We start from the raw sequence: 59,347 nt of genomic DNA, 5'->3' as shown, positions 1-59,347 counted from the left end.
GTGGCAGCAGTGTACTCATAACCCCAGAAAACATCCGGTCATGCATTTTTGACAGCCATGTTAGCCAAGAAAAAGGAAGTATTTTGTCTCATAGGCGACCGGCGCATTACATTGGTTTATTCAAATATAAAGAATGTGCGCCATGCGTTGAGCTGATGTAACGCTACACTTCCTGCATTTAACAATAAAGTTCGCTTGTCAAACACTCCAACTCTCATGAAAGTGGCTTGTTGGGCTTCCTGTCTGTTTGTCTTTGTATGCCTCTTGATTTTTCCTACTCTCAAGTTTGCTCGCATTCTCCTAGCATAACTCCAACTCTACCGCAAACTATTGCCAGCTGGATGCTTCTATAAATGTATAGTCTATTGTAGCTTGTGTTTCCCAGAAGGCTTAACCGGAAATATTCTGGGAAGTCTGTTTGCAAGCATTAAGAGTGCCTATATAGGTCACAGTCACCAGCTGACCTTGTGGAGTTGCTGGTGTAGGCATCAATTTAGGTGGACGTGAGAGCCATTCGGTGGCATCTACGTATAGTGCGCCGGGAAGTTTATCGTAGTGGCGGTGCAGCGCTATCTCCCGAGCCACTCTCTGGATATGGTTATAGTGTGGATGCATCTTCCGGGGAACGGGTGGTACATACTATTTGGCTCGGAGCTCACTCTACAGAGGAAGTTCGCGTCGAAGTTGGAAGGGAGGGCCAAGGCTGTCAAGCATGTATCCGATAGTGGGTTTTGCGAGTCTGTAATACTCTGCATGAAGGTGGCCTTCAATTAACTTTGAGACTGTGTTATGTATGTGGTCCAGTTGGAAGGAGTCGTTCCATACATGTTCCCATGGGTAGGCCGAAGGCCCATTTGGGAACCCACCCGGCAACTGTATTAATCTCCTCCTCCTCCAATTCAGTTACAGTTAGGTAGGGCACACTATACACAATGTGAGGTAAATTGATGACTTGAACCAGTTGGAGCAATTCTTGTCACGCGCCTCCTGTCTTGTCCTATACACTGCCCGATACTCTAATTGTCTGATCAACGGACTGCCGAACTGTCTGAATTGTAGTTCTGTGTTACTTTTTTTTAACGTTGAGACCTGGGATCCGAACATTATCTACGATAAGAACTGGGTTATCATCTAAGGTGATGTCATTTGGAGTCATATGCTTTTCGGGCTCGTTTGTGTGCGGGGATAGACGAGCATGGCAACCAACCCGTCCCATCCTGTGTTCAAGCCATGAAAGGTTTCCCACGTCCGTATTCCACCAAGCAATCACGGGCATTTCTGCGCCTCATAAGTTACTATCGCCGTTTAATTATTCGTTGTGCTTCAATTTTGCTGCCCTGCCCATTCTACTTTGGGGCACACCATGTGCTAGCCCGCTTAATCATGGACTAATGCTGCTGAAGCTGATTTTATCACTGCCAAGAATGCTCTTGCTACCATTGCTCTGTTGGCGCTCCCGCAACCAGACGCTCCACTGTCCGTTATGGTAGCCACCTCCGACCTATATGTTGGCGCCATGTTTGAACAGCTGGTTGGCAAGACATGGCAGCCTGCATCTTTTCAAGGAAGCTTACACCGCAAGAAACCTGCTACGGCACTTTCGGTCTCGAATTGCTACGACTATACCTTTGTAGTCCACAACTTCCGCCACAATCTCGAAGGGCTTCAGTTCCTTATTGTCACCGACTACAAACCCCTCATTTATACTATTACATCCAATAGTTCCTCGCACACTCTCCGCGAAATTTGCCAGCTTCCAAATATCTCCGAATTCACTATACTGATATTTGGCATATGAGTGGTGCCGATAATGCCATCGCTGACGCTCTGTCACGGATTCATATATATACAAACCAAGTTAATCGTTCCGACATTGACTTTATCCGCCTCGCTACCGCTCAATGCACAGACTGTGAACTTCAAACACTCCGGTCTGCCAACGATTCTCTGCGCTTCGAAGATAAATTAAAGCCTGCCGACAACGTCACATTGATATGCGACATGTCTACCGGTCATCCTCGACCGTACGTTCCACAACAATTTTGGCAGCAAGTTTTTGACCCAATAGACTCCCTGTTGCATCCTGAAGTACGTGCCACACAACGTCTGGTCATTTCCGCTATCTGTGGCCACGTATGAAAGCTGTCGTCCGTTGCTGGGTTCGGGCATGCATACAGTGCCAGCACGCCAAGGTCAATTGACTAACTATAAGCACGCTTGGTCATTTTCCACCACCGGACGTTCGTTTCGGTCATGTTCAGATTGATGTTCAGATGGGCACGGTGGCACCGTCGACATGTGGCTCACAAATTGCCCGTTCGTCTACATTTTGCAGTTCGTCTTCGGCCTGCTACTCGACGCAGGCGATGTGCGGCTCGGAACTACCGGGACCACTGCGACTGCGCTGGACCGGCATACAAGGAATGACTACGCACCGACGCTGCCGACACGGATCTTCGACTATCAGCTACATCAGCTTACCGGCACATGCGCCTACCCATCTGCTGTAGAGCGCCACCAGGGGTCTGCACAATCTGCGGCTATATATGCGTTCCACAAGGGACCCCCTGTCACTGGGCACGGTGGCACCGTCGACATGCGGCTCACAAATTGCCCGTTCGTCTACATTTTGCAGGTGAGAAAACGGTTTGGGAAATGTCTCCGTTCAAGTGACCGTTTCTTGCTGGTGTTGCCGTGCCCATGGCAGTATATGGCTGTGTGTGAATCATGTATGACATACTTTAAGAAGCTATTGTTGATGGGCGGAGATATTGAAAGCAACCCCGGCCCTGACCTCGAGCAAATCGCCAAACAACTTACCGAAATTGCTTCCGACATTAAAGATATCAAAGAAAAGCGACTAGGGGATATAGATAGCAAGCTTGACCTCATTACGAAACTCGAAGCTGAAGTGACCGCGTGTCATACAGAAATGGCTTCTATGAATAAGGTAATTAAGAGTCTTGAAGAAAAAATAGACGACATCGAAAACCGTAGCAGAATGTCAAACTTAATTGTTGATGGCCTACCAGAAATGGAAGAAGAAACAAGCGAAGCGCTAGAAGAGGCCGTAAATGAGGAAATAATCACAAAAATCCTTGAACTCGAACCTGTGGCCATTGAGCGCATACATCGTTTAGGAAGACGAGGACCGAACAAGACGAGGCCTGTGATATTTAAATTACTAGACGCAAGAGATAAAAGTGCCATACTAAAAAACTGCTTTAAACTAAAGAAATCAGACCTCTCAATAGGGGAAGATTTTTCGCGAAAAGTTAGAGAGACCCGAAAGAAACTCTGGAACAGTGCACAGGCAAACCGCGAAAATAAAGACAAGGTGTCGTTAGCGTACAACAAACTATTCATTAACAACCGTATTTTCATCTGGGATGACGAAAAGAATGACAGGGTAGAAATAAAAAAGCACGACAAAATGGAGCAAAAAAACCACGCGAACGTGGAAAAAAGAAAAAACGAAGTAAACCGCCCGGCAACACGCCAATACCAGCGCAAGAAAAAATAACGTTGTTAAACGTCAACGCTCGAAGTGTCTTAAATAAGGTGCAGCCATTTGAAAACTTATTGCTCGATCGTGAACCAGATATAGTGGCAGTCACCGAAACATGGTTATCATTGTCTGTCTCAAGTCATGAAGTCACTCCCCCAAACTATGTACTGGTTCGCAAAGATAGGCAATCACGTGGTGGAGGCGTGGCGCTAGCAATAAAGAAATCAATCCCACTGGTCATTCTTCCAGAGGTAGCTGATGCCGAGGCAATCTTTTGTAAGATTAACACTAAAGGCACAAGTATAGTTGTTGGTTGCCTATATCGAAGCCCCGTATGTGGACACGAATGCATAATTGCCATACAAGAATATTTGCAGCAACATGCTCGTAATTGTCGTGTTATTCTTATGGGTGATTTTAACCTTGCCGACCTTAACTGGTCTACCATGCAGTACACAACAAAGGCTTCAGAAGCCCTTCTCGATATGATGTTAAATTTCAACTTGCGCCAAACTGTGGAATACCCCACAAGGGTGCAAAACGAGTCTCGGAGTATACTTGACCTGATCTTACTAAGTAGTAACTTTCTCTTAGAACAAGTGAAGTTAGAAGTAATAGAAGGAATATCCGATCACAATATTCCGATGTGTATCTTACCACTAGATTACAAAATATCAGTGCAAACCACAGCCCAAACTATAATCAATTTCGACAAAGCAGATGACGCCCACATACAAACCTATTTATCTCACGAATTCCAAGTTTTCGGCATTGGCCTCAGATCCTTTGTCAGATATAAATGTTGTCTGGATGCGTTTTAAAGACATAGTGTCCCACTGTGTAACCCATTTTATTCCTGTTGAATCGAAAAAACCCTTGAAAAGTAACCCATGGATTACTCGGGAAGTAATACATGCAAAACGCCAACTCAAAAGGTTACGCAAAGCTAGCAAGGCAACACGCAATACTCCATCTAAGAACCCTAGGCTAGCGCTTGCAGCAAAAAATTTCAAACAAAAATCGAAAGAAGCGAAACACCATTACTTCAACACCGTACTCCCCAGCTTTATAAAGAACAATCCACATACATTCTGGAACCACTTTCGCCAAAAAAAACACTCATAACTCAGCTCTCGTCAAGTGAAAAAGCGGATAAAGCCAACAGATATAACCAATTCTTTCGTTCGGTCTTCACAAACGATAATGGCGTCATGCCGGACTTAGTTCCACGGACTGTTTCCACTATCGACCCACTCGTTATCACAGACGCTGGTGTTCTTAACCTTCTTCTTGCCCTAGACACTAAAAAAGCATGTGGTCCGGACAATATACCCAACCAATTTCTTAAAAGGTACGCACAGTGGTGCAGTAGATACCTCGGCCTTATTTTCCGTAAATCCCTATCGACATCAAAACTACCCAAACATAGGAAAATATCTAAAATTATTCCGATCTACTAGTCGGGAGATAAATCCGTTGAATCAAACTTCAGACCAATATCGTTAACGAGCACGGCGTGCAAACTACTCGAACATATAATTCTAAAACATTTAACAATTTTTTTTGAAAACGAAGGCATCCTGTCCCCTAACCAGCATGGTTTTCGCAGGGGTTTATCGACCATAACTCAATTAACAGAAGTCATACACGATCTCGCGCTGGGTATTGACAATTACGGCCAAACGGCCCTAATCCTACTTCATTTTTCTAAAGCGTTTGATTGTGTTTGTCACACCAAACTAATAAATAAACTAAAAAGCATTATCGGAGACACAGAAATTGTTGCTTGGGTTCGTGGGTTTTTGTTTAATAGGTGTCAGTTTGTTATTTTCGAACATACAACATCAGATATAGTATCAGTTACGTCAGGAGTACCACAGGGCTCCGTGCTTGGGCCCTTGTTATTTCTCGTATATATTAATGATATAACCACTAACATAGACTGTAAAATAAAGTTATTCGCGGATGACTGTATCATTTACAGAGAAATTAAAAATGATCAAGATCACTACTCCCTTAACAAATCACTTGGTAGTATTACGAAATGCTGCTCAGACTGGCAGATGATAATCAATGTAAAAAAATCAGCATGTATGACTATAACGAGAAAAAAAGAACCTTCAGACTTCTGCTACTCCATAAATGATACAGTTTTGACTAAAGTACTAAAATATAAATATCTAGGCTTAACAATAACGTCAGACCTAAGGTGGGACGAGCATATTCACCACATTACCTCATCTGCTATGCAAAAGTTATTTTTCCTTCGCAGATGACTTCAACTCGCACCCTTGTCAACAAAACTCCTAGCATACAAAACATTCGTTAGGCCGATCCTCGAATACGGAAACAGTGTATGGTTCCCTCACACCCAAACTAACATAAAAAAAATAGAAACAGTACAAAGGAAGGCCATTCGATTTATCCATAACAAATTTAGACGTGAAGACTCTCCCTCTAACCTTCTAGCAATTTCTGGGCTCCTTACGCTCGAAGCACGAGCGAAACAAGCACGTTTGAAATTTCTTTATCAACTTCTGCATAATTCTTTCAAAATTGACATTTCAAATTACATTTCTTATTCACAAACACGACCTACCAGGCACAAACACGCAAACACCTTAGTAGAATATAAATGTAATAATAATGTGTTTAAATATTCCTTTTTTCCGGTTGCCATCCGTGAATGGAATATGTTATCGCCTCTCACCACTAACACAGAGTCACTGTCTCAGTTTGAATTAGAAATTGAAAAAATTGTTTAGCAAGTTAAAATTGCTAGTGCTATTATTGATTGTGCAAACCACCATGTACTTGTGTCCTGTGTATGTAGTCGGGTATGCACTGTAGAATACCTCAATTGCCATTTCTTACTTTTTTTTTTTGAAAGTTCGCATGTACTTGTGTTTGGTGTATACATTTTGTAGTAAAAATTGTTCATGTTTTAAGGTGCAAAACTGACGTTATACATGTATTGATACTTAACATTATCAGTGTTCTTTCTTTATGTGCATATATATAGTGCCCTCCTGCTATGGTCTCAGTAGAGACTGGCAGTATTGTAAATAAATAAATAAATAAATAAATAAATAAATAAATAAATAAATAAATATCGTTGGCCCGTACAATCGTCCTCGAGAGCCAATAATACATAGTCACTTGTATCGACCGCTTCACTCGCTGGCGTGAAGCAATACCAATATGTCACGTTACTGCAGAGTCTGTAGCCAGGGCCATCTTAAATGCCTATATTTCTCGTTACGGCGTACCATGCGCCATAACGACAGTCAGAGAAAAACGATTTCACTTGTCCTTTCAAGCACTCTCCCGTCTTCTAGGTGTAATGCACATACGAACGACAGACAGCTTATCACCCAAGTTCCAATGACATGGTTGAACGCTTCCATTGTCAACTAAGAACGGCACTTCGTGCCCTTGACTACATTATTCCATGGACAGACCACCTGCCTTTCCTTCTACTGGGTCTTCGCACAGCTCTGAAAGCAGATGCACAGTGTTCCTCAGCTGAACTCGCTTTCACCACGACACTTCGCGTACCCGGTGAGTTCTCTTCCTCGGAACCGTCATCTCTTGACCTACAATCTTACGCCGACCGCCTTCGCATTACAATGGCCGCTATTATGCCAGCACCGCTTCGTAACGACCGCACAAAGTTGTACATGAGCTCATCTGATCTTCATAGCAGTCACGTCTTTATTCGTCACTAAGCTACTCGCGTCGTGACGGAGCAGCGTCGGAGCATAACTCGGAGCAGCAGCAAAAAATTATTTTTTAACTTTTGGTGGGAGATCGTTGAATGGAAGGATCCCTAAAATGATATTGCATTATTTATTGAAGTATGCAGCGCAAGGGCACAATCATAAAGCGAATACACACAGAACACGTCGAGCAAGAGTTTTTTCTTTTCTTTTCGTACCCTTGCGCTTCATCGTCTCATTAAGTAAGCAGTAACAGGAACATGCACTTCTGTGATATTGCATTCCTTATCCCTCAGGTAAAATCATGAGAAGCCCATAAACGTTTATTTTGTCACTACGTGCGTAACATCTTGGTCACCCAGTGTACACTAGTACAGTTTTCCTTGCATTAACTTAAATGTTTGCTAGCCGTTTCCCACTCTTCAAAACTTACTAATCAGACTAAAAGTACTGTTTTCCCTGCGTCAACCTAAATGTTTACTACAACTTACTAGCTCTTCAAATTTCAACAGTGCCCTCAAACGTATATGGGCCTAGCCAGGATACTAAATTCGTTCCATAAAAAATCATACTTCTTATGTCGGCGATAGAACTCTGTGCATTATGTAAATAAGCGCTTGGAGTGTTGACTGTAGCAAACTTGGTGTCTTCATTCTTCCATAAGCTTAGGCAGGTTGGTGTTGCGCGGAAGCCATGCAAATAACCTCAAAATCCAACTTCTTGAAGGCGTTGGCTTCGTTGATTCTCTGCACTTTACATAACTTTTTCGGTCATTCGCAGTATTTGTCATCGCCCTCGGCGTCGTATCATGCGCAAACCTGCGGATCCTCTCTGTAACCTGGTCGGAACATTCCCGTATCAGCCAGTGACCAGATCGAGCGTAGTACACAAGCTCTGAATTGTTGAGCCACCTTTGGTTGTACACAGCAATGCGTCTGGTTAGAAATTCGTCTTTCTCAGCCCAAAGTATCAACGTAGAAACGTTGATCTTGCGGTACGGTAGTTTCTTGAGATCATCGCTGTCGTTGTTAAAGGAGCGGTAGTAATTGAGAGCCCCAGTGAGTGCTCCTGCAATAAGAAAAAAAAAAACATTACGATCAGTTTACTGGGGAAAATCGGCTTCGGTAAGTCGTAGAATACAAGGATTATTGGCTTCGGTAAGTCGACAATCGTAAGAAAATCGGCTCCGGTAAGTCGCAGCTAGACAAGAATTATTGCTTGGTTCAAGTAATGTTACGGTGCTATTGGCGGCGAGGAGTTACGGAGTCGCCATCTATCGGAAGCGCCTCGCTGGCGTAGTATGAGGGATCACGTGGTGCGCTCCTCATAGGTTTTGCTGTCAGCGCTCACAGAAAACACCATGCGCGAGCTCTCCCAGACATTTCTGTAAGTACTTTCGAAACGAGAGAAGTTTCTTACTGTCTAAATAATATTCTTGGGCAAACTGAAAGCACACAATCGTTTACAGACGCTATCTCTTTACCGAATACGTACAGTGGACGCCACTGCGCGCGGTCGCCGCGATGGAGTCTCCCCAACCCGCTTCTTGCGTGAAAGGTAGGTAAAGGCTGGGAGCCAACAATGTGAAATATGTTCCTATAGTGTTTGTATAACTAAATGGAGTGTAATAGAACGAAGCCTCAATGCAGCGATCGCGCAGATTCGCAGCGACCGAGTGCGCGTCTGCATGCTTGTCCGCGCACTGTGTCGCTTTCTCCGCGCGCGCGTTTTCGCGCCGTGCCATGAGCTTTAGGCCGCAGAATATGAGCATTTGACAGTATACAAGCAATCATTGTTGCGTGGGCGCTATCAGAGCTGTTCAAAAATACTTTCATTGTAGAGACTTCGACCCCAACGGGGACTGCGATGTGACGTCGTGACGATTCAATCTTTTTTTTCTCCTAAATTCTTTGACCATTCAATACTATTTCTCGAGTTGCGTTGCACTGTATGTTTATCGTTGTTCTCAGCGTGCCATTTCCCGCTGCTCCTTTTTTGTAATCCAGTCCATTAATTCATAACACAAACATGACCATATGCCATGCTTTCTTTAAATGTGCTTCTTACCGCTGCCTTTCCACTCCACTGAACTTGCCAGTATCTATAGCATCGACAAGTTCATAGACCAAACCGTCATGACATTAGTCGGGCAGCGGACTCGGGCGAGCGTCTATGTGCGCGTTTTCAAAACATCGCAGACCGGGCGCCGTAGCAGAAATCGTCCTCGCGTCTGTTGTAGCCCATGACTGTTTGCCGGTTTTATGTTTCGCGAGCCAAGCTTCACGCAGCTTCTTGTCCTGCGGCTACGTGTGAATAAGGCTGACACCGGCCTCCGTTACGTGCGTCCGGCCCTGCTGCACCGAGCAGTAGCCTACCATGTTTCGCGCCTTCAAAGGCAGCCACTACCTATTTTAGTGCTTTCAAGTGTTGTAAAGGAGTCACTCCAAGCGGGAAAATTTCGCCACTAAATGAGGACCGCAGCGCACCAGGGAATTTAAACTCGTTTTCAGCTCGCGGCCGCTATGTCCACGTGATCCCTCCTAGCACGTCACACCGACGGTGGCGCCAGCTTTTCCAGTGGTGGAGCTCGAGGCCAATATATCATCAAATGGCAAGCCTTGTAACATCGGCAGAAGGGGGCAGCGTGTACTTGGACGAGTTGGAGTTACTGTACAGACTCCCTTCAGAGGGCCTTCCCGAAGGGGGCCTATGCAGTAACTCTAGAACGGGGGAGGGGTGAAGAGCAGGCGGCTACCCTGCACGTCGCTTTATGTCAGGTGTTTCAGGTACACATACATTTCAGGTAGGGGGAGCACGTGTTCAGTAGGCCCCCTGCCCTGACTTCCCCCTTAATCGGCGCAGATATTTCCCAACAAAGGTGGGAGGTAATCGCAAACCTCTTAGCAAGCCGATGCACTTCGAGACCATTTGACAATGTTTGTTGGTGAGCTACAGATAAAGAAGACATATTTTCTGCTAGAGAAGTAGACGTAACATATGGGTTTCGCAAAAGCCGAGTAGCATCGTTTGGAGTGTGTATGGAGTCTACGTGCAGTGAAAATTAGCTAAAAGAAGATTCATGAGAATGTTTAGGCGGAAGTGGGTTTTGAAACATAACATATGTGATTGTACATATGCAGAACACGAAATCAGTTTTTCAGAGAAGACACTTTCAATACGGTGATGTAGTCACAACCTCATAGTTTCAGTGGTAACAATTGTTTTTAAATGCTGGTGACAAATAGCAGAGTTTTGCTTTTTGAAGTATCTGTGTGAAAGAGGTGTAAACGTGCAGAACATCTGGAATGCAATTATGCGAATACGCTTAATGTTGAGGTAAGGAATTGAAAAGATTGGCAAGCCAATTTGTCATTTATTCACTGCAGGGTCATGTTCCAGTTACAGAAACAATTGCGATTTGTTTGGCGTGTTGGTAAACTCGTAAAGCTCATTTTTTCCCACAGGAAAAAAATGAGCTTGCGCTATCCTTTGGGAAGAAATACATCGGACAAACCGGGAGAGGTCTTAATGACCAATTAGGGGAACATAGCCTAAATGTGAAAAATAAGCAATACGGTCATCTGTCAACCCACTGTCAAGAATGCGGCTGTGCGCCGGTGTATGGATCCTGCTGCGTTCTTGCGAAGCACAAAGATAAAGACGTGCGAGAGATTATTGAGACTCGGCTATCAGGCGGAATAGTGATGCGTGTGTTAGTGCCCCTTCGGTCGACTTGTTAGATAAGGAGACGGCTTCTTTGGATGGTTACGATGTGGATGAGGTGGCGCCACTGTGCATGGGTTATACAGGTGTATTTCCTGAAAATCAAGTTGTTCAACTTAACGCATTGTGATGTCGTCTCCCTTCCGTCCTTGCTTACTGGCGCTAAATATGCTTACAGAAACAAGCTGAGTCATATCCACTGAGTACAAATTCGTACAACATCGCAAATTTCGAGACACCCGTCGCGAAAATTCTAATCTAAGGCCACTCGCACACTGGGATACTTTCGTCGAAAATTTTCTCAAGCACCATCATCACTAAAACTCTTATTGTACACAACTTACATTCGCCCTCAACTAGAGTACGCGTCATCAGTATGGGACCCTGGTCATGACACCCTCATACAGTCTCTAGAGGCAATACAGAATCGATCAGCCCGTTTCATTCTCACCAACTACCAAAGAACTGCGAGCGTCACTAACATGAAAGCTCTCCTTCACCTCCCGTTGTTATCAACCCGTAGAAAAGTATCTCGCATATGTCTTTTCCATAAAATCTACTACTATAACACATATTTACGTTCTATCTTTGTCCAACCACCACCATACATTTCATCTCGCATAGACCACCGCCAAAAGGTAAAGATTCCGCACGGCAACACCGTCGGCTTTTCATATTCATTTCTTCCCCAAACGAGCAAAGATTGGAATAACTTACCCGTATTACTTACAAGCATTATTGACACCAATTACTATAAAAGCACACTTCAAAGCTTCATGTTATAAATTATTGTTGCGTTTGCTTGTTCTGTATGATAACTGCTTTTATGTCATTGTTTTACATTTTGGCTTGTATTTTTATATCGTATGTTCTTTTCCTTTCTTTATTTTGTTACGCCATGTACTTTTGCCACGCTTACAAGTTTCTATTTGCCATTCCCATTTTGTATACGATATCTTTTGCCCTGTTGTTTGCCTTCCTTCCTTATTTTGTGATTTGCTTCTGTATTTACTTACTTTGCCCCTCCCCTCTGCAATGTACAACCGTACCTTGAGGGTATGATAAATAAATAAATAATAAAAATAATAAATGAATAAGTTCATGTTTAACGTTTTTTTTTCTTTTCACTTGCGGCTACGATGGTAGAAAGCAATCTGTTCCAGAAGAGCGGAAAACCATTTCTTACTCCTTATGAAGGTCTGCTATCTCTAAAAGCATTCTCAGAATTCAATGACTACTTAATTGGCTAAAGAGATTACTGTCAGCTAAATTTGCGAGCCTTGGCTCTTGGGTAAGCTTAGAGAATCTCACGTCTACCCGACGCAAGCTGTGGGACACCTGCCAGGGGCTACAACCACAAGTTAAATCCTTACGGGCAGTATATGCAGTCCCCTGCCCATCGCGATCTGCCTCCATCGGCGGGGCTGTCAGTTACGACTGGCCGGTGTGGTGAAAATTCGGGTCGCGCTGCCAAAACCACGGCGAAAGCCCGGACGGTTTGCATGTGCCATGCCGCCCACTACGCCTGGGAGTCCGCCAAGACATAAAGACGTTTGTGTTTTTGCGCGCATGCTTGCCTCCTTGCCCACGGCGCGCGGCGCCCTGATGTCTGCATAGGCTCGTCAGTGTTGTCTCCCTTCAGCGAGCGGAATGGTTATGCTTCGCGTGTGCATTCGCTCCTCCTCCTCCTTCTCCTCGGTAATCTAGACTCCGGCATTGTCTGTGAGTGCGTGTGTGCTCGTCAGTGCCTCTCCCCGTGCTGGGCCAGTGGCGGTACGAAGAATGTTTTCCGCTCTGCGCTCAAATCTTCGCTGTGAAGGTGGTTGGCAAGCGAAGCTGTGGTATGACCTGATCCGATAGACCAACCTGACGCAACTTTCAAATGGTTCCTTGCGAGCCTGAGCACAACACCGTTGTGGATATTGGACGTTGCTGCTGTTTTCGTCACTCATTCTTTTGATGCTGCTCTTCGAAAGTCCTCTGTGTGGCATTTCCATAGTGCTGTCAGAAGACAAATTACATGAGTTGCTAAATGGGTTCTTCTTTAACATATGAAAGTCTACTTACTTCACTCCCTGCTTTGTATGCTACAGTTGCCGCTTCCCGGCAACTGCAGCTTGTGCAGCCATAATACTTACCGGGAAATGCTTGCGGCGGTCGCTATGCGCGAAGGCGAGCATTCCAGTTTTTTTTACAGCGAAGCTGTATATAGCTACCCTCCAGCGGCGGTCGATGTCCGTTCATCTATGCGTCGCATCGACACAAAACAATTTTCGTATCCGGTTTTTCGCCAATGCTCTGTACCTCTCAATCTAATCTTGGTATCTTGGAAAACATCAAAGGAAATTGGCCGCTAAAAAGGTTATCATTACGTCGAATTTCATATATTGGCATAATTAATTCGCAGTGAAGTTGCAAATATTGAGGAATTCCTGTCTGCTATGCGGCAGTAGAGGAATTCCAGATCAAGCTACAGAACAGGTATTCGGCTCTAACTCAGGAAGAGGACCTTAGTGTTGAAGCAATGAACGACAATCTTGTGGGCATCATTAAGGAGTGTGCAATGGAAGTCGCTGGTAGCTCCGTTAGGCAGGATACCAGAAAACTATCGCAGGAGACGATAGATCTGATCAAGAAACGCCAATGTATGAAAGCCTCTAACCCTACAGCTAGATTAGAACTGGCAGAACTTTCGAAGTTAATCAACAAGCGTAAGACAGCTGACATAAGGAAGTATAATATGGATAGAATTGAACATGCTCTCAGGAACGGAGGAAGCCTAAAAACAGTGAAGAAGAAACTAGGAATTGGCAAGAATCAGATGTATGCGTTAAGAGACAAAGCTGGCAATATCATTACTAATATGGATGAGATAGTTCAAGTGGCTGAGGAGTTCTATAGAGATTTATACAGTACGAGTGGCACCCACGACGATAATGGAAGAGAAAATAGCCTAGAGGAATTCGAAATCCCAAAGGTAACGCAGGAAGAAGTAAAGAAAGCCTTGGGAGATATGGAAAGGGGAAAGGCAGCTGGGGAGAATCAGGTAACGGCAGATTTGTTGAAGGATGGTGGGCAGATTGTTCTAGAGAAACTGGCCACCCTGTATACGCAATGCCTCATGACCTCGAGGGTACCGGAATCTTGGAAGAAGGCTAACATAATCCTAATCCATAAAAAAGGGGACGCCAAAGACTTGAAAAATTATAGACCGATCAGCTTACTGTCCGTTGCCTACAAACTATTTACTAAGGTAATCGCAAATAGAATCAGCAACACCTTAGACTTCTGTCAAGCAAAGGACCAGGCAGGATTCCGTAAAGGCTACTCAACAATAGATCATATTCACACTATCAATCAGGTGATAGAGAAATGTGCGGAATATAACCAACCCTTATATATAGCTTTCATTGATTACGAGAAAGCGTTTGATTCTGTCGAAACCTCAGCAGTCATGGAGGCATTACGGAATCAGGGTGTAGACGAGCCGTATGTAAAAAATACTGAAAGATATATATAGCGGATCCACAGCCACCGTAGTCCTCCATAAAGAAAGCAACAAAATCCCAATAAAGAAAGGCGTCAGGCAGGGAGATACGATCTCTCCAATGCTATTCACAGCGTGTTTAGAGGAGGTATTCAGAGACCTGGATTGGGAAGAAATGGGGATAAAAGTTAATGGAGAATACCTTAGTAACTTGCGATTCGCTGATGATATTGCCTTGCTTAGTAACTCAGGGGACCAACTGCAATGCATGCTCACTGACCTCGAGAGGCAAAGCAGAAGGGTGGGTCTAAAAATTAATCTGCAGAAAACTAAAGTAATGTTTAACAGTCTCGGAAGAGAACAGCAATTTACAATAGGCAGCGAGGCACTGGAAGTCGTAAGGGAATACATCTACTTAGGACAGGTAGTGACTGCGGATCCGGATCATGAGACGGAAATAATCAGAAGAATAAGAATGGGCTGGGGTGCGTTTGGCAGGCATTCTCAGATCATGAACAGCAAGTTGCCATTATCCCTCAAGAGAAAAGTGTATAATAGCTGTGTCTTACCAGTACTCACGTACGGGGCAGAAACCTGGAGGCTTACGAAAAGGGTTCTACTCAAACTGAGGACAACGCAACGAGCTATGGAAAGAAGAATGATAGGTTTAACGTTAAGGGATAAGAAAAGAGCAGATTGGGTGAGAGAACAAACGCGAGGTAATGACATCTTAGTTGAAATCAAGAAAAAGAAATGGGCATGGACAGGACATGTAATGAGGAGGGAGGATAACTGATGGTCATTAAGGGTTACGGACAGGATCCCAAGGGAAGGGAAGCGTAGCAGGGGGCGGCAGAATGTTAGGTGGGCGGATGAGATTAAGAAGTTTGCAGGGAGGGCATGGCCACAGTTAGTACATGACCGGGGTTGTTTGAGAACTATGGGAGAGGCCTTTGCCCTGCAGTGGGCGTAACCAGGCTGATGATGATGATGCGGCAGTACTTGCACACGTCCCTACTTCATAACAGAATAAGAATAAATCACTCCGCAGTCAGAAGATGTATTCGTTGCCTGTGCCATTCAGACAGGCAAACAGGCAGATGACTTTATATACAAGGTCCTGAGAAGCTTTGCCCTAGCGCACAGCTGCAGTCCGCTCCCACATGGGGACTGGTACGCCGAGCCTAACCGGAAATATATTCGGGAATAATAATAATAATAATAATAATAATAATAATAATAATAATAATAATAATAATAATAATAATAATAATAATAGGACCGATATATACATAGACGCGTCGATTGAGGTAAAAGACACTACAGCTTTGCTGTTCGTCCTTCCCAAAGTTGGCGGGCTGATGAATTCTTTGTTTCCTCCGCATGGCCGACACCGCCGCTGCCGCGCATGCGCAGAGGCGAGCGCCATGTCTTGGTACTGCAAGGAACTGAGCATGGCACGCGGCGCAAGCTTCCTACAGTGATTCCTTGAGTTTTTACCCGCGGATAGGACATATATATAGGGATGTAAAGGTACACAGCTTGGCTGTAAAAATTCGTTGAACTTGCCGCAAGCGAGGAGAGCATTAGCTCTCTCCTTCCTCTGCGCAAGGGCGTTGCAGCCTTTATAACAGACGCCCCCGCCAACGGACTTAATCTGCCTTTAGCACAAACTTGATTGTCTGTCACTCTGAGTCAGGAAGCTTGTTGAGCTGATCGCGCCGTAGCGATGTAATTAAACGTCTGTTACTCGTTACAGCAATCATTTTGCGCCTCTGCCTGGTGAAACTTCAGACCAGTAGGCCCACGCTACCTTTACGGTCCTGGGTGCAACATTTCAACAAGGTTCGGTGGCAGAAAAAAAAAAGAAATGAATTACGATATCTTGACGTTATAGTGACTACGCACTTTCGTGTGCTAAACTGTTTTATAAAAATACAGCAGCTTATCGGCTAACTTGCGCAAAACCCTAAAAATCGAGGCATGCACTACGATCGAGAATGCAACCAAGCCGATTTTGGTAAACGCCTTCTGGAGCTACACGAGTATTATTTGCTATGCACATAACTTATTATTAGCAGAATCATTATTGAACTTCTACGTGATTGGCTGAGACGCTGGAACCATACATAACATAAGTAATGTTACTACGAGCAAGCACGTACTAAACTTAACTGGGGCATTTTCAGCTACTGAATAATTTAGACAACTTGGGGCTGGTGACATGACAAAATTCACGGTGCACGATAAGAAAGTCCCGTTTCCTGGCGCTGTTATGAAATTTTGAAATCGTGTACCAACCAGCACAACCGCAAACCCTCCTGAAGCAAGCAGTCATGTGGTATAGTACTTTTTATATCTTGCACGCTTTCATCGGAGCTTAAAAAAACAAAAGTAATAGTAGCTGTCGTCGTGGAAACAAATGACTTGAACATTTCTCAATAACTTCGGTAATTTCTCTATCGAAGGCTTACTGTCCAAACGAAAGCATAGAAAATTGACAGTAATCATTTTGTAAATTATTGACTTAAACTGGTAGTGAAAAGAATTAGAGCTACGGAAGAGGACACTGAATAATGCTGATTTAGTTGCATTGGTAGTGCGCACACCTGGATTTTGTAACGTTTTCCACAAGATAGCAGAAGCACCCTGGAGATCTGGGTGAAGCATTGAGGCAAGAAGAGAAAGAAAAGATAAATAAACCCGGAAAGCTTCCTGGCAAAGCAAAGAATGTTGATGCGGGCTTGTTCTTTGTTTTTGCACTAATATATTCGTTTTAAACAAAGCGGTATGTTGTCATATTTAGAGCAGCATACTTCCCTCTCTCCATGTTTCATAACATTCCATAGTGCCACCCATAATGGAAAGAAAGAAAATAGCAGTCAAGTACCTTGTGTCAACCGAAAGCCTCGTGCCGAGAAAACGCCGAAGAAAAGATTAGGCCGTTCGTTGTATTGTTCTATCGGTTTAATCAAATGCCACTTGTTTTATTTAAAGGTACAGTTTAGCATTTCTTGGGCCTGGTTAGTCCCGCAATCTAGCAGTAAACTGTGAATTTTACTTTCTCATATAAATGATAGAGAATGCTATTATGGTAAATAAACGAATAACTAACAAAATTAGCGGTTTATGTTGATATCTTGCAATGAAAACATCTAGAACTTTAGAGCAGCTTATGGGGTGCAATGTGTTTGGTAATATAATTGCTATAACAGTGCAAATTTGTGATACTCATGACAGCACATGAATGAGCAGAAAATTTGCTAATGTTTGAATGTTGTCTTACTCAATGTTTTTGGCATGCTGCAAAGGTTCATGTGGGATACCAAGACGAGCTTCTAACACGAAAAATCAGCAACGCCAATTTGAAAACAACTGAGTGTGCAATATATAGAAACATGCACACTACTAAATGGTATTTTTGGTCCCTGAAAGCAGCTTTCTTCACACTTCAGGGAAAATAAAAAAAGCCAGAAAAGTGATCTTTCTGTCATGTTCGCGGTTCTCTTTATGCATATATAACCTTCCTACTTGCTATATTTATGCCACTTGAAGTTTAGGCTTTATCCTCATCCAGAGTCAGGAATTTAGTGAATGTGATTGTTTTTCGCACGTTTGCAATCGTACACCGGAGAGTGGAGGGCTTCGTTGTAATTTCAGTGGCAGTTAGGCTTTGTTGTGTCTGCCTTTCGTGTGCATGTGTGTGTGTGTGTGTGCGTGTGCGTAGCGTGTGCGTGTGTGTGTGTGTGCGCGCGCGTGTGTGCGTGTGTGTGTGTGCGTGCATGCGTGCGTGCGTGCGCTCGTGTGTGTGTGTTTGTGTGTTAGTTCAAAGGTTTAAAAATGTTTCTGGGCCGTCTATCTTCTCGATTCAATGCTGGTTGCAACGATTAGCACTTTTACAAACAATTTCGAATAAATGTTTAGACCACACATGCCTCGGCGGCCCACAATGACTCGATTTTCTGGAGAATTGCAAGGGACACAGCAAAGTGTTCTTTAACTTCCTTTCCTACAACTCCTTCATAACACTAAACAATGGTATAAAATTCAAGATAATGAACGAAGGCATTTCCTCTTCGTACACAAATGTTAGAATGCTCCAAGTCACCATTCATCATTCCCGATATGGTTATCGAAAGGATAAATCAACAGGGCAGCTATAAAGCCAATTAGTATAAAGGGCCAAAAATGAAAACAGAACCAAGTGCCGTAGGCGAACGTGCTTCAGTTTCAGCCGAGAAGAGAAAACTAATGATAGCCGTGTAGGGTGCGAATCGTCTCGATCAAGATAAAGACTTCACCAGATGGGGAGAAAGAAGAGCAAGGTGGAGGGGGTGGCGCCCTAATGAAGAACAAGACATAAAATGGTGGAGTAAACGGATCGTCTTTTGCATATTTTTTACACGCTTCAATTCGCATGCGTTGTAGGATAACAAGTGAACGTCATACCTTGCTGTGAAAACACATACTTATGGGCGTTTTTCTCCTCGGTGGTGAAAGGTTTATGCAGCTTATCAAAAAACATGAGGTCTTTTAACATCAGGTACTGCTCCGGAACGACTGGTTGCCGGAATGGAATCATGAACCTGCAAAAATAGCATCAGCCTACATTTGGCGTCAGCAGAACTTAACCGGGGAGCACAAGATAACTGTCTGATGGTAAAACGATGATAATGTCGATACTTGACTCTAGTATCCATCGCACTCACGCTGGTCCTGATAAGCGCTCAGCCATAAAGACGAAAGCCCTGAGCGCTTTCCCTAAGGAAAACGCTCAGGGCTTACTGGCAGCGGTTGTGGGATAAAGAAACAGAAAATAAACTGCATCTTATCAAGCCATATCTTGGCAACTGGCCGCCGGTATCAAAGAACCGCCGCACGGAAGTAACACTTTGCAGACTTAGAATAGGACACACATACAGTACACATGCATACCTCTTGTCAGGTGGTGATCCACCAACGTGTGATAAATGTGGTGAGCCACTTACCGTGCTTCACATCCTGATGCAATGTAGGGAATTAGACGCAAATAGGAAAAAGCATTTTCCATTACCTCACCGGCAACGAATTCCACTTCATCCTCAAATGATTATAGGTATGGAACCTCTCTTTAAACATCAATCACTGTTTCAATTTTTAAAAGCTGCACATAGTTTTCATATTATAGCCCCAGGAAATCCGTAGCACAGCCTCTTAACAGAGGTTTCTGCTGCGGTAGCTGCATTAAAAGAAAGCACCTGCCTCCCAGCCTTAGGGCTCAAAGGCTTTAAGGAGACATGTACTATTTCCATATTGATGCATTTTAGCCCCATGATCACTTGTCACTCGTGCTATACCCAGAGACCACTCCACCTATCACTGTCATAACTTTATACCTATACATCGTTTTATGCTTCTACAATAGCGATTAATTTTAGGCCACTTTACAGCCATGTTACACCCCATCATCGTAATTCACCAATCAGCGCTTAACACAGCATTATCAGTCATGGCGCTCTTTGGCCACACCTGGCCCTTGCGCCACTAAACAACATACATCCATCCATAAAGACGAAATATAATATGCAGTCTCAAACAGCGCAGGTGTTAGGATAACGTCTAATTACTGCTATTTGAGCTATCGTGTAATCAATTATTATGCATGAGTTGGAGATAGAAGAAAAACTAGTATGGAACTGTGTCTTCGTGCTCCAAGCAACATATATAAAATAGCAACGGTTCTTGCAATACAAGAAAAAGCTTAAAATGCCAGGAATTCTTTATTATTGAGGAAACATGTTATGAGTACCCCAAAGGTATTTATACCTGGTGTTCTTTACTTCATTCACACCTCGCGAAATACCGACTCGGAATTTTCATGTAAAAGAAGGCAGGGCTTTAACTCCCGCCAGTCTTAAAATAATATCTTTGTCATCTCAATATGCTAACAGAATGAGAAATAGGAAGTACTGCATGTGACTTTCTCTGCGTGCTGTTTAGCGGGTCTTATGTTTTGTTCGAACTCTGGTCCTAATTTTCCCTAAACACGTGTTTATGGTATTGACCACATTGGGCGTTAATAGAGCTACCATCGCAAACGCTGATATTTGCACACGTTCGCAATTACGTATTTGACATATGTTGTCACGTTGTATTGACGCCGAAGTACCAGCAAAAACTGTGACTCACGAAACTAACCTTTTGTAGGGCGAGCTTCTGCCCAGAAAACAGGTTACACTTAAAGCGCAACGATAGTGCCGGGTGCCGTCCGCGATCGTCGAATATCTGATGTCCGGGGAAAGCGCGTCGGTTTTTGCGCATGATTCGTCGAATGTACCAGCGTAATCGCTGGTGTCCGCGTGCCCTCCAGAAAGTACTACACAATTCGCGTCCCACACACAGTCAGGTTACACAATGTTCAGTGACAATAGACAACGAAGACAACCATTGAAAGCGTCTGAGAGGCTTGCGATACATGCAGGTGTGTCCTGCGCGGAGCAATAACTTTTAAGATTTGTTCGGCCGTGAAAAACGGCCACAAGGAGAAAAGTAAATAAATACAGGTGTTACTATCTTGCACCGCCAATCGTCACAATATGCGGTCAATTCAAGTTTACGCGATCAGATATACACAGAAATGTGAACCCCGAAGCAATTCATACACTTAAAGGGACCCTGAAACGATTTTGGCGATTTCCTACAAACGTACAGAGTCGCTAGAGTAGGTCTTTCTGATCATTAATTGACACATCTAAGTGCTCTGCGTAAAGCGTGTAATTTATTATAAGGTTTTAAAAATGCACATCGCTGTCGATCGCAGCGCACTGCTCGGCGGAATTTTAAGCCGCCCCTACCCATATGATGCAAATAACCCATATTACGTCACATGGGCGAGCTATCTGATTGACTGACCAGGGCGCGTGGTCGATAATTTTTTCAACTTTATGGTGAACAAATGATGCTCGTAATAGTTGGAATGTTAGTTACTTTGTTTTTGTAAAAAGAAAATAACTTAAAGAGAATACACAAGAACAGTTCTTTAGTACACTTGAGCACTTCCGGCACACAGCAAGTGTCGTCTGCTTGTGTTACAACGTGCGCAGTCTTTGACGAGAGCTCCGCCATCAGTGTCGATCAGTCTTTTCGTGAGCACGATGAATCACCCTTGTTGCGTTGTGGGCTGCAGACGTAGCGACTGGAAAGATGTGAAGTTGCGAAATCGTGTCTCTCTGCAAGGCACCATACGAGCGAACTGGCTGCTGCGCATCGGACTGCGGCTATCCGATAGGCGCCAGGATTTGCGCGTTTGTGGCCGTCACTTTACAGCGGAAGATTACAAACGCAATAGCGTTTCGCAAGTCCGGTATTAGGGCAAACACAAGCGCAAGGGGACAGGGTCTGGCCGCTTGACTGCGCCGGGATGAGCCATGAGATGAGCAGAAAGGTAAATGTTAATGGTCTGCACGGTGCAGCCACCTGGTGGCACAGAGCTCAACCATACACAGTAGCAGCAACGAAGTGCATTCTTCTTTGCTGCTGGTGTGTATTTTTCGCAGGAGTGTAATCATTAACACGTTGTTCTTAAAAATGTTTAAAATGTTTTACACTTGGTTAGAGCAATATTAGCGCTTCGTTTGACTGGTTAAGCGCTGCGCCAACAAGTGTCTGGACAGTGCAGACCGATCAGGCTGCTCACGTACGTCTACTCTGAAGTTCCTTCATCAGCTTGAGTTTATGCCTCCAGTCATTTGCCGAAATGACCAGCTTGCCTGTGGTTACCGGAACACCGGCCACCTTCGGCGCTACGACAGAATGCTCGCAACGCACGCTGCTTCGATGGCTCTCGGTCGACGGCCAAGCGGCCAGCGGAGAGGTCTCGCGCGGGAGGAGGCGTGCTCCAACAACCGGAAGTGGAGGATGTGACGTCGCATCGTGACGCAGCACCAGTGAAGGCGGAGCTTAGCGCCGCTCGCTCGGCGAGCGAGTTGAGGAGGAAAGGCATGGCTAGGGAGGAGGGTAACTTGTAATCGCTTCTAGCTCCATTAATACGTAACGCTTCACTTAAATTGTGGTGCGAATGTTCTACTTAAGCTGTACCCTATGCGCCTACAAAATTTGTCCGAACCGTTTCAGGGGCCCTTTAAAAGGCAACACGTTGCAGCTGCTCTGAAAATCCCGCATCTACAGTGACCTATGTCGTAGTAAAATGTGTCCGTTGTAGAGTGGCACGTATCTCCACATTGGTATATACTCAGTGAGCCAAGTTGGCCCGATTGTTGATTTGAAACCTTGTTATCCCCGAACAGTGGCCCGATGCGGTAACCATTCGAGCACGGATTACCCAGGGATACAGGTAAGCGAGATAGATAGATAGATAGATAGATAGATAGATAGATAGATAGATAGATAGATAGATAGATAGATAGATAGATAGATAGATAGATAGATAGATAGATAGATAGATAGATAGATAGATAGAATGTTACGCTGGTGGCGTTCACCCCACCTCTGACAAGTGGGGCGCGTCACCATGCAGAACAACCATTTTTTATTTTCTGCTTGGAAGTTGTAGGCAGAAAAATAGGGGTATGCAAGGAAATGGAAAAAAAGCCATCAGTTCTCACGCCCTGTGGGAATGGACGCTATGCGAATCAATGTGTGGGGAGCCTACCAATTAACGAAACAACCATAAGAGCGCCAAGACGTAGGCGGCTGTTTCATGACCCAGATGACACGCACGTCATGACCTATCATATATGTCAAACTATGCTAGTGTAGTGCATACCAAGTTAACGAAATGACCATGAGAGCACCAAGACCTAGGCGGCTTAATATATAGATGCTGTGGAACCGGCAAATGTTCGCCACCACTGGGAGCGTGTGTAATACAACACAGCCTCTTTATTAGGCATAGCTCTCGACTGCTGTTCTTGCAGACCACCGTAGTACTGCTGCCTCTACTGACATGCCCTCAGCTGCTTCTGTTGTCAATGTGTTGTCTGCTAGCGTTGGTGCCTCGGTATCATCGCTCTTTGAGAAAACTGCACTGCTGCACTTCTGTACTTGGTCTTTATGGCGACCGAACAGCCCAGCCGGACGTGGTCTTAAGCCTTCCCGGCGTCCACTTGTCCCCGGTGGCTTAGTTATGCACCTAGACGTATACGCCTGGTTTGAAGCTGCAGCCGGCGTTTTCAGTCAATTAGTGTTAGACGAGCTTTGGTAGCTGGATGGAAAACACAAATTCAGCCTGGTGCGCAACTGGTAGTTCAAAAGCCTTTCATATGGTTGGAGCTCCGATTGTTGAGGAGTGTTTCTGTACTTGCACAAGACGCGAGTCAGAGAAGTCGTTAGATCAGCCCTTCAGATTTTCATTAACCTGTTCTTGACCATCCGTACAGCGCATTTAGCCAGACCATTGCTCTGTGGGTGACGTGTGGATGATCGAATATGTATGTACAATGCCGCTGCGATGCGTGAACTATCGTGCGTGAACAAAGGGAAAACTAGACATGCACCCAATCGTAGCAGATTACTACAAAGGAAACCCATGCAGGTTCCTCGAAAGAAAAGCCTCGCAGTTGAAGAAAAATTTGTCCTTGTCCGGGACTCGGACCCGCGACCACCACCTTTCTGGGACACGGCTCTATCATCGACTGATTTCCCCTTTATTAATTCCTTCCTTCCTCCTTGCGGGTTTTCGCAAAAATATGAAGTTATTTTTGTAGACAATGAGCGAAACGAGAAGAGGGTGAAAGCGGGAGCCAACGTTTAGAGAAATAGACTTGTCTGCAAGCCTTGAAGAAGACAAGTTCACTTGTCGAAACGTTGGCTCCTGGTTTCACCTTGTTCTCATTTTACTCATGCCCTTGAATTTTCATCTCCCGCCTTCCGCCTGTTTCCCCATGATTCTTTGTAGTACAGAATGCACACAGATTGGTCAGCTTTGAATTACCCGCAGAGAAAAGAGAAGCTGGTGAACCTTGAGGATTCCTGTGGTCTTTGTGTTTATGTTTTCGGCATGATTCTCTAGCTTCATCAGTTTGCAGTGCCTTCTCCCGGCTCTCTACTTCTGCTTTCGGAAAAAAGTTACTAACTTTTGATGCTGAGCCCATCGTCTTTGCTTGCAGCGAAAAGTCTTTTATGTTATCCGACAACATGATCGGTTGACAGCATTTGCAGGAGCCCGTAGGAGAGAAGGGTGCCGTAACTGTGTGTTTTGACTCCAAGCGCCATGAGCGCAACGATGTTGTGTTGCAGGGGGTCATAGGGTGGACGTACACCGATAAGCTCCTTTTCGTTCCTTACCGACGGCAAGTCGAGCAAGTGAGTCAAGCGTTCTTGGATAAGCAGATCACGTCGACGAAGCGCTCCTTTAGAAGTTCGATGACAGCGCTGTGATTTGCCCCAGTCACTAGAATGCCGGCTATGGCCACTGTGGCTTTTCCCGAATGCGCCAATCGCAAATACAGAAACTTTTGAGCGTTGGAGACGCCGTCGTTTTCGTGCATCACTTGCTCGAACTGCTTCCAGGACTGTCACTCCGCGGCGGCGCCGCTAAATCGTTGTAACTCGAGCGTCGGTAGTTTCACTTCGGATTTTGCCTCCGCCGGAGAGCTGTCGCTCTGCGCCTGCGTGGCTGCTATTTCTGCTTTTTTTTTTTTCGCATGTTCTTTTCGGCTTCCTGGCGGATTTTTGCAATGTGTGCGACGATACGGTCGTTGTATTCTATAGTCCGTACTTAATTTCTTTCAGCGTCTTGGTCTTGCACTAAAGGCTCGATGGCTGCTTCTACCTCGTTTAGCTGTATTTGGAAGGCGCCAAGCCTCGCAGACAAGCCAATAAGAGCTTCTTCATCTGTTGCATGGCTCTGGAAGAATAAGTCAGCTTCATAAATCAGTTTAGTCACTTGATTTGTCAGAGCGCTTATTTTCAGTTTAAGCTGTTCCATCGCAGTATCAATGTTTACAGTTGTGCCTTGAGTCGTTGGGTCGGTTTCGGTTGGGTGTAGCGTCCCAGGGGCCTCGTTATTGAAGGCGCGCATCGTCCAACGTTTTTTTAATTGCCCGAAGACCATAGCTGGTTTTCGCCGAGCTCGTTGGGCTGTGGACATATGCTCACTTCGTTCCCTCAATGATAAGTTCGATCGTTTATTCCATTTCGGTATCAAATGTTGAGACAATTATGAGATGTTCAAAAGAAACCAAATGCTTCGTTTGACGTGAACAAAACTAAACTTTATTTCGATAGTGATGCTCGTTGCCGAGCGTGTTCGGAGGAGCTCAGGGTTGTCCGTTTAGCAAAAGAATGAGGTTAACATTGGCGGTTTCTTCAGCGCTATAAACAAAATCACAATAATTCTGGCTAGCAGTTCGCACAAATGAAACTTGTTCTTACCAGGACATCCTCATCTGACTGAGGCTTCGGAACAACTGCTTCGAGAAAGCCAATGGATGCATGCCATTGATGATTACCATTCTGTCTATCATATTTTCGTACATCGTTGCGAAGCAAAAACTGATCATGCCACCCCAGTCGTGCCCCACAAGGACAACTCTTCTCTTGTGGCCAGGGTCTACAACACAGACACAAAGAAAAACAATACTTTTAGAAGTACAGATAATATAGTAATATCGCTAAGTCAGCTTTGCTGGAAATGTTATTTGCCCCATAAACAATCTGCGATGCCTTTTCTAGCTTGCCATTTTAAGCATTTGTTGTAAAATGGTGGGGTTCTGTGGTCAGTTCCTGAATGCTGGAACCATAAAAAACACTTGCGGCATTGTGTAGGATGTAATATTGTAGTAGTGTCAGATGCAAAATTAGAACTGAATCTTCTACTTTCAAAGCCATCAATCAATGCCTTCCAATAGCTGTACACATCACCTGTAGTGCTATGCAACCATTAGCATAACTTACCAATCTCATTCATATAGTTTTATAAACTTGCATAACAGGCTTCACTGACTTTGACGCGCCTTCGCCGACACACCTAATACCATTGCATTATTGAACATGACTATAGAGGACATTCCTAGCTACACCTATTGAACTTCCTTGTGCGGCTGGCTGTTGTCTTCGATTCTGCATTATCTTTGTGAATAAATCTCAGTAATATCATCGGTATGAGTAGGTTAATAGTAGCTATTCGGCGATGTTCAAGACCTTCCTACTTCAATTTGTTACCTCTGTGCGGTGTGAAAGAGCACTGCAATGCAGGGTATTTTTCACACCAGTGCGCGATGCAAGCAATCCCCGTGTTCAACTGCAGACATCTCCCGGGGCACATCATACAACTGCGGTGGTGTCAAAGCCTGACGTCACCCGCTCACGCGCAGTGCCCTTGGCTGTGCAAATACAACCACTGTTAGTTCTTGGCGTGGAACAGCTGCGCAGTGCTTAGTGCGAATGTACGAAGCATGAACGCGAGTATTTTCTCCTTGAATCTACGCGGTCATATTGTCTGGCAGATTATGACACAAGTCTGTGTTGAAGAACGTCAATGTGTGATAAGCTGCACAATTCAGGACGCCTGCTTTAAATGCGGTTAGCATTCCTTGGCAACTTCACTCATTTTTCCGCATGTTTTTGATAACAAATCGGACAGGGTGCGTGCCACTGGGTAGGTCCCAAGAGGTATGTGCCCGAATATACACCTGGGTATGTACACATTGTACGAATGGTTATGTATAACTGGGCATCTGGCACTGAGTGAATAAAGGAATATACGACTTGGGCTACTGGATATGCGCAGCTGAGCATACGCCTCTGGCCATGTGCCCAAATAGACAACTTACGCCACTGGCCTTGCGACACTTGGCACATAAATGCTCTTGTCCAACCATCCAGAATGGGCATATGCCATAGAGTAGGTACCCGGATAGAGAAGCAAGTCAAGATATATCGGAAGCCACTGATCATGCAGAAACAAACAAATGGAACAAAATGGGACCAAGGAAGGCATCTAGTAGCGTTAAGGTACACAGAAGAAAAGGAGATGCAGGTAACAGAACACTGAAGAAGTCGGGCACACAGTAGTGACGAATTCGACCAGATGGTAGGTTGCTACATTCATTCAATGCTAACTGCATAAATACCGATATTCCTCCCTAGATTGCTTCGGTCGCATTTTTTTTATTTCCGGAAGTGGAACAACTAAGTGATGTGTGTGGACCGTGCAATAAAATATAGCGGCATCGGCTTTCCTACGGATACGTGACAATATCGACTCATATTTGCCTATTAAAACTGACCACATTTCTCTGCATGGTCTACTCACTGAGCGGTGCAATGAGTAGCTCATATCGCTTGCGAAAAATATGCAGGGTGAGGCGCAATAATCAGGCGTCTACAGAACGCCAGTGCCCAATATAACCGTCACATCAAGCGAACTTCCAGCCGTCATTTTTGTAATGGGAAAATCTAGGGTTGTTCAGCGGAAAGTGCTGAACACGTCCAGGATTTTTTTGCTGAAAACTTGTTGAAAGCAAAGCGCTGAACAAGCTTTCAGCAAAAAAATGACTATGACAAAAAGCACTATCTATTGGGTCTTCGAAGAAACTAGAATCAAACTGTAAAGATAGAGAGGTACACCTTAGATAAGTACGAGCAATGGTACGTCGCTCGAAGTTATCTAGAGTTGCTTTGATAATTTTTGGAATGGCATTAGTTTGTTATTTGGTTAAGTTCAATCGCGCAAAATTTTACACATTCGATTCATTATATGGCTTCAGTCGTACTTGAAAAGTTCAGGGGTGCGCTCCGATACACCGAATTAAGCTGTTTTCATTATGTTATCTTTAGGGTGGGTACGTTTTTTGGAGTCCGAAGAAAGTCCGCGATGTATGAAAAAGAGACTATCCGAGGCTTTCTCAGCATGCTTATTAAAAGTATAGCTAGCTGGAAGACAACGGGGCCACGAGAGGCTGAGTCAATTATTACATTAGTGAGGTGGTAACTTGCACTTAACAGGTAGGAGCTTACAGTTTTGACACAATAAATAACCGCTAATCACAGCTTTCCCTCCATACACCTAGAATCTTAAATTATTATAAATTTTTGTTAGTTTTCTGTATCTTTTTCCAAAGCCAATTGCAAGTTGAAATCTTTCTTTACTGCCCTCCAAAGAGGCACATGAATTTGTTTAAATTCACGAGTGCCGTATTCAGTAGTGTTCATACAAACATGCACAAAGCTATTACTTACTTATTTTGTCGAGTAGTTCTTTTACATCCTCAATGAGATTGACCATAAGGTACTGCGCGCTGTCCATTGGCCGTGTAGTGTTGCCATAGCCACGCAGATCTGGCGCCACAACGCTGTGAATATAATTTGAGAACAGGTGGGGAGGGAGAAAACTTTCGGCTTCTTTTGCGACTCTTTTCTGTGTCTGAATTGAATCTGACAGTTAATTCAGCACCTGTCTTTAGATTGTAGTAGCTGATGTGAAGCGCATCCGTTTTTGTTTCTACAACCGATCAAAAACAAGTAACACTTTCGCCCGAAACACAAAGCATTGATGCGATAGCAAGTTATTAGACAGCTATGCGCAGTAAGGTTAGTAGTTTTATCAGCTGTAAAATTACTGTAATGATTTGCTTACTAACTAAATAAGAAGCATGATGCCACGCGCGCACAGGCATCATGAAAACATCTCAGTCGATGACCGCGGGCACTCGCTGTCAGAACGTTGGCGTGAGGAAAACCGGCAGCAGCGGCGAGTGAATTCCCCTTCCAGCAGTATCTCGCTTCAATGCCAGCCATGCGCACGATGACTCAGCGCACACGAAGCCATCAGCTATTTCGGGTCGGTTAGCCTTCGAATCCATTGTGGATTACCTCCAAGATAGGATGCTTGCGGCTGCCCTCAGCCGTGCCTTACGCTGCCACGCCCGGAGTACAAGCGGAGACTCGCGCTGCTGTGTTCCTGTCTCGCCTCCCTTCCTCACTCGGGCCTCCCTTCCTCACCCGGCCTGCCAAGTTTCGAGTGGACGCCGCGCCAAGCCACCATATATGCACTTTATGGGAAACTTGATGGCGATGCCGACGGCAAGTATTCGCCTGGAGTGGCTATATAATTGCGGACAGGAAAAACTTGGAGGATGTTTAACCTTCGCCCTTAGGAGTGGAACGCGATAGCGTTGATCGGTACATGTATCGAACAGGCTTAATTAAGTTAAAGACAACAAACCACTCACTAGGTCCCCCTGGTATCCACGCCTAGCGTCCGCGGCCACTAAGACATGCCTTAAACGGCAGCTGGAAGAAGGGTTTGAGTTTCGGGGTGATAGAATTATGTTTTCTCGTACACTAAAATTACAATGCGAAGCTATCATGTCTGTAGTTTGTGCGTAAGTCCTACTTTACAAATTTTCAGACGCATTTTGCTTTGAGAAATTCAATTAGTTCAGTAACGCCTCTGCGCCACGCGGAGGGCTTGCGTAGTTTATTTATTTATTTATTTGATACTGTCAACCCCGTTGTTGGGGTCATTACAGGGAGGGTGATGTGTCAAGAATACAGGATACATAATTTTCTTTCTATGTAACATACAAATGCACTGGCGCTCTTGGAAGTTAACAAAAGCAAATAACAGTAGTTATACAAAGAAAAGTCAACGAAAGTGCTCGCAGCAACAATTTAGTATACATTCTCGTAAAAGAAAGTATCCAACGCATTTTCAAATTCGGCAGAGAATTATCTTATCGGCAGAGAATTATCTGGTTAGAGATGCTTTGTTCGGGATAATTTTTCCCTAACAGACAATGATAATGACACCAGATTTTCTGAGACACGGGCTCCGTAACGTTAACACGGTACAAGTTGGTTTTTGTCTACCGTAGACAGAAATATATGTGGGCAGCCATCAGCATGAGTGAACAAAAGGCAAGCTGTGGTCCAACCGACGTTTGCACTTCTCAAGTTATCGTGTTTTTCTTACAATAATATTGTCCATACTAGATATGTTCAGTCAACCGTGTGGTAGCAGTGGCGGGAAACGCTATGCGTCGCTGAAGGCTTTAAACAAAGCCTTCAAGGAAGCTGTTCTCATTTGACAGTTGTTTTGTGTAGCTGGTACAAGACGTTCATGTGGTTCAAATGGATATATTCATTTCTGCAAGCATGGGTGTTTAGCCCAGTGGCAACAACACTTTGCTTCTCAGCGTGGGGCCGTAGGTTCGAAACTCCCGAACTTTTCATTCCTTTCGAAGTTATTTTCTTTTACGTTATAATTTCTTTATGGCGATTCGTCTTGCGTGACGCACGCACCGGTTTCCTCATTTAATAGGCATTGAAGTGCTTACGCATACATATAAACATGCACGCACACCCTGGCAAATCAGCAGCGATGATTGACAGGCTCGTGGGAAGTGGGACACGAACACACACACATGGTGTGTTCGCGTCGCGGCGATTAGCTGTAGAACGCACGATAGCTTCATTTGTGCTACATTGTCAGCTGTATTCTTAAAATGCCACAGGATTGTATATGATTATAACTCGTCGCTTCAGTCTAAATAAGTCAGCTTTCACTCTCCGCACAGGAACAGCTGTTCATACGTTTTCCTGAGAAATGTTATATCTCACCATGATCGTGAGCTTGCCACTGGCGTACATACCAGAAATCTTCACCGAGGACTGGTATCTGCCTGTTCCAGATGTACCAAAAATCAAGAAATCCGTGCAGCAGAACCAGAAGAGGACGGTTCTCAATAGCTTCATCATGACAGCCTTTGGTTACATAATGCATAGTAATATTCTGAAAAGCAAACGCTCAGTAAAGAACACAACCAAAACAAATGATTCTTCAAACATTATTTGCAAGTTATTGCAGAAAAACTCGACAGAGACGCTTAAAAGTGCTGACAACCAATTTTCATGGTACCCATTTTTCAGGGCAATGGAAAGCTTACCGGTCAGAGTGCCTAATCAAGAAGTGTTAACGCGGCAAACGTCGTGGAACATTATAAGAATTGTTCGATCTGCAGCGAGGATGTAGTTAATTACTGGAAGCATGCTAAAAACGCTGATAGGTGAGCGCGGTAGCGATTATACGCCAGCATTAGTGGGAGGCGTATGACAAGTGTTGGCGTAGCTGTAACAAAGTATGATTTTTTATCAAGTCGATTTTCTGCGATTCCTCTTTTCTGAATTGCTAAATTGTTTATGCGATAATATGTGTTTTCGTTTTTTTCTATTCCACTGCTTCAGTATTTAACCAGCCAAAACTAAACCAATCGGATCGAAAATGAAATGACGCCTTTAAACGTGATGTGCAGTTCAGCGTGTTACCGTAGCCACGCGTGCGTTTTAGCTGCCGAAGCATAGAATAAATCCATGGTAGAGTGTACAAGCGCGACTTGGACGAGGACGAAGAAAGAAACAGATACACAGACACAGCGCTTCACTTTCAACTATATATTTTATTTTCGCACGCATCGATAAATATATACCGTGCGAGCGGAAACAAACGTGACAGCAAAAAAGAACATTGATTGGTACATTTGGTTGAACCGGACACGTGTGCAAGGCAAGGGAAAAAAAGGGGAAAAAATCTACAATTGTCCCGAAGACAAGCCAAGGAATCGTATCTCCTTTTCCGAAAGTGATACCGAAGGTTTGCTTACGCACTTTTGCTGTAATTTTGCTATCTCGTGTGCCTCTACAATCTCCCTCGTCATCCTGCTATGAGCCTTATACAGAACGGAAGTGCTTTCAAACATGGGCTTGCAGGAACAATCTCGGCAGTGAATGCCCAAGTGACCCGAGATTACCTTATTGACATTGTATTGATGCTCCCTTAATCTATCGTTGATGCATCTGCCGGTTTGACCAATATACGTATTTCCGCATGAAAGTGGGATGGCATAGACAACGCTATGAGTACAGGTTACAAATTGTTGGCGATGTTGGGTAGAACATGAGGGCCTTCTGTTATTTTCTGTGTTAACCTGTTTGCATAGCTTCTGTAGACGCTCAGGGGCAGAGAAAACTACGTCTACTCCCGATTTCGCCGCTATTCTTCTGAGATTATGAGAAATGCAATGAATGTATGGCACCACAGCAACTTTCTTTGCTCTAGCATTGGTACTACTTGCATTCGACGCGTTTTTGCATTTTTTGCTTAAGCCCTCCGCGACAGAAGTTAGCATGCGCATCGGGTAACCAGAATCTGCCAGGCGCTTGGCCTGCTCTTTGAGACTGGCTTCCATTTTGTGGTCACATGACTTCGTCAAAGAATTGTTGAAACACGATGTCACTACTGCGCGTTTTACAAGTTTTGAATGAGCAGAATGAAATGGTAGGACAGGCTTATTGCCTCTCGGCTGATAACTCCAGCATGTCATTTGTGGATAAAAGTATAAACCCAAGTCTAAAAACCTTATGAAATTGCCTATGGGGACTTCATGTGTCAAAGACAAAGGGGACAACACTTTAGTGAATGAGGTTACGGTTTTTGAAACCAGCGAGTCAAAATTGTGCGATTTGTTATTTAGAATGATTAGAAAATCGTCAACGAATCTGAACACTTTCACGACATCGGTGTCATTTTTTAGACGTTCATCAAGAACCTGGTCACGGTTAGCTAGAAACAAGTCACTTAAGCAGGGAGCAATACATGACCCAATGCATATGCCATCTTTTTGTTTGACAACATTTCCTTCCCAAGTCGCGTAAGTCGAGTTAACATAAAAACGAAGAAGTTCTAAAAATCTGTCGCTAGTTAAACCACAAGCGTTCTGAAAACGAACCGCCCCAAACTTGTCAATGCTATTAGATACACATTGCATCACGTCATTCTGTGGGAGGGAATAGTACAGCTCTTTTAAGTCAATAGAAAAAGCGACCATATCTCTGTTTTGACAGTCTTTAAAGAAATCCACTACTTGTTCTGATTTAGTCACCAAAAATGGGTCGTCGATTGGCAGGAGCTTTAAGTGCTTTTGTAAGTAGGTTGCTACATGTTTCTGCCAAGTAGCATTCTCAGAAACAATCACTCTGAGGGGACATTCCGGCTTATGCGTTTTTGCAGAAAAAAACAATTCAAGGTCCCCCTTCGTGCTTTTTTCAATAGACCGGGATAAGCTATCTAGTTTGAAGCTTCTGCATAGCTTCTTAGCTTCATTTTGGACTTTCTTAAGTGTTACGTCCTTGTGGACCCTGAAAGTTGACGAAATGGCTTCACGAGCCTTTGAATTATACAGCGTCCTGTTCATCACCACGAAACCACCCTCCTTATCCGCAGGGATGAGCGTGAGCGCATTGTCTTTCAAGAACTTAACAGTCCTGTTCAAGGGGAACTTCTCGCTAAGGGGACGGGACCGCGTAAGCACATCCACAGCCTCTGATACACACCTTTCCGACTCGGCTTCAGGTACACGCTTTGACACTTGGCGTACCATTGCCAACAGATCGGGAGCAGACTTCTTTGGCTGAGTCGCGAACTTCGGCCCACATTTGAGTACTTGCTGTACCTTGTTTGGCAGTATCACGTCACCGACGATGTGTACCTGGCTCGTCGATGCTGCAGGTTTCTTCTGTAGTCGCTGTCTCAGGCTTGGAAGAGCATGCAGCCATAGGAATTCCGTCGTGCGGTCGATGATCCGGGAGAATTGTCGCCACGAGTTCCCACTCGTTGTAGGCTCCAGAAGTAGCCGCAAGTAGCCGCAAGCCCATGTTTGAAAGCACTTCCGTTCTGTATAAGGCTCATAGCAGGATGACGAGGGAGATTGTAGAGGCACACGAGATAGCAAAATTACAGCAAAAGTGCGTAAGCAAACCTTCGGTATCACTTTCGGAAAAGGAGATACGATTCCTTGGCTTGTCTTCGGGACAATTGTAGATTTTTTTCCCCTTTTTTTCCCTTGCCTTGCACACGTGTCCGGTTCAACCAAATGTACCAATCAATGTTCTTTTTTGCTGTCACGTTTGTTTCCGCTCGCACGGTATATATTTATCGATGCGTGCGAAAATAAAATATATAGTTGAAAGTGAAGCGCTGTGTCTGTGTATCTGTTTCTTTCTTCGTCCTCGTCCAAGTCGCGCTTGTACACTCTACCATGGATTCTAACCAACTAGCCCGCCAGCGTGTTTTAACCATAGAATAAAGCGCATGTGCCTAACAATATAGCAACTGCAATTTTAAGCAATAATTATGCTAAACTTAATAACATTCTAAGTACTAATATTTTACCGCCAGATCTCACCACTTACTGCTTTTCGAGACTTTCTTGGCAAAATAAAATTATAATTCCTACTTAAAGTGTGAACAGCATGCTGCATCCCATCGCTGTAAATTATGACAATTTCATTTCCATCAAGGTCTCACAACACATTCTGGCCAGTTGTGTGTCTTTTAAATACTGCTTAGGTGTGCGCATGCGAGAGCATTACAGTAGCCTTTGGGGAAATGTTTTAACAGCGGAGCTGCCTAAGATATCAGCTCCGCCGTCGAGCGTTACAAGAAAAGTCAGCACAGCTGTGCGCCGCTCGCGTTGCATAGCAACCACCTGCGAGACCACTGAGCCAGCTAACCTCCTCGCACCCCATGCTCGTAGGGCGGAATCGTGACGTCATAGGAAAGTAAAAGCTCGGAAGAGCCGGTGCGGCGATACTTCACTCGACTCCTCTACTCCTAGCGTACGTGCTGCTGGCCAGGGGAAGACCGAAAAAAGTACGGACGCCCGAAAGCTTACCGTGAAGAGCACCGTACTGCCAAGCGAGAAGCGATGCGTCGCCGCCGAGCTGATCCGGAACACAGCGCCGAAGCTGCGGCTGAGAAGAGACGACGACGAGTCGAGGACCCTCGAGTTTCAGTCCAGGGAACGCGAGAGTCGGTGCCTGAACGATTGATGTCTCCGAGAAAGCCATCGCGGCCTGCGACTGCTCACAGGTTCCAGCATCAAGCCCACCGAGACAACTTAGCAAAACCTAGCACAACCTCGCAAAACCTACAAACAACTTAGGCAAGCAACGTAAAAGCTAGGTGATCAGAAGCTTGGCTGTTGACCCCAGTTTTCCATCACTAGTGCAAGCTGCGCACGTTCTTTTTTCCGCGCGTGCCTTAAGCGCGTAAGCTCTCGGCTGCGTTCTAACTGCGCCTCAGTAAGGCCAAATCAAAACGCGCCAAGCGTCTCATTTCGCTGGCTTCCGCGCGAGAAGTTCGTAACTTCAAGTACCGCTCAGTGTCGCGCAATGGGAGATTAATGTAGAGTCACTGAAAAAAATTCTTTCCAGTGACCCTAGATTAATGCTTCTAGAGCGACACTCTTAGCCGCCCCTTTCCTGCTATTAGCGTCGGCGTCATCGAGCGAACTAACACAGCGAAGGATGAGAGAGCGAACGTGGAGCACAGCAGGGGATGAAAGACGCGAGGATAAAAGCGGAGGAGGAGGGTATGGCGAGAGCGTGTGAAGTAAAGCGTAGTGCGGTGATGATGGGTAAGAGATGGCGCCAGAGTAGCGCGCGATGTCTGGGAGGTATGTCTGCGGCGCTGCTGTCCATCGCGCCCACGTGACACCTGCGCTCTACCTCTCGCGGTTTCACAATTAGCGAGGCAGTTGGACCACACTTTGCTCCGTTTGCAACGTGCCGCACCAAACAGATTGTCCGCGCCAGCCACTATATTACGGAATGAAAACACGTATAGCGCTGCCTTCAAATTTCGCATTAGGGGGTATCGTAATCGTCTGTGAATTTTGTTATTTGATATACTATTGAGGTGCCGCCACTTACTCCCCATCGACTGCGTCCTCACGTCTGCAATGATGCACGCTCTAAGCACACCTATAGTCAACGGGAACTGTGTAGCCGCTGTGATGTCGGAAAAGCGCGCTCGTCTGGCACCCCGGAGGTCCGGGCTCGATTCCCCCCCCCTCCCCCAGAGCGAAACTTATATCAAATTTTCTTTTCAGTGCCATTAATTTCCTTTGCTTGCAGGAACCTCCATGAGAGATTTGACGTCAATGCGAGCAAATTGTGACGCGTCTTTACTTTTTGCGCCGTTGGCCATTTTCATTGCCCTCCATGGGGCACATGATGTCTTTGCATTAATACATTCAGAATAAGTTTTGCGATTAGGGCAGCGAGTTATACTCGGTCCTTAAATACATCTACCGATACCCAGGTCTATTAGCAATAACTATGGACTCGTTTATTCTGAGAACAATTGATGGTTCAGACATGTTGTAGATTGATGGAATGATTTTGCAAAGTTGAGTAAGGCGGGCTAGGGATACTTTCTCGGGGAGAGAGGGGAAGTTGTGTGCGCCTCCACTCACACCCCGGCCCCCACTTTTCTGGACAGGCCAGTGCACTCAGATCCACGGACGCATGCTTATTACGAACATACGCCTGTGAGGACAAAATTTGACAGCCGTTAAGAGCAGCAATCTCAACATTCAACTCCAGGCTGTCCAGAGGGCCCACGACATTGTCGCGGGACTTGATCTCCCGGCTCCATCATGGGCGGAGCCACCGACTTGATCTTCGGGAGCCTTCGGTTTGGCTCCCCGAGGTCTCAGTCCCTCAGGACTCAAATAAAGTTCTTGTCATGTCATGCCATGTTAAAAGTATATACTTGGGTGGCTTCGCAATGGTGCTCAAAGATGTTTCACCTTCTGAATAATAGCACAAAATACACAGGGCATGCCTCTTTCGCTTGTGTTCATTGGTGTACAAATTATTACAGTACAGTACAGTACAGTACAGTACAGTGCAAATTATTAATGCAGATTTTTATAAAATGAAGCGCTCTGCGAACCTATATGGAAAGTGGTTTGGAAGAATTACGCCATGAATTCAAACTAGCAAGATGCAGAGTTTTCCGGCTAGGGAAGCAGCGTCAAAATAATCAGAACCCTCCATTACCCGGTTACTGTTGCATATCTCCAAATTATTTTCTCATGGTGTATAGCCGCCTGTATAATATCGAGTGATGGGAGGATAAGGAAAGGGGTTTGACGGTTGGAAAGTGGCTACTGAAATTATGCATAATGTTAGCGCCCAATATCACTTACGCGTATGGTGTGTAAGCTTCTCGAGCACATTATCTTTTTTGAGATTACATATCGTATCAAACCAAACTTTTTTTGCCTTTCTAACACCGCATCGTCATGTTTTGTACGCATTCAGCCTTAATATGGCTATCGGCTTACAGTGAATAACATAAAATCATCCTTCGACATTCACTAATTTCGTCATCATCTCCAATTCACCCATCTGCGTCAGTTTCAAGAATTGCTGTACTGCAAGCTTGTACAAATACGTAGAACGCTTCTTCTGCTACCCACTTCGGTGCCATTCAGTCCGAATTCACGCCGTCTGTTCAATACTCTCAGTGTACAGATTATGAAAGACTCAGGAAAAGCTTTAGTATATAACTTTGCTGAAACGTATTGCCAAGTGGGATAAAAAAACGTCGGCAGATACACTTAAGACTGTTTACTCGTGGGAATGCGCAAGAATTATACAGTTTCTAGACCTCGGAACGCCATGAATGCGCTCATGGTATACATTCATGGCGTGGTGCCACCTTCTCTCCTTTGGCTGCGGCATCACGTGGCCAATGACGCATGCACTTGGCGCACCTTTAGTTAGCTAGAGCCGTGGATCCACCCTGGCGTCGGGGAAGCGTGCGCGTCTCGCACTCCGAAGGGCCGAGGTTAGATTCCCCACCCAGACCGAGATTAACAACATTTTATTTGCAGTCACTGATTTTGTTTGTTCACAAAAACTTGCCTGAAAATTTTCATGTCAGTCCGAGCATTTTTGACGTCCTTACTTTTTGTGCCATCGGCTATTTTCAGTACCATCTTAGGGCTTTCGCCGATCACGATGGATTTTCACTGAAGGGGCCACATAATTCTTTCGCATTAAAATGAACCATACAGTAAAAGAACGTCACTTTTTTTCATTTCAGTCTTCCTGTAAGGGGTATTTTATCCACACTTTGCACACCTTGTTTGCCTCGTCTTGTTGAGTGCAGCTGGCTTTCCTTTGCTTTATGTTTCTTTTCTGGGGGGGGGGGGGGGGCAGCGGTTTGTATGACAGTGGGATGCTGCAGCTGTATTGGGACAAATATATTTTCTAGTTACGTTTGCATTATGTTGCATTTTTTGTGTGCCCTCTCCTTGTGTAATTCTAAACAGGGGCCCTTTAGAGCTAAAAAATGAAGATGATGTTAATTTGCATTCAATACCATGATGAGACATGTCTATTACATACATTATGCAGATGGCTGTTTGGAATTAGGAGCGACAGTCCGCACTGGCTAAGAGTCCGCAGTGGTGACTGTTTTATAGCGCAGTCAGATATGCGTACAAAAGCGGGTTTACATACCGTGAGTTTTGCGTATTCATGTCGTCCAAAGGAGTCGCTGTAGAATTCGTCCGGCACTGACCGATTGCGGGGCTTCAAAACATTTTCTCCATACAGGGCGATCTGAACTTTGACATAGGCTTGCATCCATATCCACATGCTTGCACCGATAGCCACGAATAGTAGCTTGCCGATAATCGGATTTACCATCCTGGTAAACATTCGTCGACGTTTCCGTAAACTAATCCTGTTAGAAAAGTAAATGTCACAGCCTTTTTCTTTATCATTAATAATTGCAGCAATGAAAAGATCAAGGCATCGGGTAGAGAAGATAGAGGCAATAAAATTACGTTGTGGCTCTTTACGGGCCCAACCATTATAAGTTTAATCTATGTACACCAATGTATTTGTGCTCGGTCATCATAGGGATGTGGCTGGTGTGGCAGTAATCGAACACCCCGACCTCGAGCTCAGCCGTGCTATACGTCCTAACCACTCAGCTGCAGTGGTGGGTAGACTCAGTCATATAGTTATTTTGGTGGTACTCCACCCAAAACAATGCGGTAGACAAAGACAGACAGGTAATTAACAGGGAGACAGGTATGTGTAGTGTTGCGGCAGCTACACAACCAAGTGTCCAGCTCAGTTGCTCGCGAAACGGGTAGAAGTAGTTTGTAATCACTGCTGTTCAGGTTGTGTGGTGCTAAGCACCCAAAACAAAGTTGTCTCATTCATCACCATCATCATATCATTTTATGTCGACTGCAGGATGAAGGCCTCTCCCTGAGATCTCCAATTACCGTTGTCCTGCGCCAACTGATTCTAACTAGCGCTTGAAAATTTCTTAATTTCATTACCCCAGCTAGTATTCTGCCATCCTCGAGTGCGCTTCCTTTCTCTTCGCATGGGTTCTGTAACCCTAATGCTCCACCGGTTATCCAACCTTCTCATTGCATGACCTGCGTTCTCCATGTCTTTCCCCTAATGTCAATAAAAATATCGGCTATCCATGATTGCTCTCTGATCCCTACCGCTCTCTTCTTGTCTTTTATGACTAGCATACTTCGTTTCATCGCTGTTTGCGCGGTTCTTAACTTGTTTTCGAGGTTCTTTGACCATCATTCTCGAAGTTTCTGCCTCATATGTTAGTATGGGTAGAATGCGTTGATTGTACAACTTTCTTTTCAATGATAATGGTAAGCTTCCAGTCAGGCTCTGACAACGTCTGCGGAATGCGCTTCAAGTCATTTTTATTTTTCTGTAAATTTTCTTCTCATGATCAGGGCCCCCTGTAAGTAATTGACCTAGGTAAATGTACTCCTTCAAGGACTCTAGAGGCCGACTGGCGGTCCTGAACTGCTTTTCTTCTGCCCAGCTGTGGATAATTATCTTTGTCTTCTGCATATTAATGTTGAACCCCACTATTATATTCTGTTTGTTAAGGCCCTCAATCATTTGTTGTAACTCGTGCTCAGAGTTGCTGAACAGGACAATGTCATTAGCAAATCGAAGGTTGCTGAGATATTCGCCGTTGATCCTTACTACTCCTAAGCCTTACCAGTTTAATATATTTAATACTTCTTCCAAGCACGCAGTGAATGGCATCGGAGAGATGTCTCCTTCTCTGACCCCTTTCTTTATAGGTATCTTCCTACTTGTGAAGAATTACGGTAGCTGTGGAATCCCTGTAGATACTTTTCAAGATATTTACGTAAGCCTCCTGTACTCCCTGATTACGTAATGCATCTATGACTGCTTGTATCTCTACTGAATCAAATGCATTTTCGTGATCTGTGAAAGCCATATAGAGAGGCCGATTGTACTCTGTGGATTTCTGCGTTACCTAATTTACTACATGGATGTGATCCATTGCAGAGTATCCTTTCCCTGAAACCTGCATGTTCCTTTTTTAACTAAAGTCCATTGTTGCCCTTATTCTATTAGAGATTATATTGTGAATATTTTACATAATATTGTAAGTAAGCTGATGGGCGTATAATTTTTCAATTCTTTAACGTCTCCCGTTCGGTGGATTAGTATAATATTGCCATTCTTCCAGTTTTCTAAGACCTTAGTAGTCGATAGATTGTTCGTATAAAGTGCCACCAGTTTTTCCAGTATTATGCCTCCGCCACCTTGGATTAAATCTACTGGTATTCCCTCTTCTACCGCTTCATTAACCGTGACATGTCTTGCAAGGCCCTTGTAATTTCATCGCTAGTTATAGAAGGAGCCTCTATAGTTAGCTATAGTTATAGAAGGAGTGCTCAAATATGACATAATGTTCCTCGAAACGTTCCCACCAATGATATTAAAGGAACTGCCAGAACCAATCAGTTTGCGGTCACGTGAACGCAATGCAGCTAGTGTCAGCACACTTTTGGTCACGTCGGTGCAGCTATTTTGGCGGTTTCGTGATTGAGCGTTAGCTTCGTGCTGCTGCGCTTTGAGTGCGTCTTGTCGATGTTGGCGCATCAGTAACTTCTGCCTGTGCTAACGGCACCTCCAGTTCTTCTTTTGAGTTGAAAGGCAGCCTCCAACAGCAGCGCCACCATAGTACCGAAAGCTTAATGTACTCGGGTACAACTTCCTTGTAAGCGCCGGCCACTATAGCCGGCACTTTCTTAAAACACAATTATTTGGCTGGCTTGCATATTTGTAAAGCATGTATCCTATGCGGCGGCATTCAATCGAACGTCATAGGAAGTTCCCTCTCTGCCATCACCAGCTTCCGTTTCACTCGTCTGAAAATTGATATTGACGTGTCCTCCTGGTGTCGCGTGCATTATCCGATTTGGAGGACAGGACGGACGACCAGAATTTGCGGCTAATAATTTCTCCATATCATCCGGTGGCGCTGTAAATAGTTGACGTTGATTTACCTGTATCGGCACCGATGTCGAGGAAGATGAAGAGAACGCCGGCTGGCTAGGGCCAGGACATTGCATAGGAAGCGAAGTGGGCGCGTGGCTCAGATCACGCGCGGCCGGCGCGAGGGCCTGGGAGATTCATGCACCGGGGAATGACCGTCAGCTAGGGCCTTCTGCTCAGTAAAAATATGCTCCTCTTTATAGTGGCTCATCATCAACTCTGATTTTGCACGCCATCCATGTAATCTCCGGAGTTTTAAAAGGTCATCTGTCTATGACTAAGTATTCTTCCCGCACCAGGCTATCGAACGTTGCAGTGTAGCCAACGTTATTAATCGTCAGGTCTACATTGCGCCTTTCTCTATTCAATCCTGATTCATCTACAGCGCTGCTGTACAGCACACTGCACCGTAGATATATGTTCCTTTATTCCTTAACCAAATTCGCATCAGTGCAACGTTTTGGATATGTTTTGCAAGCATAGAGTGAATAAATAAGACAGCAGAAATCCTATCTCTTTGTCTGACGGTCCCCTTAACTGTTTGTTTCTAGCTGTTCTTATAAAGAATTATGCTAGTAACTTAGTCAATTTCATCCACAGCAGGGCAATATTTTGATTGTGGCGGAATGCCAAAATGCTTCTGTACTGCGCATTTCGTGCGCGTTAAATAACTAAAGGCGGCCAAAATTATTTAGGAGTACCCAATATGGCACGCGTTACGATCGTATGGCACGTAAAGCACCAGAAGGTAATAAACAATTCTAATAATTGTTATAGTTGTACAATTGCTTGAGACATTGCCCTTAGATGTTCCCGTATGCTTTTTATTCTTCTTGGATACGCAGCATCTACCAGTGCATTTCTGGTAATGGCAGCGCGTACGATGCTGTCTGATCGGCGCAAGACGGTGTGCACTGTATAGTAAAAGCACTGTCGAGAGCAGATCTAAACACATAGTTTCGCTCGCTGCGTTCATTACAGTAACCTGAAAAGTACTTGATAGAGTTCCCGTGTTGAACATATCCGGTTCAGTGTCAGTGACTACCTGCCCGGAGCTAAAAAATCCTAAGCAGACCTTGCTCAACATGAGCTCTGGCGATCGCCTTAATCAGGTTATTTACACACGCTGGCGTCCCAGCCATGGGTTGTTTACGATATTCATGAGGAAACCCCTAGCCACTCTGGCGCCGAATGCAAAATTGCCTTTCTGGCCACACACTGTCATCTTAGCATGCTAGTACTCCTTCCTAATGTATTCGTAGTATTGTCCAGCTTGATTTCAGCAATTCTGCCTTGCCGAATTGATTACTCATTCAAAAACTAGTAAATGTCACAGACAAGGAAAGTACTCCTTGAACATTCGGTGCTTGTCTGCTCTGGCAATGTAGATACCAACGAGTAGCATATGGAGAAGGTCAAATTGTCTTCTCTAGTGTAGACTCAAATCTACTGTAAAATCGTTTATTTTACCACGTGTTTATTTTGGCAAAATTCGCGATTGAAAAATAGTCGCAAATTTTAAGGCAATGCGATAGCTTTAAGGGAGAAATAGGAACCGAATTTGGAAAACTAACAATTTATTTTTCCGACTTATAACACATTCAATTAATTTCGCTATACATGCTTTCGCTACGCCAAAAACAAGACTGTGTGCAAAAGTAATTAGATTGCACGCGAACTCATGCCAATAAATATACACCAGGCATTCCTCGAACTAGAAATGATGCATGATAAATCACGAGCGAAGAGCACGTGTGATTGAAGTGCCACCTGCAAAGCTCAATTTTCGAAAAGCAGAAATGGTGAAAAAGGAGCGTACAGTCGTTTTCGCGGCGTCAATGAGCAGTGCGGCACATCGTCAAGTTTATTAGCAGTGAATATGCTGAAGTGTCTCATTAGCCGCGAAATTATGATTCTTCACAATATCATCAAGCTGTATGCTTATGTAGTCAAATACTAAGTAAGAAAATATCCTCATTACAGAACTTTCTGAGAACATTTCATATTAGTTGCGGAAAAAGATGTTAATCTTGACGTTTTCCCGAAGTCCTGTATAATGTCTATGAGTTGCTTTTTCTTAGGTTACCAACATTCTCAAGCTATTTCTACTTACGTTAACTTTAGCAGCCGTCTCATATACGGTGAGGGAGTGGTTGACAACGCTTCAATCATTTTGATATCACCAATCGGGAAACTGATGCTGAAAAGATAAGGCACCACAGTAGCACTACTAACTTAGCGAACTACAAACTGCAGACACAGGGAAACTGGACAAGGACAAGCGCTATTCTTTATCCACCTTTCATGTATATGATGTTTTATTTGCGCTAAGTTGATAACTCAAATATGAGAAACCAACTAGCCCAACAATCAACTCTCCTAGACCACAGTAACAGTTTGTACACACTAGTAATACATAAGAATGTTAAAAAGCACGAAGTGGACACGGAAGACAAAGTTGCAGTTTCACCCGAGAAACGAAGCATCGATTACGATAACAAGTTAGCAGAAATTTATCCGAAGTAAGGATAGTAGTTGTCTAGATTGTATCAAATTGTGAACATTCGCTTACTAACTAATATGACAAGCTTGGTGTCACGCTCGGACAGCCAAACATGAACACATCGCACTCGATGACCACGCACACTCGCTGTCAAAACGCTGGAGTAAGAATTCCTGGCAGCAGCAGCGAGCGAATCGGCCTTCGTGTTGCCTCTTGTTTCAACGCGAACTAAGCGGCGAGAACAGAGCGCACGCGAAGCTATAAGCAATCGGCCCGCTCTGTCGCCAACGAATACTGCTTTCAGCATAGTGTCCGGGCGGCCGCGCCATATGCAGCCGCCGCCGGAGTAGAACGTACCGCCCCTCCCTCCTCTCCTCCCGTGCCTTGCGCGTGACGGAAGATGGCGCGCTTTCTTCTCGCTTTCCTGCCTTGCGTGCGCAAGACTGAGACACCATTGGTGACTCACCCTAGCGTGCTTTTATTCACCCATACAGCATACGGCGCGGCGATGATTTTGTCGCCTTTGCAATTTATGCAGCACATCACGACGACGGCGACAATGACGGCAGAAATGCGCCAGAAGTGTCCATATATAATTTCTGTCGCAAGAAACTATACAGGTCTGTACCTGTATCTGTGCCTGTATAAGTGACTTGTTCGTCCATGTCCAGTTCGCGCTTTTCAACGTTCTCAAAGAAAAGGCAGAGTGTTTGACATATTTACAATATATCAAACTCTAGTGTAATCGTCATCTTTACGCTCCTAAATGCATATTTTTATTTTAGAGCAATGATAATATCAGTATATAACATATACTTCAGGATCAAGCCAATTAGCGCATGTTGTCACGAATTGCTATGAATTGCCGATAAAAATATGTCAAACTCTCCATATTGCAATAAAGCAAAGACAAGGCTGTAGAGTGATGCTGTGCATATTTTCTTGCCAATACCAATTTCACCAAGTAAACAAATACGGTCTTTGTTAGCATACATCCATGCAAAGTAGTCCAATCGCATAAACAGGCTATTCAGTGGCTGCAAGCACTAGAGAAATGACAAAAACAACTCTTTCGATACCGTGCGTTCCCCACAACGGTTGTTTGTAGAGTACTAAGACCAAATAGATCCAGCATGACTGAAGGGGTGAATCTTTTTGTTTGCACAGTTGTCATCGCGATGCCTGGTATTGCCCTACCTGTGAAAAAACTGAATAGGAATGCGTTGAATAAATAATGTTAATAAGGAATTCAATAATTTATATAATTAGGAACTCTTTTCTTCGGTGGAGGAAAAGGCGCCGGGCTGTGCACTATCACCGCTGCCCGGGCCATACGGGTGTCTCGTCGTTCATACCAAGCTTGCGTTGCCCGTTCTATGATTGACATTGGATAGCAGCCATGTCGCTGCAGGCAACCTTCGGCTTTTACCGTGCTGTAGGAAAACGATCGGTGAATTCCGCTGAACAACTAAGCTGTAAGATTGTTGTGCCAGCTGTAAAACCTGGGGCGCTATGACGTAAAGCTGTACCAAATTTTGCTATTCGAATTCTGAAGTCAGGCCTCCACATTTTGTCAGAAAATTTTCGGACCACCCCCACTTCGCCTGTTTACCACGCAACGTCATGACAATTCCGATAGCTCACAATCTGATAATACATGTGCACACTGATTAGGCATAAATAGACCGAACAAAATGAAAATAATATTTCTTATTGGACGCCTTTTCGCCATTAGCCCTCTGCAATCGATCAAAAGTTTTTGCGCTGCGCTCACTTCGCCTGTCTGCACGCGACGTCAGAAGACCGTAAAAACTCACCGCCTCAGTATCATGTGTAGGCGTGAAAGATGCATTAGTATGCCGAACAAAACGGAATTTTGCTCTTCCGAAATGAGTAGCAGATGTCTGCCCGCGATCGCTCAGGCACTGACCGCTCGCACCTGCCGAAGAGTATGGATTTATTGGCGTATAATAAAGCTTTTTGCGTGACTGTTTAACGTTACCAATCCCTTCCGACCCATATAAGACATTGCTCTGCCAACTGTTCACTGTTGATGATCCGTTTAAGCGCCATTCTTAAGCTTATGTTTGACGCTGCTGCGATTTTCGACCAGCCACAGCAGTGTAGTAAGAGGAAGCGGACTAATCGCAGACGCTGGCACCAATACTCATCGAGTACCGATTTTCACTGCGCTGTTTCAACCCCATTGAACCCCTCTCCACTTGAGCGTGCTCCTCGATTCTTGTCAGCCAACTATATAAGAAATATCACTGAATGTAGGCAATGTGATTCGTTGGAAAAGCAAACGCTAGTCACCGCCTGTAAACTAAGAGAGGGTTTGATCGGATTTTTATGACAACGCTGCGGGTCACCGCCCGATGCTTGCGTCGGTGTTAGATAATTTTTTTAACATTATACTTATGCTGCCTTGCTCTATTATTAAGACATTGCATGGTTGTATTTGCTTTCGATTTCTGTCCTTACCTTTTTCGCTATTTGAGGTTATATTCAATATGTACCAACTGGCCCAAATCAAGCTGTTGCTACCTCATTTGCGCTTTCTGGTGTTCGACAGCGCGCGATTCGTCGGTAGACTTTCAATAGCAACAACTTTCAAGCCGTTGAGCCGTGTAGCACAGGTGTAGAATTAGGTATACTATTTTTAAAAGGGATTCGGACTGTAGTGTGTTGCATCTTCACTCCGCAAGTTGTTGCCAGAGGAGGGCAGCCGCGGTTTGAATCACACGCAATGTCGCGCAGGAATGCGTGACACTTCCACTGCCATTCTTTTGACGGTGGTTCGGTAAACGCCCGAGCTTCGTTGCGCTTGTCGGCGCTGTCTCACACGCCCGGAAAAGGAAGTTGTTGAATAGGGGGTGTGTAGTCATTTTCCCTAAGAATACGGCCTAAAGCGCACATGTATGATGTGCGACCATGATATCACTTGACCGCGCTTCTTTCATGTCGTTTCATCGAAGATTCGCTTGCTCCTCGCTCGCATACGACGCTGTAAGATAAGGCGCTGCCACTTCGATTGCAGCCTTACCTTAGCGTAAAAGCTTTCTGGCCAAGAATTTAGTACAAACAGCGCAGCTTGATGATTTCCGCTCCTGGTAACTCGAATGCCAATGTATTTCGTAGCACATATTTAGGACGCATATATCGATAGTCTTACTACGATCGTATATGCTAATCATATGGGGCACTATAACGTAAAACTATTGCAATATGTTTTTATTTGAATCTCCTGACGTCAAATGCGCGTAACCGCCGACGTAAGCATCGGGCGGTCACCCGCAGGGTTGTCTAAACAGACCAACCGAGCGCTGCCCTCGTTTATAGGCGGTCACTTTTGCTTGCTTTAAAAACGAATAACATTGCTTACAGTGAGCGGCTTGTCTTATCTAATTGGCCCACAAGAGGCGAGGAGCACACTCAAGTCGATAGGGATTCTATGGGGTCCAGCCATTACAATGAAAGTAGGTAACCGAACGAAGAGGGTGGTGCTGGTGTCTGCGGCTGGTCCACTTTCCCTTACTTAGCTTGAGGTGGCTGCTGGAAAATCGCGACGGCATGCAACGGAAGGTTAAGAATGCCGCTAAAACGGATCCTCAGCAAAGAAGAGTAGGCAGAGCGATGCCGTAAACGTACCCAAATTGCTCGAAAACGTTACACGGCCACGCAAAAAACTTTATTGTACACAAATAAACCCATGCTCTCCAGCATGTGCAAGTAGCCAATGCCTGAGCGAACGGCGGCAGCCATCTTTTCTTCCTTTCGTAATGGGGCAGCCTGTGGCTATTCAGAAAAAGTTCAGTTTTGTTCGGCATATTAATGCATTTTTAATGCGTATACGTCATTCTGAAGTGGTGAGTTTTCGCGGTTTTGTGACGTTGCCTGACAGGCAGATGAAGTGGGTGCAGCCCAAAAACTTTTGACCAATAGCCGAGGGCTAATAGCGAAAAGGTGTGAAATCAGAAATAACTATATTTCTTTTGTTCTCTCCCATGATGCATAATCAGTGTGTAAATGTGATATCAGATAGCGAGCGATTGCGGTTTTTGTGACGTCACGTGACAGACAGGCGATGTGGGGATGCTTCAAAAAACTTTTTGACCAATCGAGGAGTGCTGCTTGCTGAATTGCAATGGAAAGTTGGAATAGCTTGACGCTATAGCACCCATGGTCACTTCACAAATATCTACTTTCAATTTCAATGTTGCAACATGTAACCTTATGTGAGTACTCATAAATTTATTTGGCAAACATTTTTAACTGGCTATCTCGCCATTTGACTTTGTCATGCAACCTGTGCAACTTCCTGAAGCTCCCCAGATTAAGCGTAGCAGTGCAATCACTCACTGGATATTTGAAAAAAAAATAGAACTTTAGAAAACAATACGGCAGAATCTATCTCACGATGACTGTCGGCTGTGATGACATTAACGTTCAAGCAATGTAGAGACACCTTGTAATGTTAAAATCACGTTTATGACCGCTAATGTTCATTCTGAGACTTTCCTTGCTTCATTTATATATAATATCTCCTGTCTCTGGTAATAGCCCAAATTCCTGGGACACTCGCTTGCCAAAGGTGCCAATTAGCGCGACGAAACGACTGCGGTTGTATGATGACAAAGCAGGGCCGACGAAGGAAAGACGAAGATGGAACGACGGCGATCGCAAAGACGATATGACGATCATGGCGCGACCACAACGAGACGACGATTCGAAAATTATGACGATGGTATAATGAGGACAGCGTGATGAAGTCGCCATGAGGACAATGGGTTGAGGACGAGCTTATGGCGACAATAGCATGAAGACAGCCGAAAGACAAAGCTGGAATGACGATGATGGCAAAACCACAAGGGAATGGCGACAACGGTACGACAATGCGTTCATAAGAGCGACTGTCCGACTACTTTCCCGGAATTCTCTGAGCATGAATGCTGCGAGTGCTGCTGCCGCAGTCTTGCCGAATAGCTCATGGCCGGAGAGCACACATACATAACCAGTAGTCTTACACGTACAGTCATCGGTACCACCGCTACACATGAACCGATGACCGGTCTGTATAAAATTATTTTTAAGCTATACCATTTTGTTGTACGGCGAAGTACCTGGCTCCAATCGTACGCATAGTTCTCCAATGCTAACTAGATCTTTCAAATGCACGTGCTCACGCATCAGAGCTTGGTGGAGTCTGGAGGTTTCGACCCCATGGTTTAGATGTTGCTGTCGGTAGTGCCTTTGCGTTGCACTTTTCTGCCGTCTTGGCTGCTAGGCGTCTCTTGCCGAGTATTACTTCAGGCTAACTTCACTTTGCGCACGCCGCAAAAAATAACAGCCTCTTACCAATACGCGCTGTTCCGCATTGCCAGGGCACTCCAGGCTCGCTTAGACCGACTTCCACAGTGCTCAGAATCTTCATTTCTTTTCTTGGTCTTTCAATGGCCATAGGTCATATTGTAAACGGATCAGTTTCATCACCCACGAGTCAAGGATGTCTATTCCAGAGGCGGAGCAGCCAGTTCTGCTATGGGCAGACGTGTCAAAATCCCTGAGAATTTTCACGTGAAAAACCCGCTTTTCTAGCTGAGGTAATGAGTCTTAGCAACGAAAAGTCCGTGCGATCCAACAACCACCCGTGTTATGGGACTTTCTATGGCCCATAAAAACTTGTGTCGCCACACATCAATGATAGTAGAAAACAATTGCCCAAGGGTTTTGAATGATAATTCTGCTATTGCTGACTTACACGTACTGTTGCGCTTGTAGAACTACATAGCAAGCACCGTCGCAGCACAACCAAACTGAAAACGAGGGAATAGCCAAGGTTCCAGAGTGATAGCAAGCAGCTGCAGCAACAAAATAATTGTACGTTTTTTTGACTGGTGGCTTTAGTTATTGTTTTGAGGGTAATGAGATATTGAGAAGTCTATACACTGAGAGCGCTGTTACTGCATTATCAATGGAAAATACCGTCGGACTTACCAAGTGACGGACCTTGGGGCGTGAAATCGCGACAAAGCGAGCACGCGGTATGCTGGACGGCAAAGCGCAAGGTGGATATCAAGAATTGTTTCGGCGAGTGATTCAACAGCGTATATGGCACTTCGGATTTCGGAAAGTACTGTAGCTGTAATAACATATAAGAAATAGTTCAGGCGCCAAGGCGCACTTGAAAACTGACGACGAGAAAGAAAATGAATCATCGGTTATAAAGGAGGACAATTGTTCTTTGGTCGTAGCCGCTTACGTTGTTCGCAAAACTCCTTCGGTGAAACTGTGACGCTATTGTTATCTGCTTGCTAGATTCAACAATTATTGCTTGCAACGCGGTCGGCACTGATTTCACGAAGCAGAGTGTCTCCGCATCGCGCCTCCCATGAAAGGAATCGCTTCCAGTACTAACATTACTAGAAGCAACCACCAGAGTTTTACCATCGCCGAAGTGATGAGTACGCGATGACCTTTGTTGCAGTATACAGCCAGAAAACATGTCCTGCGATTCATTTAGGCAAGGTAGCGACCAATAATTGTGTAGCGACCAATATTTAATCATCGCCAAGGTCGGTAAGAGCCTGCTACAAGTTTGTCCTAATTCATCAAGAACGCCGAGACGCTCAGGAGTATGTTGCCGAAGATTTGACGTCATTATGCCTACCTCGATGGCGGTATGCGCAATTTTCTGGTGGAGCCTGAATCGTGAACACAATTCTGAAAATATTCAAAGCAGAGGCTTGCACCAAGCATCAGCACGAGCCATACATATTAAACCGGCTGCGCCTGCTGGACCGTATACATTCAGCATCCCTTTTGGACCACGTGTGCAGCATCTCTGAGATGTTTTTGTCATTCAAGATGAAATGGGTGCAGGCTACATTGTATGTGTAATCATCGACATAGGCATGTCGACAGTGAGGTGCCTCGCGCAGTTCTTTGAGGTGATCAATTTATCGCACTTCAATGTACAATCCTCTCTTAGCCGCTTGATTGAAATAGAAAAAAAAATCAGTAATCGACGATTGCGATGCTCGATAATGCGAAATTTGATCGGAGCTTTTAAGGCATTTTGAATTCCACCGGCTGCGTCGCACGGATTTAGAACAGGCCGCTCTTCCATTGACGGTGTTATCGACTTGGTATCCACTGTTGAACAGGAAAAAAGTCACCGTCGGTTAGTTGGAGCTGTTTCTCTGGGTATTAAGGGTGCATACGATAATGTGCTTCATTATGCAGTCCTTGATGCACTGGAAGATATAGACGTTGGTGGTCGGCTATATGCATGGATTGTTAGCTACCTCAGTGGCCGCATGCTGTATATGTCGACAAGGGATGGCGACACCGGACAGTATCATATACATCGAGGTGTTCGACAAGGGGGAGTTCTCAGTCCAACTCTTTTGAATGTTGCATTGATTGGCCTTGCATCTGAACTTCCTAGCACGGTGAATATTAGCACATATGCGGACGACATATGCTAATGGGCATCTGGAGCCACCCGTCCCCAAATGCGTGCTAAGCTTCAACGTGCAGTGACAATCACAACTAAGTATCTGCGGCGTCGAGGCCTCCAACTCTCAACAGAAAAAATGTTCCGTGATTACATTCCCGCGAAAACAAATGACCGGGTATCCGATATTCGTTAACGGAGCAGCGATACCTACGGTTACACACCACAGATTCCTTGGCTTATTCATAGACCGGGGATTATCTTGGTCAAGACACGTCGCCGCGCTGAAGTCAAAGTTGAAGAGTTATGTTCACGTTCTTCGTGTCGTTGCCGGAACAAGATGGGGTCCCTCGGAGTCGTCACTACTCCAATTGTACCAAGCACTATTCGTAGGGTATATACGGTACAGCATGCCGGCGCTCCAAGCATGGGACTTAGCTGTGTGCGCGCGCTGGAGAGCATTCAGGCTCAAGCATTGCGCACATGTTTTGGCCTCCCACGATGCACGTCAACCAATAGAACAATAGCGGAAGCTCGTGCTTGTCCTATTGGGGTATACTTGCTCGGCGAGCCTCATCGAATGTACCTTCGCGTGATCACCCGACTCAGGCACCATCCTCTGTCATCGCTCCCTGCCACCCACCCAGGCTCCAGCTTTTCAAGGACTGTATCGCGCCATCGGAGTGTTCTGCTGTCAATATTTTCTCCCGCCTGTATTCCGAGAATACCCCTATGGTTTCTGCCTAAACTTACCATTACATTGCAGATCCCTGGAATTACTAAAAAGTCATCCGTTGCGTCGACTGGCCTCTGGCAACTCACCCTGTTGCATATTTCTGCAAAGTACGGAGATATTGTACACGTGTATACCGATGGCTCTGTCACACCATATGCCTCCACTGCAGCCTTCGTCATTCCACATATGATCATCGCTTGGCGGTTTAAACTACACCATAGCTCAACATCAACTGCCGCAGAACTTGTTGCTATCCGGGAGGCATTTCGATTTCTTTCTGAGGAGCCTCCTCATGCATGGACGATATTCTGCGATTGCAAGCCAGCTCTTCAAACGATTGACTGTGTCCTCAGGTGGTGCCCGTATTATTCCATGGCTATAGAAATTACAGAGTGTCTCGAACACGCAACTAGAAATGGCCACAATGGCACCTTTCAGTGGATACCCTCACACTGTGGCCTGATCGGGAAAAAACAGGCCGACGCTGAAGCGAAAGCTGCTTTAGATAATGCTTGTGAAGTACGCATACCGTTTTCACAAACAGACAAAAACGCCCTACTTCGTCGCGTAATACGCAACCGTACGTTGGAACACTGGACCTAACCAGACCGACGACACCAGCGATTACACAAATGGGACCAAGAAATGAAATTTATTATGCCACACAAGTTCAAAAGCACACGAGCATGGTGCACCGGATTCACCTTGGTGTCGCATTCACCAGCCATTATATACATACGATAGGTGCCAGTGATACTAGCGGAAACTGTGAATACTGTGAGGTGCCAGAAACACTTGAACATATATTTTGCGTGTGTCCCGCGTACGCGCAAGAACGACATCAACTTGTCTCTTCCATTGCAACGATCCATAAGAGACCGCTATTAGACCGGATTTATTAGGCACAAGTAATTTCCCCTATGTGGTCCTTGGTGTCAGTTTTTGTTGGCTTCCTATGATATGACTAATAAAATGGCGCCCCTTGGTTAACCCCCTTTCTTCTCGTTTATTACGTAACGAGGGTCTCGTATCCGGCAACATTGATGCCTTGAGGTAGCATGTGTGAGTTTATTGACCAGTTGCCTTCACCCAAAAAGACCATGTTCTCGTGACGCCTGCGGCAAAAAAAGACGTTCCACGTCCGCCGCCAAGGTCTGTGAGTGGTGGTACTGGCTAACACTCCCAGGGTTCTACTAAGACAAACAAATACCCAGGAAAGTAGATGGGAAGACGGCACCGCGGTAGCTCAATTGGTAGAGCATCGCACGCGAAATGCGGAGGTTGTGTGTTCGGTTCCCACCTGCGGCAAGTTGTTTTTCATCCACTTTCATTTCCATTAATTTATCCTTTCATTATGTTCATTTATTAGGCACAAGTAATTTCCCGTATATGGTCCTTGGTGTCAGTGTTTGTTGGCTTTTTATTTGACTAATAAATTCGGGCTCCTCGGTTTAACCCCTTTATTCCAGTTTGAGCATGAGCTCCCTGGAAATATGTATTATTTCACAAAGCAAATCTTCAACGTTAAAAAATAATGGGATTTAACGTGCCAAAGCCACTTTCTGATTATGAGGCACGCTGTAGTGGAGGACTCCAGAAATACCGACCACCTGGGATTCTTTAACGTACACCTAAATCTAAGTACACTGGTGTTTTCGCGTTTCGCCCCCACCGAAATTCGGCCGCCGCAGCTGTTATTCGATCCCGCGACCTCGTGCTATGCAGCCCAACACCACAGCCACAGAGCCACCTCGTTTCTGTAATGTTATTGTACCACTATTTTTCGTCAAATGTACATATCTGCTGAGAGGCAAGACAAAAAGCGGTCACTTCTCACAAAAATAATAAGCTTTTCCTGAAAACACATTTCTAACTTTTCAGTTACACTTGCTCCTGTGTTTGTCTCTAGAGAGCACACTCATCATGCTTAATTTCCCCATCAGAAACATTGCAAAATAATACCACGTTAAGATGGCTGTCTAGAGCACACGAGAATTTTAATTTTGGTGTGACATACTGTATTTTGAAAGCTTTTGGTGACATTTAGTGAAATGGTACACCCATATACCCATATTCTAGGTTTCCCTACCAAATTGAATGGCAATGTATTTTTTATTCTTTGGAGTGCGCTCCTCTGCACCATGTGGAGGAGCTGGCTCTTTGACATCCTTGTGTCCTTGCAGCTGCCTTCTTGTATTATATAAAGCGGGTGCCTGAAAAATATCGCGTGCAGAAGTCAACACGAGTACACGGTGCAAAAACAATAATACAGTCAAGAAACAAAGTCACTGCACTAAAAGAAAGTCTTAGCTCTTAGTCTTCCTACCAAAATGCGTGCGAAACACTTCAATTACTGCAACAGTCAACTGCTAAATGAACTTAAATTTTTAGATTTAAAGAAAATAGAAATAACCGACAGTTCATCCCGGTTCAGCCCCTATTTTACAGTACTGCTATTAATAAATGGAATATGGTCATTGTCAGATATTATGTCTGCATTAGTCTCTTGTGTCACAAACACCATTTGTGACACATCCTAAGCACGTGCCCAGTGTGCCTCCAGGACCATCTCTGGTTGTGCCCCTGCTGAAGCCATTATTTGAGAATCATACCTGGAAACATGATGCTCAGTAGAGGTGAAAATATCGTCCTCCAGTTCAATGGATATTATTGGATTGCCTGTAAGAATGGGCAACAAGGCTTACTATGGCAAGCTTACCCTCATTTGAAGACTAACAAAAACAATTCACCGCGGCCTGCATCTAAGCTTACTAAAAGGCATGAACTCATTTTCATTTATGAGGTATGCAATGGAGTTATTTTTTCACCGATTCGACTACTGCTGCAGTTTGATATCTAGGTGCCAAAAAACGTGCACTCACCACGAATAAAAGAAAAATAACGAACAGACGCTTCGGGCCCCGTACGGGTCCCTTAATCACAATGAAGATATATTTATGGGTGAGGTGGCGCAGCTTGCGGGTGTGTCTCGGGAAGATTACGCCGCGTCCTGTTTATCGTGCTTCTAGTTGATTGGATGTAAAATGATTCAGAAGCAAACGGGCAGATCAGTGTTTGGCATTTGCGATGACGGTTGCCGAGTCCCAGTCAATGATGTGTCCGGTTAGTTCATGATGCTCCGTCAGGGCGTTCGCGGCTGTGTGACCCTTGGAGAAATCATTCATGTGTTGTTTCAAGCGCCATATAAAATTTCCGCTCTCGCCCATGTACGACATGTCACACTCCTTGCATGGTATCTTGTATATCGCTCCCGGGCAGTCCATGGGTTTCAAAGGGTGTTTTGCGCGAACCAGCTGTCGGCCAACTTTTCTGGAAGGCACGTGGGCGATTTGCACACCGTAGCCCTTAAAAATTTGTGCAAGGGCTTCGCTTGTTCCCACTGTTTAGGGTGCCGCAGCGCGCTTCACTGTTTCTTTCGCCGTTGCACGGCGGGGCTTCGCTGATTTGCGCTCCTGCGTTGTGAGCAGTTGTTCAACAGGTCCCATCGTTCAACAGGTCCCTTTTCACAACCTGTAGCTCTTGCCTACGTTTCATGTGGCCGGAGCAGACGCGGAATGCCCGGGAAAGAGTGCTGCTGCAACGGATCGCTTTGGCACAATTGGGTGCTCCGAGTCGAAGCTCAGGCACTTTCACGTGTGCGTTGGCTTTCTGTACACACTAGTTCTCAGGCCGCTGGAAGTACTCTGTACGAAGACATCCAGGAAGGGAATTCACCCATTGTTTTCCTCTTCAGCCATGAACTGTATATTCGGCTCGAAGGAATTTAGGTGCTCGAGGAAATGTGTTGCGTGCCATCCAGGGATATTGCAGCATCAGTCGTCTATGTATCTTAGAAATAGCTTTGGTCGCGTCCCGAATGAAGATAAGGCGGCATTTTCCAGATCCTCCAGAGCCATGTTGGCGCAAATGACGGACACAGATGCTCCCATCGCTGTTCCGAATACTTGCTTGTAATACTCCTTGTTAAAGACGAAGTAAGTATTCTCAAGGAAAAATTTTAGAAGGCGGCAAGTGTCGTGGAATTCGAGAGCTCACTATGCTATCAGTTTCTTTCGTTCTCTGGTACGCGCGTTTGTTCTGTCGGCTACACGGAGGCCGTCGCCCGAGGCAGCAACAGGCGCCTGGGAGCTGCGTTCTAAAAAGTCGGTTGTTGAAATATGTATAATACACTATTATGAACACAGCTCACCCTTGGAAACTGCCACTTCCCGATGACTTTAAAGCAGTGGCGAATATCGACGTAGACTGATAACCGTGGACTGCCTGCCATCCTGCATACCCCGGAGCACATAGTGAATGGCGCGCAAATATACTTTATCTCTTTTCTCAGTAATTCTCACAGGAGGTGTGGGCTCTTCTGTAACAAAAGTAGTCGCACCTTGGCTATCAGCATTAGAAAACTGCTTACTTGCGTGCTCTCTTTGATGTGCATTGCCGAGACTTCTACGTACGAGACCACGTTCTGAAACTACTTCAACGGAACTGTTTGTTGGAGCAGTTGATGTTTGCTGAATGAAATGTTCTTGTCGCAAATTAACACACGCAGAAAACGAAGAAACATTGCTGCCAGTGTCATCGTCTGTTTTTCTTCCTTTTTCACGTGTCTTAATTAGCGGCAAAAACGTGTCATCCCCAACGTTATTTTCACAGATAGTTTCTCTTTTTTTCTTGTGGTTTCATCGAGATTGGCCATTTCTATCTCTACAATATGCACCCTCACTCTTTTCGCCTGCTCCTGGCCTCTCTTTTTTATCTGCCTAGAACTGCCCTTGTACAGCGACATGATGTTATTCCTCATGTTATTGATACGGATAGGCATACCAACAACTTTGTTAGAAGCATCCTGAGAAGCGCTGCCCCTTAGGCAAAACCGCGGCCGCTCCCATTTCTTAGGCCTCGTTAGGCCCAACCTAATCGCCGCATCGCAGGCTCTCAGGACAGCCCAAAGCTGACGATGGTATTCTGAGCTCTTCATGGCCGAGTTCCACTTCTGTTCAGTGATGTGCTTATCCTCTCGTAACGAGGGATACCGCGAGAGCATATGATCTCAATTGCTAGTCCCCGCGCAGCTAGCGCATTGCGAGCTAAAAACGTCTGGGAATAAACGCTAGTCTAAAAAAGTGCCAGTCTGAAGCATCCTAAGGGTTGCACGCTGCGGCGTTGTGAGCTTTTGATGTGGTAGAGGAAATATTCTTCTCTTCAGGTAGAAATGTTTAGTGAATTCATTAAAGGTAAATATAATGTGCCGGAATTCTTGGAGACTGGACTGGGACAAGGCTCCTCCTCCCGCTCGTGGAGTTAGCATGCGCGCCTGTCAGTGAGCTTGGTGAGTGAGTTCAGATTTAGGCCCAAGTGTGCCGGAAACCAAGTGATCGTATGTGGAGTGATTTCCCTGTTCCTGAGAATACTATGAATCATCTTATTGAACTCGGAAGAGTTACCACATTGACCGTCACTTATTTACGCTACAAAGCGGTCATTCTCTCTGCTGTCGTGTCACTGCCAGTGAATCACGCCAAAGCCATAAGATACTAACAGTACTGTGAGGCAACAGGCTTCGAACTTTTGGCGTGCTATGTCTAGATCTTTAAAAACTAAATCGTAGTGGCTGTACAATACAGGACCTGGTACACGACCACATACTTCCGAGGAGCTGTTTAACTAACTTCGCCGTATTTTTTCTTGAAGGCATCATCTTTGAACATTCCTTAGCAGCTCTTCATCAACCGAGGCAGTTTTTTCGTATCTAAAGCCATCAGGGGCAACCTACATTTCTGTACGGAGACAGGCAAACATTACGCGTCTTATAATCATCGATGAAATGACCCCACAACATGTGTATATTATTGCGCTACTGGTATGTTCACATGTTTGTCCCCGCCATAGTGTCTAGGACGCTACGCCGCCCAACGTGGCGTCTCAACAAAATTTGTTGTGTCATGACTGTGCAGCAATCCGACCATATACGCCGCCCAACGTGGCGTCTCAACAAAATTTGTTGTGTCATGACTGTGCAGCAATCCGACCATACTTTAGCCTTGCTTCAGTGTATTAGGGGTTACCCGCCACAGTCAATAGGCCTCAATACGAGAAATAAACGCGAAGGCGCCTTTCTCACTTAAAATCCGGTCACTAAGTGCTGCCATAAAATTGGTAGCCCTGATCAGTACAACGAAGGCCAATTCATGTGGAATACCCCCCCGCCCCCGATTCTACGTAGCTGGTCTCATTCTAAACACCCTGCAGATATATTTATTTTTACAGCCTATTACAGCGTAAGCAGTTATGGGCTCATTCCAACAGTTGTTTTGGTTGGCGATGTGGTGCGTCGCCGCCACCGGTATCCATCGCAGCTATTGCCGAGGATGCGAAAACTAAGCCCAGTTCCCGAAGAGATGGAACCCGGCACCGTTACGCGGGAATCAGCTGTGAGTCAGTAGCCAGATGTGCGCCGCGTAGCGTCGATGCGTACGAAATTTGCATTGCCGTTGCATATTATTACACCAGGTGGCACGCCATGCAGCAGTTGTATAGGTAGTGGTGCAAGAGAGAGAAAAGTCCTGAAGAAGAAAAAGTTAGATTAAGAGAGTTATAAAAAGTATTAGAATGAGAAACCTGTATCGCATACTTCGATGTATCAAGTGGGCCAGGTACCTGCTCGTCAACGCACAGTTTCAAAGGGGGCGCATCATCATCATCATCATCAACAGCGTGGTATTGTGCCGGTTCTCACACGATGTGTCATGCGTGCCGTGTAGCGCTGATAAGTGCACACTTTCCATTGCAGTTGCGTAATATTACACCAGAAGGGACACCGTGTCGCAGTTCATGAGGGCGTGCGTTGAATCTGGAAATGAGTCATGGTGCCATCGCTGAAGTTGGCAAATGCCATTCTGTGCCTAAAATAGGATATATTTTCGGGGTTGGAAGTTAACCAAAGATCTGTGCGCTGGTTGGCTTTGGGAGCCAATGGAAAACCACAAATGAAGCAGTGTAAGGGGACATTGGTTGAGCCTCGTTTCAACT

The 59,347-nt window shown here is 44.9% G+C and overlaps 1 protein-coding gene across 1 annotated transcript; it reads right to left on the bottom strand.

The window, feature by feature from the left end:
- Positions 1 to 7,524: 7,524 nt before the first annotated feature.
- LOC135917200 (epoxide hydrolase 4-like) lies at positions 7,525 to 50,229 on the bottom strand. Its single transcript, XM_065450711.2, has 8 exons — positions 50,103 to 50,229; positions 43,716 to 43,802; positions 38,753 to 38,978; positions 31,033 to 31,172; positions 28,619 to 28,731; positions 25,811 to 25,988; positions 18,887 to 19,023; positions 7,525 to 8,295 (listed from the first exon to the last, which is right to left on the bottom strand). The coding sequence occupies exons 2-8, from the start codon at positions 43,772 to 43,774 to the stop codon at positions 7,877 to 7,879; spliced, it is 1,272 nt and encodes a 423-aa protein (XP_065306783.1). The 5' UTR covers positions 43,775 to 43,802; positions 50,103 to 50,229; the 3' UTR covers positions 7,525 to 7,876.
- Between the last annotated feature and the right edge of the window lie 9,118 nt (positions 50,230 to 59,347).

The sequence above is a fragment of the Dermacentor albipictus genome, chromosome 7, assembly GCF_038994185.2.
Source record: "Dermacentor albipictus isolate Rhodes 1998 colony chromosome 7, USDA_Dalb.pri_finalv2, whole genome shotgun sequence".
Classification (NCBI taxonomy): domain Eukaryota; kingdom Metazoa; phylum Arthropoda; class Arachnida; order Ixodida; family Ixodidae; genus Dermacentor; species Dermacentor albipictus.
Note: the sequence above shows the minus strand (reverse complement) of the source record. Positions and strands in the feature narration are given on the sequence as shown.

Bases quoted from the DNA above. Each gene is read 5' to 3' on its own strand.
- LOC135917200 (XM_065450711.2), bottom strand. From the start codon at position 43,774: ATGATTGAAGCGTTGTCAACCACTCCCTCACCGTATATGAGACGGCTG. The intron at 25,989-28,618 runs GTAAGTAATAGC...TCTGTGTTGTAG, and splicing joins AGAACTACTCGACAAAATAA to ACCCTGGCCACAAGAGAAGA. The intron at 19,024-25,810 runs GTAAGAACAAGT...CTATTTTTGCAG, and splicing joins AGTCAGATGAGGATGTCCTG to GTTCATGATTCCATTCCGGC.